General features: G+C 39.1%; 6 protein-coding genes, 2 long non-coding RNA genes and 1 pseudogene across 9 annotated transcripts; 4 read left to right on the top strand and 5 right to left on the bottom strand.

Annotated features, from left to right (window-relative positions):
• The first annotated feature begins 4843 nt into the window (after positions 1-4843).
• LOC112201405 (cilia- and flagella-associated protein 157) lies at positions 4844-9207 on the top strand. The gene is made up of 15 exons (XM_024342280.2): positions 4844-5004; positions 5117-5201; positions 5290-5336; positions 5446-5535; positions 5659-5712; positions 5784-5861; positions 5938-6006; positions 6083-6238; positions 6310-6436; positions 7204-7241; positions 7580-7669; positions 7834-7938; positions 8317-8466; positions 8705-8814; positions 8911-9207. The coding sequence occupies exons 1-15, from the start codon at positions 4969-4971 to the stop codon at positions 8984-8986; spliced, it is 1311 nt and encodes a 436-aa protein (XP_024198048.1). The 5' UTR covers positions 4844-4968; the 3' UTR covers positions 8987-9207.
• Positions 9208-10243: 1036 nt separating this feature from the next.
• LOC112201401 (shikimate O-hydroxycinnamoyltransferase) lies at positions 10244-12035 on the bottom strand. The gene has a single exon (XM_024342277.2). It carries the CDS (start codon positions 11798-11800, stop codon positions 10433-10435), a length of 1368 nt encoding a protein of 455 aa, XP_024198045.1. The 5' UTR covers positions 11801-12035; the 3' UTR covers positions 10244-10432.
• Positions 12036-36808: 24773 nt separating this feature from the next.
• Positions 36809-53586, bottom strand: LOC112164003 (annotated as a pseudogene).
• Positions 43982-47966, top strand: LOC112201407 (polyribonucleotide nucleotidyltransferase 1, chloroplastic). The gene is made up of 6 exons (XM_024342282.2): positions 43982-44360; positions 44471-44599; positions 44780-44848; positions 45166-45209; positions 45329-45371; positions 47477-47966. The coding sequence occupies exons 1-6, from the start codon at positions 44292-44294 to the stop codon at positions 47603-47605; spliced, it is 483 nt and encodes a 160-aa protein (XP_024198050.1). The 5' UTR covers positions 43982-44291; the 3' UTR covers positions 47606-47966.
• Positions 50326-51222, bottom strand: LOC112201410. The gene is made up of 3 exons (XR_002936743.2): positions 51199-51222; positions 51044-51115; positions 50326-50935 (listed from the first exon to the last, which is right to left on the bottom strand). It is a non-coding gene; the product is annotated as an uncharacterized LOC112201410 (long non-coding RNA).
• Positions 53587-54974: 1388 nt separating the features above from the next.
• On the top strand, positions 54975-57102 carry LOC121049456. Its single transcript, XR_005800282.1, has 4 exons — positions 54975-55637; positions 55751-55848; positions 56132-56174; positions 57069-57102. It is a non-coding gene; the product is annotated as an uncharacterized LOC121049456 (long non-coding RNA).
• A 171-nt stretch (positions 57103-57273) lies between these two features.
• On the top strand, positions 57274-59673 carry LOC121049455 (valine--tRNA ligase, mitochondrial 1-like). 2 transcript variants are annotated; one of them, XM_040506922.1, is made up of 6 exons: positions 57274-57428; positions 57527-57695; positions 58043-58242; positions 58672-58740; positions 58813-59073; positions 59470-59673. In XM_040506922.1, the coding sequence occupies exons 2-5, from the start codon at positions 57624-57626 to the stop codon at positions 58958-58960; spliced, it is 489 nt and encodes a 162-aa protein (XP_040362856.1). In that variant the 5' UTR covers positions 57274-57428; positions 57527-57623; the 3' UTR covers positions 58961-59073; positions 59470-59673. The 2 variants fall into 2 exon arrangements, with proteins under 2 accessions (XP_040362856.1, XP_040362857.1); XM_040506923.1 differs by having other exon boundaries at positions 58809-59073.
• Positions 59674-65220: 5547 nt separating this feature from the next.
• Positions 65221-67180, bottom strand: LOC112201403 (shikimate O-hydroxycinnamoyltransferase). The gene has a single exon (XM_024342279.2). The coding sequence runs from the start codon at positions 66696-66698 to the stop codon at positions 65343-65345; it is 1356 nt and encodes a 451-aa protein (XP_024198047.1). The 5' UTR covers positions 66699-67180; the 3' UTR covers positions 65221-65342.
• A 1361-nt stretch (positions 67181-68541) lies between these two features.
• LOC112201402 (shikimate O-hydroxycinnamoyltransferase) lies at positions 68542-70478 on the bottom strand. The gene is made up of 2 exons (XM_024342278.2): positions 70314-70478; positions 68542-70138 (listed from the first exon to the last, which is right to left on the bottom strand). Exon 2 carries the CDS (start codon positions 70122-70124, stop codon positions 68763-68765), a length of 1362 nt encoding a protein of 453 aa, XP_024198046.1. The 5' UTR covers positions 70125-70138; positions 70314-70478; the 3' UTR covers positions 68542-68762.
• Between the last annotated feature and the right edge of the window lie 235 nt (positions 70479-70713).

Raw genomic sequence — 70713 nt, 5'->3', positions numbered from 1 at the left:
AGGTATTTTTGAGATATTCCATTTTTATTCAAGTCTCATAACCACTTGGCTTGAGAGCCAATGCTTAAGAGACTAGGGGGGCAATGTTTGGACCTGAATTTAGCTACTCTCGTGTACGACCATGTTGAGAAGAAATGGGACTGAGTTGGCACCCATTCAAGATAAATAGTTCGTGAAGTCATACAACCAAGGGAAAAGTGTCGGTCGGTCACCCAGCTTGATTTGAGGTTTTAGGAACGGACGACCGAGGGAAAAGTGAAGTCATACAACCGAGGGAAAAGTGTCAGTCGGTCACCCAGCTTGATTTGAGGTTTTAGGAACGGACGACCCAAAAATCAGTGAGTTGGATCATGCAGCCATATGTTTGATTTAGTCCGAGTTCAAAAGGGTGGTTACGCATGTGGGCCGAAATGAGAATTAAAAGTGTTCGGCCAAGTTTAGGCAACAATATCGACTGAGGAATCCTCGCAAGGAAGGAGTTCGAATCAATTATAGATTTCGATTGTGAAGATTTCAGATATCAGCCAAGTCAGGATTTTATGAGACGAATCAATCCTAGAAGGAAGGAGAATCCTACTTCAATTCCACATCTTGGAGGACAAGTTAGCTAGGGTTTTTTGACTTGTATATATAGCACATTTTAACTCATTGTAAAAGGTCCTGCACCACACAAACAAATCAATATACAACTTTTATTCACAAACTTTTCTCTTGCTATTTCATAGGTACTTTACCTTCGATCCAACTTTCATAACTTGTTTTTATTCCTAGTTTCTTAGCTTCAATTCAGTACTTTACATTCAAGCATTTTACTTTCTTGTTCTTTATTTTATATGCACTTTACTTGTCGCACTTAGGAGTAGTTCGTAACATAGAATTATCATCCATTGATCTCTTTCGGCTAGTCCGGATTGGATTGATGCGATTCGCTGTTCACACACATATCATCTCACAACGTTTTGACAACCGAATCCAATTCACCTTCGTCTTTACCGTGATTTGCGAGTATCTTCACCTAATAGATCCCTCGCTTGTCACCTGAACTTTTGAGTTTACTCAAGAAGTGAGTGTGATAGAAGATCCCGGTCAGGATTGACGCCTAGCCGAAGTCCTTTCAACAGAGGCATCAGAACCTAAAGGCCGAGAGGGTTCCTTCCTCGGCCTACAATCATTTGAAAGAAGTCAGATCACGCACCATTCAAATCAGAAACCTCGCTTGGCCATTCGGCCGCGAGTTGGCACGCCCGCGCAATTTTAGAAGGACGATTCAACCACAAGTCCCTCGGCTCTCATTTCGGCCGAGACGATTTTGAGGCAAACAACTTCATTCTTGATCAACCAATGTCGGCAAGGCAGAGATGTATGCTTTTTTCTGCAATTAAATAATTGGATTAATTTTATTTTACTTCTCTCGCCTTTACACATTAAATCAGTTGTGCCCCTATACGTCTAATTTCATCACATGTACCCTTGTGCTCTCCAGTCAAATCAATCTTGTCCTTTTATTAGTTATTCTGTCAATTATTTCATAAATTAAAAACATGGCTCTATCAGACTCTCTTGTAGGATGATGATTTACAAACGTGGAATGCCAAATTATATTGTAAGTGACGAGAATTTCGAAATATATTGCACAATAGTGAACAAAAAGTTAAGAATTGGATAAGATTGATTGAATTGGTAAGTATAGGGGCACCCATGATGAAATTAAAAGTGCAGGGACACAAGTGATTTAGGGTATAAAAGTCAAGGAGGTAAAATATAATATAGTATATTTCGGTGAAGACCATAAATGTACAATTTTTTTATTTTATTCAAGACCACAAAGACACATTGACCCAAACAAATAACTTAAGAGTGTGTTTAGATGAGGGAAAAAATGATGAAAATTAATTGAAGTGAAGTTTTCATAGTTCCTAGAACCAATTCCCTCATTTGGCATTCTTAGATTGTAAATTTTAAATTTTTCTGTGGCAAAAAAATGAAGGAAGAATTCCTCTCTTTCGGAAGCCAAGGTATTGCTCTCACTCTCATCTATTCTAGCTCCAAACTTACAATGCTTCTAAGTTCTGAAAGTAACATTGATATACACAGGGAGTATAGAGAGATTATAAGGAATGTTATTGCTGGAGGTGCACAGAATGAAACAGAACTACCAATCTTTAGTTTAAGGAGTATATTAGCTACTACAAGCAATTTCTCTCAAGCTAATAAACTTGGAGAGGGAGGATTTGATCATGTTTATAAGGTGCCACTGACTCTTCATAAGTTTGATAACATCTTTTACTTTAGCAATTTCCCTCAGATTGGTTATCTTTGTCACATATCTGCTTTCTTTAATAGGGGATTTTGCCCAAAAATCAAGAAGTAGCCATACTATCAAAGAAGTTCGGGCAAGGATATAAGGAGTTCACGAATGAGTTAAAACTTATAGCCAAGCTTCAACTTACAAATCTTGTTAGGCTCTTGGGTTGCTATATTGAAGAGGAGGAATTGATATTGATCTATGAGTACATGCCCAATCGAAGTTTGGACAAATTTGTTTTTGGTACGTGCTTATACTGAAGATCAATTTTTGATGATATTGGTGATTTAGTTATGATTGTTTTTTTTTTTACTTTGTTAAGGGGAACCCAAAGACTTCTTAGACCCAAGATAAACCCCTTCAGCGCATGTGAAATGCTCCAACTGTGTATTGCAGCACAGTGTCTGGCCACTTTGACAGCTTCGGGGTTCGAACATAGGTTGGAGAGCACACCCAGCTAGGCAAGAACTACTAGGTCACTTGCAGTGGTTTAGTTATGATTGTTAGTCATTCTTTATTGTTTGTCCAATCAACTCCATCTGAAAACACAAGATTGGATTGGAGTAAACGTTTTCAAATCATAGAGGGTATTGCTTAAGGGGTACTTTATATCCACAAGCACTCCAGATTGAAAATCATTCATAGGGATCTAAAAGCTAGTAATGCTTTGTTAGATGCAGAAATGAATCCCAAAATTTCTGACCTTAGAATGGCAAAGATTTTCGACATGAATCAAACCGAAGCAAACACCAACAGGGTTGTTGGAATGTAGTATGTATTTGTCGCACATGATTTCAATCATTTATATATCATGAAATCACTAATATTTCTCATTTCTCTACCACTGATTCATGTAGCGATTACATGTTTCCTGAGTATGCATGTTATGACCATTTCTCTGAGAAATTGGATGTGTTCAGTTGTTGGAGATTGTAAGTGGAAAAAAGAATGGTGCTTTCCATCATGTTGAACATTCACCAACTCTTGCTGGTTGGGTAAGTGAAATTCTAGTTATTGTTTGACACTGGAATTAGAAGTTTTAATTTATTCACGTGTGCCTTAAAAACAAAAAGAAATGAAATTTTTAATTAGAATCTGTAAGCAGCAAAGAAGCTATTAATTAGTTTTAGCATTGCCTATAACTTATTAGCTTCCATTTTAAGTAAGAAAACTTGATGGGTTTATATACATATGTATTGATTCTTAAGCTTGGAAATTATGGAAAGAAGGTAAAGGGGTGGAGGTAATTAATGCATCAATGAGAGAAACATGTTTGTCTCATGAAGCTTTAAGGTGTATCCATGTTGCGTTTTTGTGTGTTCAAGAAGCTCCAGCTGATCCACCAGCAATGTCTTCCATAGTTCACTTGTTGGTCAATGAAGCAACACCAATTCCCCTCTTCAAAGAACTTGCATATTCAATGGAGACTACTTTTGGTGATGTTAGTTCTTCTCCATCAAATGGAGTCACCATTACTATCCCAGAAAGTCGATAGAGGTTCGATATCTATTGGTGAAACAAGCATTTGGAAAATACATCTTGGGCTTTTCGACTATCCTGCAAGACATTGATCACTGGGCTCAAAATACTACATATTTTTTCGTCAATCATATATTTAGAAAGCATATATTTAGCATATGGAGTAATGTGAAACCAAAATCAAATTACGTCATTTCAACCATGAATTTGATATCGTCAAGGTGAGGTGTGATATACAAAAGTTGTGGTCGAAAAATACTGGGATTATATGTGTTGGAGAAGCCTTTCGAAATTATAAGGGTGAATGGATGAATGAGTTTTCTGTCAAGTTGGGCATTTGTCAAGTTGTTGAAGTTGAACTTTGGGGACTTCTGAAAGGAATGGAAATGGCTTGGCGAAATGGTAGTTGATTGTTGGAAATAGAAATGGATTCACTTGCTGCTGTCAAGTTGGTTCTCTTTCAGATTGATCATTTTTCGTCATCTTTATAGTCTTGTGGCAAACTGTCAGGAGATTTTGAGTGGGGATTGGAATGTGTCCCTTACCCATGTTTACAGATAGTATAATTCAATGGCTGGCTTGTTAGCAAATATTGAATCATGGTTATGAGCCTAGCTGCAGATTCTTTAGTTCTCCTTTTGCTGATGTCGTTCCTATTCTAGAATATGATTTATTAGGCTTATAAGTGTTTATTTAAGCTAAGATTAATTGTGATTTACGTCTCTTGTCCTATGCCTTCAAAATTCTTTGTAATAATTTTTTTTTAAGGTGAAGCTATTTTCATCCCCCAGATAAGAGTCATTACACCAGAAAACTAATGTTATTTTCTTTAAATATATCATCTCTTCTCATTCTATACTTGATAACCTTGAATTTGATGATAAACAAATACAATAGAAGGTTTGTCAAATTTTCATTAAAGCTATTTGATATAATTTGATAGATGATTATTGATTTTCCAATCTGATAATTATCCTTTTTTTATTATTTTTTTTTTTTTGGGATAATAAAGATGAGAATTATTTGAAAAAGAGAAATGTGTTTGGGCTGGGAGTCCCTTCATCAAAAAAGCCGTTTATTCATTTGGGCCGCGTAGTCTGGAATTGAAACAAACCAAAACAGAAAGCCAGAAACGCCGCGTGCAGAGGCTGAAGCATCCTCCTTAACCTCGCCTTCGCTCTGCAATGGATTCCCGGCACGCATCTCTAGGCCGCCGAACGGTACCGACCTCTTCGCCGTCAACTTTTTCGATTCTCTATTCGTTATTAAACTTTTGATATATGGATTCCGAATATCCTCTCTTCCTTATTTGCATTCGGTTCAATTTTGCAGTTGGAAGAAATTCGTCAAAAGCGAGCTGCAGAAAGATTGAACAAAACTTCTTCGGGGCCCGATCTCAGCCAGATCCCACCTATCGGTCCGTCATTTATATTTTCTTCAACTTCTCTGTTAACTTTGTAATTGAATTTTGCCTTCTATTATTGCTCATATTTTTCTGTGCACAGATAATGGAGGAATGAGAAAATCGGAGAGCGCAAATCGACTCTCTGAGGTAGGAGAAAAGAACCTTTTTTTTTTTTTTTTGAAGTTTATATGATTTTCATTAACAATTTGTGATCTTTCAGTTCAAATTCTTATAAATTTATTAATGGATTGTGCAGAGCGATGTTAGTACTTTAGTTTCTCAGATAAGAGACTTGGATAGGAAGAATGCAGAACTGGAAGAACAAAACAAAAATTTGGCTTCCATGGTAGGACTCTTGTGTTTGTTGTGCTTGTTTGTTTCTTTTCCACAAGTTTTCACTTTAGGAGGGTTTGGTTGTGGGCAATGGTCAGTTTGGTTGCCTAATTATATTATCGTCTTGATGTTTTAGCTTGAAACAAAGGAAGCCGGGAGTAATGTGCTGCAGAAACGTTTGAATGATCTGGTAAATTTATCACCTTTTAACATCCTCACCTTTTAAGGGTGCCCCGGTTTACTTTGTTTGCTGTAATTTAGGAGCAAAATACTGTACCGTCTTTGAGGAAAGCTCTCAAGGATGTCGCAATGGAGAAAGATGCAGCAGTTGTTGCACGGGTAATGACCGTCCATATGTTGCTTTGTCTCACTTTTCATTATGTATAGTCACTCACAGTTTGGTTTCTTAGCGTAGGAGGATCTCTCTGCCCAGCTGCGTATGCTCAAGAAACGTCTAAAGGATGCAGAAGAAGAACAGTATCGAGTATGCAATTTGTTTCTCTCCCAGTTCCCTTGGAACAGCTAATAACTATCTTTTCTAACAACTTCTTTGGCAACAGGCCGAGGAAGATGCAGCATCCCTGAGAGCTGAACTCTATATGATACAGCAACAAACAATGAGTGGCTCACTTGGTGCACTAAACTCAATTGCTAATCCACCTGATCAGATAAAAACATTAGAAATTGAGTTGGCTAACATAAAGTCTGAGTTACAGGTAACAATTCTATTTGTTTGATGGCCTTTTGTAGTTTCTGTGGGTGTCTAACCTCAGTGAAAATTTTGTAGCGAGAGTCAATGTTTAGACAGCAAGAACGACAGCAATTAGCAGAGGAGCAGGCTCGAGCATCCATCCTTACATCTGAGAAGCAAGAATTGGAAGAAAAACTTGCAGCTTTGTCTAGAAAGTCTTCAGGTACCATAGCATATTACAATTCTCAACTAGGAGTGGCTTTTAGATGTTTTGAGCTATATCCATTGCCCTGGATGTGGGTTTTTTATTTTATCTTTTTGGTTCATGCCGCTTACCTTTTCTATTTCAAATTTACTAGAGAAGATTTATTTAGTAATTATGACGAGGCAGTAGAGGATATACATAAGGCTCATCCGTTTTAAGTCTTACCAAAATACATCATTACAACTCCATAAAAATTTCCAGATAATCTTTTACTGCAGATAACAAAGGTACAGTAAATAGGGCCTTCATGATGCCTCTTTCAAATCTGGGCTTCCAGCCTCTGATATGTGAAAGATGCTTAAAATAGTTAAACTTAAAAGACCTTTGATCAAGAAAAGTTGAACAAATTGGCGACTTCATTTATCTTGGGAGAGGGTAGAATTTTAGAGAGCTGGCATTGTTATTGTTTTTATTGCTGTAATTTGTTTGTACATCTGGTGATACATTCATACCTTCCTCTCTATCTAATATAAGTTTTATGAACTTAGATCCCTTGACCGTTGAGTACTTGGAGTTGCACCTCTTTTGGCTTTTTAGTTCTGTGAAGTATTATTATTCATCGCCTTTGGCTGTGTTACAATAGCCTAGATCCCTTTTATGGTTCTGTCGATTTTGTTGTGTGGCCTTTTAGTATGATTAACCTCTTCTAAAATAGTCTTTTACAAAAGTGGTAGAGCTTCTGATTGTTGTTTCTATGTTGTTACCCCCTGGTTCTTTTATTGCAGAAGTGTCAGACAAAGTGGCCAGCAAGGGATTTTCAGTAGTAAGTTATTTGCCTGATGTTCATCTTGACGGAAATTTTGTACTATCTTTATCTATGAATGGGGGAAGGAAAAAATAGGATGGAATACATAGAGGTTAGAACTCAGTGGCGTGTAATCTCAGTCACAATTGATCAAAATGTGAATTGGTTAATGCACAGAACTTTTGAGTGGGTTTCTCAGCATGGTCATAAAGGTAGTCCACTTGCTATGACCATAATAAAAAGCATGTTTACTATGAACATAGTATACTGATTGATTAACTGTACCTTCTCTCGGTTTTGTTGGTCCTATAAAATTATGTTTTGATTTATGATTTACTTAATGGATTCATGGCCAGGAAGACAAGGAGATACTCGAGAAGCAGATGCATGACATGGCTGTAGTGATTGAGAAATTGGAAAGCAGTAGACAAAAGCTTTTAATGGAGGTAGTCTTGGCAACTTATTTTTCTATTGGCTTTTTTTTTTTTTTTTTTGTGTATTTATTTTCTACTGGCAATTTATTTTTCTATAGACTCCAATGGCATTTTTCTTTCTTTCTTTTGTATATATGCTGTTTCACAGCAAACTCACTTTTTGTAAATGGTGGCAGATTGATTCCCAATCTTCGGAGATAGAAAGGCTTTTTGAGGAAAACTCTAATTTATCTAGTTCTCTTCAGGAGGCTATGAGTATAGCTCTGCACTGGGAGAATCAGGTACTTTTGGTGGCTTAATTGATGAGAATTGACAGAATATAGCTTATGTTCAAGGAACTCTACTATTGCCTATCAGTGCATCTATCAATTAATTATTTTACTTTTATTTTTTGTAGTATTATTCGGCGGTTTAGTTTCCCATTAACTAGGTTGAAAAAAATGGTCAGTTGTGCATGAAAATAGGTGATATTGTTTAAGCTGACACTTTTGCTGGAATAGTAGTGAGTCCATCTAATCTGAGCTTGCAGTATGAAACAGCGTGTTGATTTGGAATAATTAATGATAAATGCAGAGTCTTCTGTTCCGGGAGTAGAAATCAGTTTTATATACGTGCTCATCTATTTTGTTTTGCTTATTGCCCCTAATCTAAACTTGCAGGTGAAAGACTGTCTTAAGCAAAATGAAGAGCTCCGAGGAATCTTAGATAAGTTAAGAACTGACCAGGCCAAGGGGTTGCTTGACTCCCATCATAATGGCTCTAACAAGACTGGTTTAGCTGAATATACACCTGAAGTTCTCTCTATCAAGGTTAGTATGTTGGTTTAGTGTCACATTTGATCATCAATGGAGTTCTCTTGAACTTTCTATTCCATATGGATGTTGGGTTGTTAAGAGGTAGAGAAACAGCAAGTGCAGTATAATGACTTGTTGTAGAATAATCATGAGTTATCTAGGAAAATGATAATCCAATTAGTTTTTCACTTTGTTATTTCTTAGGCTGATATTGCTGATAAGGTGTATCATCGGGGTTGCATTTTCTTTGTAGGATCAACTTGCAAAAGAACAGAGCAAAGCAGAGGCATTATCAGCTGAGGTCTTACAGCTCTCAGCAAGACTCCAACAAACCACTCAAGCATACAATGGGCTTGCACGCCTGTAATTTTTCTCTTCTCCATCTCTCTGTTCACCTTGTTTTTATAAATTCCATGCAACGCTGTGGTAATAAGATAAATTTCATCTAATGTATGGCAGTTATAAACCGGTGTTGCGAAACATAGAAAGCAGTCTCATTAAGATGAAACAAGATGGCCCTGTTACAGTGCGGTAAATACAAAACTCTTGCACTACCCGTTTACAGAAAGTTGGTGGAATTAGCACATTTTTATTCTTTAATTTTCGTAATTGTGCTCGGCATCCTTCATGTACCAAAATGTTCACTAGCCAAAACAAGGTATCGAGATCTTCTCTGAATAGCTTTATGTAGACTGATTGTTACAGAAATATAGTGAGAAATGAAAGATCTCTTTTACATTTTTGTTGGAGGAGAAATGAAAAGTCTCGTATACATTATTGTAATCTCTTATACATAGTTCTAAGAGATTAATTGGTACCTTGTATCTGCATTCCGTGACTAGGATAACAATTAGATCTGATGGGACTATTTCAATTGAGGACTGAAATCTTATTTATAGGCTTGCTCTCGGTATCTTATACTGATTGGTTCTTCAGCCAATCAGTCACCCGTGTTCTTTTATTTATATATAGGTGAATTATTTACATGCATATGGCATGTAGGGTTTTTGTTTTTTTTTTTTCCCTTCCTTTCTTTGAGCCGAGAACTTGACTTTTAGCTCATGAGCTGTATGATTAAAGCTACAATTAATTTTAAGTTGCAACTAAGACATTAAAGATGGCAGTAGGAAAGCAAACATAGATAATAACTAAAGTATAATACTATAATTAGAGTCGGGCACGATGATCTACTGTCTGAGAGCCTTACACAGAAATGAACAACTAATAGGATTTATCACCTTTAATAGATATGAAAGTTTCAGTTAATTATATTCTAGCTGTTCAGCTTTAATTTAGTTTTTGTCTGTATTAAAGAATTAATCGAGAACAGCACCGCAACCGTTAGTTTGGTTTTGGTTAAATTTTATCCAATTGAGTTCAGCTCGATATGGTTTGTCCATTTTTGGCTTTAAAAAGGGCCGCTCCTAGACGCGACTACAACACCAAGTTTTTGGTGCCAATTAGGTATCGCTGCATGTCAAATTGTGTCCGGCGGGAGCCAAAAGAAATGTTCTTTCCAATTAGAACTAGACACGTGTTTCTTGCTCACTTAAGATATAGTTTTAAGGGACTAAGGGTCAAATACATTTTAATTACATGTATTCAATTTAAAAGGTGAAATTTATAATAACTTAAATTTATGCATTTCTTTTTAGCTGTCGGATTCACTTATTCCTCGGTCCATTTAAAAATGTCATTTAGGTGAGCAAGCCTCAGGCGTTTGATATCAACTGATCAAGCAATAAGAACACTTTTACTCGACTCTTACAGTAGCACTTTTAAAATTACAGCCAACTTGTTTACCTACTCCTATAACCATCCAACTATCTTCTTTCACAACTCATTATTCTCACAGTATAAAATATTTAGTGGTGTTCGCCCAATTAGTAACTAGCCATGAAAATCATGCTCAATCGCCATTGGATGTAAATCTAACAAAGAAAAATAAAACAACTCAATCTAAATATTTTCACCATTGAATTTACATCAGAGAGTGGTTAAGCAAGACATTCTTGGAAAATGATATCATATGCTGAGATTGCAGACTAACGGACAGTGACAAACTCCCATCATCAGTTGCACTAGGTTGCATGTAGCCCTTGCCTTCACTTGGAATTCCAGCAGGTCCCATGACACTTGGACGCCCCCACCCAAAATCAGCATCATAGATGGACATCGTAAACCAGCTAGTTATCCCAAGATTAGGGCACCTAACATGAGTCCCATGAGCAAGGCTTGACAGATCCTGATGACGCTGCTGAAGTTCAAGATAGTCGAGTTCCGATCGAACATAATCATCGTCCATACGCACCACAGCATTATGAATGCAGCTTGCGGCATACGATAATGGTTTTGATATGAGATCCCCCGCTAAGGCTGTTGCTACGGCTCTGAAAATCACATTACCAAAGTAACCAGGTGGGAGTGGGGGTTGCAATCTGTTCCTTCCGTTTACAGCAAAGTATAAGTTGGTTTCTTGATCATCAGCTAGTTCACGTGCCTTGCAGGCACATCTCCATACATGACCTGCAAACACCTCAAATGTGGTAAACTTGACTGGTAAAGTGTTCATATCATCGTCATCCGCTATGGTCATGGTTGACATAGCTTTCAAAACGTTGATATGCTCCCTTGTAAATCTGAAATTTGTAACCGTTGTTGCTGCAGTGCTCTCATGCTTATTCCGAGGAGGGTATGCAATGTGGTGAATGTGGTCGGGTAAAGGCCGAGGTGGGTCTCGGGCACGAAGTATCGTCCTGTCCATGCTTGGCCGAATTGCAACCTCAAGACCACGAGCCATATCAGACCATGTATTTATGAAGTGGAAAGTAGATATCCCATCTGATACATGATGGTCCACACCAAGACCAAGGGCCACTCCACCGCATTTCAAGTATGTGATCTGAACCAGCAACAAAGGAAAAGAAGATATTCCACCAGAATATTCAACGGTGGGGATGAGCCCTCTCCCGAATTCGGGTGTGGGCGCAAAATCGCCAAAGTCATCGATGCAAGAGCTGCTATCGGCCACAGCAAACAAGGCCCCCTCTGCATTGCAATCGATTTCGATACGACCATTCTCTCCCTCGTCCTTTTTCTGCCGTAGGCGGCCGGCCAAAGGATAAAAGGGCACGAGGGCCTTGCTGAGCGCATCCTTTAACACACGCATGTCAAAGAAATTGTTGTCCTTGCCTGCACCAGCGATGTCGCTTGGCTTGTAGAAATAAACAAGGGGAGTGTGAGTGGTGCGCTGCACCAAGTCCATGTTCGAGAGCCACAACGACTGCCGAGGAGTCTCCGCTGCTGGCCTCACCACCGTTGACTCTCTCATGCGAACGTTGACTGTCATCTTCGATTCTTTGAAATTTAGATGCCTTGGACTTCGGCTTCCTGCTTTAATTTATATAGCCAAGCTCCTGCTACCTTCTTGTTTTAGGGGTGAAATTATTTGAGGAAGAAGGCTGGAATGATTGCAACCCTTCCAAAACCATTAAAATATGACTGAAACGATGATGACTGCTCGGAAGAGGAATTTAGCAATGTCGAGCGTCATTGCTTCACAATTGATTGGTGTTGGATTGTTTAAGTGATGCCAAATCAGTGGATATAACAATCAGTGGATATAATGGTATCTACTGGTGTTGATATGATATGATTTATGGCGCTTAGCAATCAGTGGATATAATGGTATCTACTCAGTGGATATAATGGTATCTACTGGTGATGATATGATATGTTTTATGGCGCTTAGCGATAATGTCAAACAAAGATTGCAATAATTGTACGTATATAATTATAATTAGGGTTTTTTGCACCAACAGTGTCTGAAGACTTGGGTGACTGACAATATGATACCCGAACTTTAAAAGTTATCAAAGTGATACCCAGACTCAATTTTTCGTATCAACGTCGTACCTGCTGTCAACTTCCGTCACGGCGCCGTTAATTTTGACCACATGCGAGACACATGAGTCGCATAATGAGGGCAAAAAAGTCTTTTCCCCTCTATTAAATCCTAAATGAATAAATTAAAAATTAAAAATAAAAACTGAATTATTTTTTACTTTGTTTATTAATCAAAGATCCCAATCGGGGGGGGGGGGGGAGGTTTTTTGCATTTTCTTTGTCGACTCGCTGACTGCGAGTGTGGATCATTATGAAATTCAGAAATTGGGATCTCTAAATTTGGGGAGAGAGCTGCAGCGGTGGTCGGGTTGGTCTCGGACGCCCAAAACTAGGGCTGAGAAGACCGGAACTGGGCCAGGGACGAACCTGAGTTCCGGCCAGTCGAAGTTGAACTGCGGCGAGGTGGGGAAAGAGGTTATCTTTTTTGAACCCATGACGCCAGCTTCGGGTCTTTTAGGGAATGGTGAGGCGGCTACTGACCGGGTGGTCTTCGTTTGTCAAGTCGCGAAGTGAGGAAGGAGAATCGAAGGGGAGAAGCTTCATGGATTTTCGGCGAGCTTTCCAGATTCCGGCCATTTCGAGACCTTCAACCGGTGGCCGTAGCTTCCTCTTGACGTTGTGGACGTCCTTGTGGTGTCGGATTGTCCCAACAACGAAGCATGAGTGAGAATCGAAGGAGAGATGGTGTAGGGATTTCACGGTGGGTTTTCTTCCTTTTTTGGCGACCTTCGATTTCAACTCAGATATCAAAATTGGTCTACTTGTCGAGCTCTACATGCTTCTGCACTTGAATTTCAATTTGGTTGAGATTTGGAGAAATTGGGATTTTTTGCAGGTTCGGCCACCGTGTGTGGCCACCGGGTATCATATTGTCATGGCTGGAATGGGTTTCTTCCAAATTGAGGCTCAATCCCATCACCAATCTCTATTCTCTCGAAAGCTCAAATCGGTTTGCTGGGTTTAAGATGATGAACATGAATGAGTTCAAGAACATTGCTGGGATTTCTCAGTTTTTTTTTTCCCCTTCTCTTTTGCATTTTGATGGGTTTAAGAAGATGAACATGAAGAATTGCTGGGTGGGACTGATGGTGGATTTGAATGGGAAAGGAAATTGTAGGAGGTTGAATTTGATGGAAGATGAAATCAAAATGTGCTCAGCGAAGAACATTGATCGGTAATCGGTTTTGGATTTAATCTGTTTCAAGGAAGAGGATGATGAATAAGAGAGGGAAAATTGATGGTTAACGCATTGAGTATTCTCAAAAAAAGAAAAAGAAAAACGGAAAGAACAGAATTGAGGGCAAATAAGTCTTTTTCACCTCACTTACAGAGCCACGTGCGTCGCACGTGGTCAAATTGACGAAAACATGACGGAAAATGACCGCAGGTACGACGTTGATACGAAAAATTGAGTCTGGGTATCACTTTGATAACTTTTAAAGTTCGGGTATCATATTGACAGTCACCCAAGTCTTCAGACACTGTTGGTGCAAAAAACCCTTATAATTACATGATATGTACTGGTTCACATTTTGCCAAGGCTTCATGTAAAACGAGATCGCATAGAAATTAGGAGATGAAGAAAAAGTTGAGAATTTCCCAAAAAAAAAAAAAAGTTGTCCGTGAGAAAAGACCCAACAGGTTGAGCTCTGAAAAATTATGGAAGAGGACGAACTCGCATTGATTGAATCACAATCAATTGTTTGTGATATATATTGATTGTGATACGTAATTACCCTTAATATCAAATGAAAAGGCATTTTGAGGCGGTTTCTACAAGCTTGATTAACTAATAATCGAGTGTTATCGACAATGATATAGGGCCTCAATGAGGCTTAAGATTTATGGCCTCAAATCCTGTGTCATGCCGTTTAAGCAAATACAAATTTTATTTTCAATTCCATTATATCTTGCCACATCATACTATTGCAACACCAACTTTGCCATTTTATATTTCTTTTTAAATGTTAGGGGTGAATCAATTACATTGATGAATTAATTTATTGATGAAAAAAAAAAATCATCTATTAATTATGTATTAATTTAAGAGATGTGTCTACAAAATCTTTGACCAATATTTTTCTTCATTTAATTAAATTTTTTCCTATAATTTTTCTTTTCAAATAGCATTAATATATTGAATTAGGTATCAAGCAAACTCTAGGGTTTGAGCAAAGAGGTCGACAACAGCGGATTTGATCCTCTTTGTCAGATCTAGCAGAGGAGTGTTCTCTCGTTGTCAGGATAGGACGTAAGGAGAGGCAAGATTGCGGCTTGGTGTTCGCCTGGGCCACAATGGAGGAGTGGGCATGAGGCAGGTTTAGCAGCGACGATTTTGGGCTCGAGGTCGTAAGGCTTGGGCTACGGGTACAGCTTCTGCTGCTGCGGCGGTACGGTTCTATTGTTGCGGCGGTAGTTTTGGGGTCGAATTTAGCCGTTGGTGAGGTCGCTTGGAGGCCGGTTTCGTCTCTGCTAGGCGGTGATTGGAGCCTGATGCTCTGGTGGAAAGGACGGCCACTAGAGGGCCGGTCTGAGGCGGAAGAAGATTGGCATCAGAGCATTGAGGCTGTTGCTCTTTTTGCTTGGGTTTGGCTTGGGTCTTCGGACCTGGGCTCAAACTTGGGCTGATTGGCTCTTTATTGTGGGCCAATCGGGAGGACGCCTTGCCACCCTCATTTATCATTTAGTGATGAGGATGGGCCTAGCCTAAGAGGTGGACTTTCTTGGGCTTTCAGGTCGATTATGGTCCAGGACCAATCGTTTCGTATCACGACTTCTATCCGAGTTTGGTAATTATCTGGAATAAGATTGGCTATCAAGCGGGGTGAAGCGGCTTATGGGTAAGGAGTTGTTTCTATTTGTTTGCTGGGAAGTGACTCTTCTGTTGGTACCACAATTACGTGCTTGGCTAATAGGAAGCTAGCTTATGATTTTTCCCTAGGAGACACAGAGTAACTGTCACGCCCCTGATTTTACACACATGAAAACCGATATATATATAATCCCATAATTATATATGCGTGAACGTTCAGTCATCAATACAGAATACCTGGAATCTTTTTCCCTTTAAACCAAGTACATACTGATGCCCTGAACCCTCAAAGTTAATATACACTCGCTCCATAGAGTTATATTTTACAATGCTTACGAATTAAATTGTCAACAACAAAATAAAACGTAATTGCTCCTCAGAGCTTACTACAACGGAAGTCCAAATAACGGTAAAGTCACAAAATTTGCTTCCTACCGTTTAGCTGCAAGTATGCAACCCCAACTTCAGCCACGATTATCCTGACCTGCAGGATTAACCCCTACACCGTTTGAATGGTGCACCGGGTTATCACACAACAAACCCGGTAAGCTTTTGCAAGCCCGTATGAGTAACTCAAAACAACTCACACCAAAATCACGGGATGAACCCCGCACGTTTCAATTGGGGAACCAATCACATTTTATTCTCTTAAAGCTCGAAATAAAAGAGAACAACTCACACTTTAATTTCCTTCAAAATCGAAATAAAAGAAAGCAACTTAAACCTTAGTTTCTTTCAAATCGAAACATAGAAAACAACTCACTTTTTTATTTCTATCAATCGTACCATAGAAAGCAACTCACACTTGAACTCTATCAATATAACATAGAAAGCAAAATTCTATCAATATAACATAGAAAACAACTCACACCTTGATTTCTATCAATCGTACCAAATCGTACTAAATCGTACCATATCGTACCAAATCGTACCATATCGTACCAAATCGTTAATAAGGAAAACAACTTGCACCTTGTCCCCTTAAAAACCGTTAATAAGGAAGCAACTCACACCTTGTTCCCTAAAAACACGTAATGTCATGAGTTATCAATAACCAATTCCCGTTACCCCATGAATTACCTATATGGCAGACAGACTAGAGCTCTAACTGAAAACGTAACCACTCGTCCGGCCAAAGACGTGATTACCTGATATTCTGCCCAAGGTCATAGACCTTCGTTCCTCGGGCCGCACAGTCCCTTGGAGCAAATCATTAAGCAGTCACATTGGACTCAAAATCATTACACAAATCTCAACGCTTTTGAAAACAATCGAAATCAACATTTCCATAATCATTGTTTTCCGAAAAGCCGCAAAACAATAAAAAGCATCATTTCATGCATATTGTTTTCATACACAAATCTCAATGCTTTTCAAAACAAATAGAATCTACAATTCCAAATCATTTGTTTCCAAAAGTCACAATCCAAAACAATAAAACACATCATTCATGCCTATTGTTTTCCTCAATCCACAAACCACCAAAACATATATATTTCACGTAAATATATATATATACTTAGTCATCCGCTCAGGAATGTCTACTAATACCAACTATAGTTTGCATTTGCTAAATAACTCTCAAAATAAAGGTATTTCGTTCATTAATGAACCTTGTGAGATTACTCACCTCGAAACTCCCGCTGCGTCTTCAACCAAGAACAAGGCAGCCAATCCCCAAAACAACCGTCCAAAATACTTCATCAAGTACCTAATCACATACGGTTTCCACTCAGTAACAATTCACAACCGATTTAATTCCGAAACCCCTGTTTTGAACTAAAATCCCCCAAAGTGGCGCCAATCGAGGCAAAACCACATCCGAGACCTCCCAAAGTCTCCAGAATACGTCCACGATCGATATGACCAAACCACAAGTCGATCGGACGCTCGAATCCTCACGGATCGAATAAATCAACCGGTATGAAATCGTAAAAATCATAACAATTTCATACGAACTCCAAAATATGCGTATTATATATCAAAACGCTTGCATTGACGAGTAGAAAACATATAATACCAGAAACAGCCCCATACATGGCCGGAACACCGCTAGAACGCCGCCACAGGCAGTGGCGCACCGCCGCCGGCCAAAACTCAATATTTCATAAAACTCCCAACATCAAAAAGCTTCATCTAAGCATGCTTGTGAATTCTCATAACTAGCTCGAAGTCAGAAAACAAGCATAAAGGGTCGAAAACTATCTCACAAGCAGTGAATAGTAATCCAATCTGAGTTGAACCAAGTTTTACGTGAATCGATCCAAACAACCACCAAGGATCGATCAAGGAGGCTGCTCTGAGCTCCCCAAGCTCAACTTGAAGTCCCGCCGACGTCGGAGATCGGAAAACCGATCGGGTCCGAAAACACCTAACTGCGCCGCCTTCTACCGCCGCCACCACTGAGAATCGGTGCTAGAGGACACCACAGGGACGACCAGACGGAGGAGAAGATCCTATCTGGAAAGTTTTATCGCCGGAGACCGCCGTAGTTCGCCGGAAAAGCCGGGTCGGGTCAGTCGGATTACTTCGATAGTGAAGGTGTCGACCGAGAGAGAAGAGAGAGAGAAAAGTGAGCTTCCGGAAAAGGAAATAATGAAAATAGTAAGTTTCCAACTTGGGAAACTTCTATTTATACCAAAATGGAAATTCCTTCCAATGGCCATAACTTCCTCATACGAACTCCGATTCTCGCGTTCCACATGTCCACGAACTCGTATCGGCGCGCTGTACAACTTTTGTGAAGGAAGTTTTCAAAGAATCCCAACATATAAAAAATCAAACTTCACACGACCCCCTAAACTGTGAAATTCGAATATTTATACGTACGAGAACCATTCCACCTCACATACAACTTACGAATAAAGCACAATACCAAATAATCATACAATTGGTCCATTATTAATTACCAAAATTAATCCAGGTCATCACAAGTTCTTTGTACTATAAGCTCGCTTTTATAGCAAGCTCAAAACAGACTTGTAATGAGTTTGCATTTGCTTGATAGAGTTCGGGATTTGTCCATTTCCTATCAAGAATATGGTAGACTCTAGCCTTGCTAACGGCTATTGAATCTAATGCAATCAATATCCTTTCAAAAAAAAAAATATTGAATTAGGTGTCAAGAAATAGGCATTAAATTTTCTTTCCAAATATTAATTGATTAATTTTTGAATTTGGAAAATACATATGTCTAAATTAAGAGGTAAGAAAAAATTTCATGTTAGTACCAGCCATTAATTATCATCTGCAATCTAAATATAAGTGAAAAAATAATAATAATAATAAACTCAAATATAACGTTTAAACCCTAGCTACATAAAGAGAAAAACAAAATGAACAAAAGAATATATATATATATATATATATATATATAATCATATGAATATGTATTTTTCAACATTATATTTTTAAAATTTACAGGAACACAACAAAGGTTGAAGTCATATACATGTGTTTTGCAAATCTATTGATCGAATGTATGTGCGAATCTATTGACTGAATTACATGAAATTTTTTCTATTCTTGATTGAAGAAAAAAAAAAGTTGTTTACATCTAAGCATGAGTGTAATGAAAAGAAAAAATAAAAAAAAGAAAAGAAAAGGTTTTTGTCAATTTGCCACCCAGAAATCGGGTCAGACCTTGGGTGCAACTGAAGGACATGCAATTCAATTTCGCGGAATTGAGAGGTGCAGCCTTGCAACCATAGATTTCAGTGTAAAAGGAATTGGGGTGGGAAATCAAGTCGGACCTTGCTGGATTTCGCGACGGATTTGGTTATCAGGTTGGGGTTTCTTGAGGGATTTTTCCAGTACTAGACCAAACCTGTCCTTCTTCGCGCCGGCCGCCGTTGACCTTGGGAGGTAGTTGCCGTCGTCGAACTCAGAGAGAGAGAGTGACTATTTTTGTCACTGGTGGAGGCTTTTGGGATTGCCAATCAATCGGACGGCGACAAGGACATCAGAGTGGCAGGATCTCCGACTGGAGCTTCTTCGTCTTCTTCAGTCGTGGACTCCATCTCCGCCATCGCCCTGCAGGAGGTGGAGATCGAGGGGGGGGGGGGGGAGAGAGAGAGTTGTTGGCAGCGTGGAGAGAGAGGAAAGAGTGGCATATCGATACAATTTCTTAATTATATGAAGGCAAAATTGTCATTTTCTTTTAAACTGAGTGAGAATAAAAATCTGTTGTTGGGGTAAGCAGGATAATTTTGGCCAATTTTGGTGTTTTGGGTCAAGAACAAAAAAAAAAAGAGCCAATATATATATATATATATATTTAGCAAGGTTCTAATAAACGCTAGGCGCTAGTCGGGCGGTATCCCGAGGACTAGCGCCTAGGGGCCTAGGCGGGGACTGGGCGGTTTTAATTATTTTATGATATATAATTATATAAATAAAAATATTTAAAATCTCAAAATTAATTGAAAATAGTTTAATTGATCAAAATAGAGAAAAAAATTAAGAATTTAATAAACATACTTAATATTAGCCTAAGATAAAGTCTCAATATTAGTGGGTTTGTTATATGATTTGATTCAATGAACAAACCACACGTATGTCAAACTGCAAGTACACATTTGTTGGGTTTAGCAAACGTGTCAACTTGAAATAACCTTTGCTGGGTTCCAATAGCCAAACCAATCTATGTGTCTTTTCTCTTCCTTCGCCTCACTACACCAGAAGACCAAGCACCTTCTATCTCTTCCACCATGACCCAGAAATTCATGAAAGAGTGAGAAATAGATCGATTCAAAAGTCAAAACCCATAACAGATCGATTCAAAACCCAGAAATTCAACTTACCAATTCTGCAATTCAACGATTTCAACCCAAAAATTAAACCCAGAAATTCATGAGAGAAGGGGAGATGAGTCAGTCAAGGTCCTCAAGGAGAGAGGTCGTGAGCCCGTGTGGTCATGCAACCTTGACGGAGAGAGGGAGAGAGGCCGTGTCGCGGTGCCGCAGAAAGAGAGAGAGAGAGAGGAGAGACGGCGATAATGAGTGTCTGGGTTAGGTTTCGACTTTGACTTCAAGTGTTCGACAGTGAGTGTTTATTTGAGTTTATTTTAAAAAAAAAAAAGAAAAAGGGAAGCAGCGCCCAGGACGACCCGCCTAGGCCGACTAGGCGGCCGATTTTCAGCCCGGCGCCCAGCTCGATCGATTAGCCTAAAATCCGAATGGTAAGGAAGCGCCAAGCGCCTAGGTGCTGCCTAGACGGCCGCCTAGGCCGATTTTTAGAACATTGATATGTAGAAGAAAGCCAAAATAATTTAGAGTCATTAGATTTTGGAAGGGTAAAATCACTAAAATGTCTTTTTCTCAAGAATAACATGGCATGATTTGAAAAATAGGTAATGTGTGTAGGTGACATGACATGACACATAAGATTAAGGTCACAAATCTTAGGCCTCATTGAGGCCACAAATCATTTTCCTACATTTTTTATTTAGGGCTAAAATCATTTTAACTTTATAAATTGTAGACCTAAAATCATTTGTCCTTATAGTTCTAATTTGATCATATGTGCCATTGTACTAGTTGATTTGATCAATTATAACTAATAATTATTTAACCCATCAATTTGTCATGAATTGGGGACATAAATGAGCCTATTCAAACTAGTCTGACATTGGGTTAAGAAATACCATCTTTTACACAATCAAGGCTAAAAATTAACATGACTAAATTGACCAAGTCAAAAACTCATGGAGAAATTACATATATGTGAACAAATTAGAAATTCTAATGCACAAATGAATTAAGTGTAAAATTCAAGGAGATCAAATATATTTAACCTTCAAATTTATTTTGGGTGTGGCTATTGCCACCCTATTATTTTCTTTGTTCACCCTACTTGCTCATTACACCCTGCATTTTAATTTCAATTATTAAATTTTCTTATCTAACCCATTTCTCTTTCAAAAATATCCTTATATATATATATATATATATATATATATGACATATTCAATTAAAAAAGTTTTTTTTTTTAACGAAAATCTCTCATTTACTTTATATCAATTAAAAAAATAAAATATATTAAAGTTTCCTAATAAAATCCAAATTTGATTTACTTCCATTTTTTAATTTTTACATTCAGTTTTAATGTTCGTCTATTTTAATCTATATCAAAAAATTAGTAAGTTAACAACTATGAGCAACGAAAGAAAAGATTGCTTTTTTTCTTCGTGTCTTAAATTTTTACTTTCAGTGTTCATAAAGGATATTCAAAGATTTTGATGAAGTTAACACTAATAGTTTTGTGAATTGAATAATGAATTAACGATGAAGATGCACCAAAAAGACAGAAAAATAGTAATAAATTCAAATTTGGGTGGAGAAGATGAAGACTAATGTTATTCGATGAGAAATTAAGTAGTTTTGTATTTAATTAATTAATTATGTATTTAGTTTTCCTTACAAATTAATTTGGATTTAGAAAATTAGTGTACTTATTTGTAATTTTACATTTGGGTAATATAGTCTTTCAATAATTCACATATTTGTAGGGTGAACAGAGAAAATGGTAGGGTGGCAATAACCGAACCCTTTATTTTTTCATAAGAAGCAAGTTATCCCAATTTAGTTGAAAATAGTCATAAAATACAGCCAATGGAGTGTACAAGAAACGCCATATACAACAAAGCTTACAACTATAATCGATCGAATTAACAAGACATAAAGTGGAACCCCATTTATTGGCCAAAAAAAAGGGGGGAACCCCATTGTGAGCCCCGAAAAAGTTTAACGAGCTAAATTGAGATCGTTCGATAAACTACTTAACGATCTCGGTAGTCGTCAAGGTGCTCGAGAATATTTTCAGGAATTTTCGCGAAGTGAAACCTCGATTTAAGGATTGAATAATAAAGTTCACAACATGACGAGTTCATGGAAATTATCGGGGAATTTTTCAGATACCCGAGCTAATTGTTATGAATTTTGGAAGTTTTGGGGTTGTGAAAAATATTAAATGGGGGAAAAGAAGTTGGGTGGTGTGATCCTAGCCATCCAAAATCCCCACCGCTTCATCACAGCCATTGCTTTCAATTATATAAGGGTGGGATCAGATCAAACGTACTAGATCTACCTAGAAGCTTCCGAGCTCTCAACCCGCAAGAGAGACCTAGCGACCCGATCATGTGACCCGGCCACAACTCTGGCGTCCAGTCACCCCACGACGGGGAACTGGCACCGTGCTCTTCATCTTGACGTCGCCGTCACGGTACTGTCCCTATCTTGATCGTTCGTCTACTGTGGAGATCGAATCGACGCCGAGAAGACCAGACTGCTCCGGTGATTTCGTGGAGATTTCCGGCGACTCCGGTCACCGATTTTTCTGCATGTGGTATGAAACATAACCCTCTCATCGTTCTCTACGTCGTGCTATGATTAGTTTTTGGTTTCGATCAAGTTTTAATGATTGATGTTTTGGGTGTCTATGGGTTTTGTCGGAAACTCAGTGCACGGCTGCTTTTCCAGTGCTTCTTGGGCTGACGTTGATAATGTTCACGGTCCTAGAACTTAGGGTGAGGCTTGATCTTGTTGAAAAGCAGAAGTTGTATCTAATTGGAACGAAGGTAAGAAATTGTCGATTGTTTGGGTTCATTTTGGAAGATGGATTCATGATTGATTGATCACCGTACCTTATATGTTAACGCAGAAGAAGAATCTCGTCGTGGTAGTTTTCATCTTTGCTGTACTTTTCACTGCAAGACAGGATTTGCTTGAATGAATAATCTGCCTTCTATTTGGTTGGAGAGGTGAGCTGCATGTCATTCACGTAACCTTTGGAATATATCAATTGTGTTGGAGTTGATTTGTTGGGAGCACACGAGTAGTGTACGTGGAATCCTGCATTACTTGGTGTGTGTTTCGATTGGGTTGTTGTTTTCTGATTAGAATTAAAGGTGGTCTATCTTGATTGTTGTTAATGCTCAGAATACCGCCATATGATGTCGGCTTCCGATAACGTGGACAAGAGTCCAATTTTCCGATATATGTGTAGTTCACGAAGTCCCGCTAGTCTGTCAAGAGAAATACAACAGCGTCAAGAGGGGAGACCGCGGTCGGTGGTCTTCGCTCCTCCGATGCTAAAGTTAAATGATGTATTTGTATTGACAAATGTAGCGATAAATAGCTATTGAATGCGTAATCAATGAAGAGAGAGAAGTGGACCTTTTATAGGTGAAGTAGTGAGTTACCTCACTCTTGTTTTCGATGTGGGACTGATATCCTTCAGTTTGCTGAGTTTTGGTTTTTTCTGCATAGACAACTTTGGGTGGCGCGTCAAGGCATATTTCAGCCCGGAGCTGGCTTGCTGATGAAGGTTGTCTTGTTATGTTTCAAGAGATTACTCCATTGAAGTTACTCCGCCAAGGTGACATGGTTAAGTATGAGTGCAGATTATGGCCGGTAATTGCTATGTATATACAAGTCCCCCAAGTCCCCAGTCAAGGAGGGATTTCTTGGTTGGGGAGTTACCACAACTAAGGCGAAACCTTTAGCTATATGTCGGGCATAATCAGTGCGAGTGCGTCGTCAACCATGGATTTTGTCTAAGCGAGCGCTTTTTGCTCTTTCTGGTAGGCCCCTGCTAGGCCCTCCAGGGAGTCCCCCACTCCCCGACTAAGAAAGACCTCTGTTTGGTAGGATGATTGTTTGTTGAGGGGAGCTGTGTGACAACATGGGGCAGTGGGTAGCTATCCCACTCTTTCAGAGCCTTAGCATCGGGAAGTTAACTGCCGGATCAGTGGCTGCCGTAGGCTCTGTTTAACTGTTCCCTTACTCTTTCCCGGAGGAGAAGAACTTGATTGTACCGCCTCGTTAAGGTCAGTGTACTGATGATAAATGGGATATCCCTGGTTGGGAATGTTCCGCTAATGAAAATTGCGTCGGGTGAGTGACTGTTGACTATTATCGGAAGTCACGATGTCCGAGACATGTTGTCCAGTAGTTGTCAGTTGATGAGTGATGGTATGATTGCCTTACAAGTTTGTTGGAGCAAGGTAAATGTTAGCGGTGAAATGACATTGTTGGCAGTAACACTTGTCTTGTGGCGGATTGTTGACTCGTTGCTTGATGATTCGTAGCGGGGGATGAGGATATTTAGCGAAGAATAAGGCTAAGTAGCGGAGGAGAAGGCCAAATAGCGGGAGAACGAGGCTATTTAGCGGAAGAGAGGTGTCTATGGCAGTGATTTTTGAATTTTGGGGTTATTTGGCCAAATTCTGCGTGATCCTCTAACACTGTAGGTGACACGTGGGGGCCGTTGATAGGAATGGCGTGCGCGACAACGTCGCTGCGCAGCAGTTGTCGCTTCACCATAAATATTGCATTTATGATTATGTCTTTTTTACCGAGGAGTCGTCTCGGTTAGTGGGGGTACGTGGCGTGATCATGGCAGGCGGTTACTTTACGGTGACGGCTGAGATTTGTCGCCAGAGTTTGTATTTAAGGGGGAAACGAAACTGAGTTCACTCACTTTGCCCTATTATGTTTCGTTGCATTCTTTTCCGAGCGAGAGAACCAGAGAGAAAGGATCTACAAGTCTTGTTCAACGAGTGGAGGAAAGAAAGAGGAGAAGAATTTGAAGGAGAGAAAAGGTGATCGTGCTCATCCTGTGGTTGATCTGCTTCGTCGCTCGTCGGTGTTTGTCTTCGCGAATTTGAGGTATGCTCGGTTCCTGGGTTATTTTTTTTTTTTGTGTTCTTGTTTTGGTCTGATTTGTGTGAATGTATTTGCTCTATTTGTTCGGGTTTTGTGTTATTCTGTGTCTGAGGGTTTGTGGCTTTTTTTTTTGGGACCTTTCGGGTACTTTTTGGGGTTTTGGAGTGACTGTTCTTGAATGAGTTCTTGTAGTTGATAGCATGGGGTAGGTTTAGATCTGACTTGACTGCTAACTTCTAGGTTTAGAGTGTTTGTGTGGCATTTCGGCGTTTGTCAATATCTCGAGTAGTGAAGAATCGGATGTGTCGTCGCTTAATTCGTCGGAGAGGGGTTTTATTGATTCGTTGCGTCGTCCTACTTCTACAGGAGGTAGCCCTGAAGAACCGCTAGATCTTATCCCTCTCCAGACTATTTATCCGTCATCTAAGGCAGCACGTCAGAGTGAGGAACACGAAGTTCGTTGCACCAGGGAGAAGGAAGTGTCTGATAGTAGCGAAGAAAGTGTTGGCGCCTTTGGACAAAGTGACTAAGGGATTGAGGTTGGGGATGAGGGTCAGAGTTCCGGACCTAACAATTTTTCGTGGGTTATGAGCGATGGTGTCGGAGTAGATGAACCTTCCTCTATTATGTTGTGGCGAAAAATACAGCAGATAAGAGATAGGTTTCGCCTACCCCAAATCGTGAAGTTGAGGCCGTTAGAGAAGGGCGAGAAGGCTACTGACTTGTCGGAGGGTTATGTCGTTATTCATGAGGCCGTTCTGAATCATGGAGTGAAGCTGGCGCTACTTCCGAGCCTGCAATATTTGCTGCACGAGTTGAATGTTGCGGTGGGTCAAGTGTCCATAAACATGTGGAAGATGTTATTGGCTTTGACCGCCTTGTGGGATTTGTCGGGGTGTGAATTTCCGACAGTGGCAGAAGTATTATTCTTCTACGAGTTGACATATAACAAGAGGAAAAAATGTGACAGGACTGTTAAACTAACTCGTCGACCTGGAGCTCCGAACTTCTGGAACATACGCCCGGTTCTTCTACAACATGGCGAGCAGCTTTGTGTGTTGCTACCGATGGTTGGGAGCATGACACGAGGCCTGATGGGGTGAAGGCTCCGCAGTATCGGGTTCCCTCGAAGTTCCAAGCCATAAAAGGTTGTTGTTCATGTGCTTGAGGCTTTGTTTTTGTATTGAGTGTGATATTTGCTGCCCTGCTTGTTGTTTATGTCGTCGTGTTTTGTTATGTGATATCTTGTCTTTGCCTGCAGAGGGTTGGAGACCGAAGTTGACGGACATTGAACGACAGCAGGTGTGTCGGGTGCATTATTGTTGGGAGCACAAAAGCTGCCTAGATCTTCGCGTCCTTTCACATTGGTCCCTACTTCTTCGCTTGCGCTTGACTTGGGAGCTTGGTAAGTGAAATCATTAGAATTGTGATACGCTATTATTTTTCCCAAAAGTGACGGTATACGTGCTTTCTTTTGTAGTTACGATTCATACAAACAAAAGAACCACTAAAGTTCTTTAAAAAGCGATGGCTGACATTGGCGGGATTAAGGACTACGTCAATTTTATGATTGACGAGGCGGCCAAGGTGCAAAACAGATTGTTGATCCGCAGACAAGGGAGATAACGATGGGGGGAGGTGAAGATCTTGGCGGCTCCGCTACACTCGAATCGTGCTAATCTGAAGAAGAAGAAGACAAGGGGCAAAGGGAAGAATGTGGTGGAAGAGAGTGAACAAGAGAACAAGGGAGATACGGGGTTTGCCCTGGAGGTACCCGCAGACAAGTCACAGGAGAAAGTGATAACTGTTGTCGGGGAGGCAGATATGACGATGGGCGACGGTGAGAGGAAGAGAAGAACAAAAGCTGGGGCTGACATTGGAGGCTCAAAACATGTCAGTTCAAAGGTTGTTGTTGGTACTGGTGGGGATGTTGGGGTATCGTAGATGTTAATGCTCAAGTCCGGCGGTAGCCGACTCTTCGTTTAACGCGGGTCCGGTGGGCGGACCACTACTCCGAGGATTAGATGACTTCCGCTTGCTGCAACACGAGAGACAGGGCGTCAGAGGGAGACCGCGTTGGGCGGTCTTCACTTCTCCGATGCCTAAGTCAGTCACTGTATATGGGCAACATAGCAATAAATGAGTAGTAAATGCGTAATTAATGAGGAGAGAGGAGAGAACCTTTTATAGGTGAGGAGAAGGTTGATCTTCTTCTTGTTTCCGATGTGGGACTGATGTGCTTCAATTCCCAGGGTCTGGAGCTTCTGATGTTATCTTGATGAGGCGCGTGGCGGCGCGTCAGAGGTGATCTGGGGGCGATCTAGGGCTTGAGCGGTAGCCCGCCTGGCCGTTCCTTCGCAGGTTACCCCTTTGGTGGGAGTCGGTACCTCTGGCGGTACAATGAGCGTGGCTCACTATAGCTAATTATGCTCATTCTGGCACATGTAGGTACAGTAGAAGAGGAAGATTGTCACCTCTACTATTCGTTCAGAGCCCTCGAAGAAGATGAAGGTTGGAGAGAAGCATGTGGCGGAAAAGCATGTTGCGGCTGGCCATAGAGATGTTGGAGGAAAAGTTGTCTCTGACAACCCTGTCGTAGGATTAGTGCAAAGTGCACCTGCCAATCAACAGGCCTTTCTACACAAGGTCTGTGAGCGCCTTGGTTTTGGTCGTGAGGCGAGAGTTCCTCAGCCAGCGGCGTCGTCAAAGCCGGAGAAATCCTTGGATCTGATTTTGAAGGGTGCCCATGAGCTTTACCTTCACCAGGGTTCAGCGGAGGAACGCAAACTGAAAGAAGAACTTCTGCAGGCACATCGTGACTTGGCGGCCAAGAGGGAGAAGAGTAAGTCCACTGCTGGGGACATTGCCAAGCTTGACTGTGCTATTGTAGACGTCAAAGAGAAGTTCAAGCGTGCTGTGGATAAGACCATCGCCGATACCGCCACTATTACCAACCTTAATGTCGAGCTGGCGGTACTGAAGAAGGAGAAAATTGAGAGAGAAGATACTATCACTCAGTTGCAAGAGGCGCTTACCGCCAAAGAGAAAGAGTTGGCGGACTTCCAGTAGGCTAGGCAGGAAGAGATGGCCAAATTGGCGGAGGACGAGAGGGAGATCGTGCGCTTGGAGGCGGTTGATGCCTTTAAGAAATCAACAGAGTTCAAGGCACTTCTGACGGATGCTGGTAAACAAGGTGCGGCCGCCAACTTTAAAGAGCTCAAAGATAACGGCTACTTGAACTTTGACAAGATACTGGTTGATCGAGCCCCTCCAAAGTCGACGCCTGGCGAGGATGTTGCGGGATCTGAAGATGGCGGTTCCTAAAAAAGTGGCTCTTCTGATGGTAGCGAAGAGAGTGGTTCTTCTGGAGAAGATCGCACACGGTCTGATGGTAATCCTGAGACTCCGACGCCGATAAGTAAAGCTGAGAAGAGAAAAATAGGCTCTCGTCTGCCTGAGGAGAAACGCCGCCCTGGTGATCGTGTTTCAGGGTCCCCCGGTCAAAATTAGGATATGTGGATGTGAAATTTTTTAATGTGATTGCTTTTCTTAGTATTGTGGTGTTTTTGCCATATTTTTGTAAGCAGACTGGTATTTTTGTTGTGATGGATGTCTGTCCGCTAAATCCCTTGGGGTTGTGGCGGAAATATTTTTCAACGTCAATGAAACATGAAAGGGATTAAGATTGGCCCGTTAAATGTATGTATATCGCCCTTGTCCTGAGGAGCAAAGGTGTTGGCCTGGCCAGACTAAATATTTTTGCTTTTTTTTTTTTTTTTTGCATGTGTGGGACAATGATTTGAATAATTCCTCGTTTTATTGACGACTGGACGGACCCAACTTCTTACAAAAATATGTACCCGTAGGGTAGCTTTTCTTAGCTAGATTTTGCAAAAATTAGCTAAGTGAAGATGCTAGTGGGCATGTTGCGGTGCTACTTATAGTAGTAGTAGAGGTATTGAGTGTTCCATGGGTGAGTGGACGTGATGTCTTCCTTGCTTTTTAAGTAAAATGTGTCAGGGCTCACTACTTCTATGATTTGATAAGGTCTCTCCCAAGTTGGGCGAAGTGCTTTTGGCGGTGGTATGACTTCTTTCATGACCCAGTCGCCAAGTTGTAGGTTTCTGGTCTTCACACAATTGTTGTAAAAACGCGACACCCGCCGTTTGTTTTGCAAGTTGTGCAGGTGGGCTTTGTCTCGTTTTTCCTCTAATAGATCTTTGTCAAGGTTGACGCCGGCAATGTTTGTTGTGGTGTCATGCCCGTCAATCCTAGCTGTTGGTTGGGTTACCTCAATGGGGAGGACTGCTTCTGTGCCAAACATCATGCAGAATGGAGTTTCGTCATTGGCGGATGTTGGAGTTGTCCGAATGGCCCAAAGAACTTCCGGGAGCTTCTCAGCCCATAATCCTTTTTTGTCTTCCAATTTCTTTTTTAGCAGCTTCTTGATGATTTTGTTGGCGGATTCCACCTGGCAATTGGTCTGGGGGTGTGCCACTGAAGCGAAACGCATCTTGGTGCCTAGTTTGGCGGTGAAGCTGATGAGTTCTTCATTGTTGAATTGCGTTCCGTTATCGGTAATAATTGTATCGGGCACTCCATAACGACAGTAGATATTTTTCCATAAGAAATGCTGGACTTTAGCGGTTGTGATGGCCGTTAAAGGTTCAGCCTCGATCCACTTGCTGTCGTAATCGATGGCTACAATTATGTATTTGATCTGACCTTTGGCGGTTGGGAGTTTTCCGACAATGTCTAGCCCCCACATGGAGTGAATCCAAGGTGCAATGATGATGGATAACGGTTTTGCTGGTGCATGCGGCAGGTTTGCGTATTGTTGACATTTGTGACATGATCTTGATGTTTCTTTGGCGTCATCTCCCAATGTTGGCCAAAAATATCCTTGGCGCATGGTGCGGTTGGCTAATAATCTAGCTCCTGAGTGGTTGCCGCACTCTCCTGCGTGTATTTTTGCTAGGACTTGTTTTCCCTTTTCTGGCGTTAGACACTTTAAGTTGGGATCTGTGAACCCTTGGCGGTAGAGTTTGCCGCTTTGAATGTTGTATCGTGTTGCCCTTCGTCCAGTCTTCTTGCTTCGACTTTGTCGGATGGCAATGTGCCATTACGTTTGTAATTCAGTATCTCATCCATCCAATTTGGACTTACCTCAATGGTGTAAATTTCCGCCAGAGTTTTTGTGATGCTAGGCTTTTCAAGGGTCTCCACCCTAGTGTCGGCGGGACTTTGATGTGGTTGAGCTGTTGCCAGGCGTGCCAGAGAGTCGACTTTAGCATTCTTTTCACGGGGTATTTGCGTGATGTTGAAGAAACTGAACTTGCCGAGTAATGTCTTGGCGTACCCTAGGTATGCCGCCAGTTGTTTGTCCTTGACTTGAAAAATGTCGTTGACTTGATTGACCACCAGCTGTGAATCACTGAAGATGTTGACATTTTCTGCTCCATAATCGATGGCTAATAATAACCCTACGATAAGTGCTTCGTATTCCGCCATATTGTTTGAGGCCTTGAAGTTGAACTTTAGGGCGTACTCTGCGTTAAGTCCTCCTGGCCCTGTGAGGATTATACCGACACCACAAGCCTTGGAGCACGCGGAACCGTCTACATAGAGATCTCATTGTGATTGTGTCTTCGCCTGTGCGGCTTGGGGTTGCTGAATGCCGTCCTCCGACATTACATCAGTGGTATGTTCAGGCTATGGTTTTGTTAATTCTGCTATGAAGTCAGCAACAGCCTGCCCCCTGATGGCGATTCTTGGCCTGTAATCGATGTCGAACTCGCTGAGTTGTCGAACTCGCTGAGTTCTATTGCCCATTTGCTAAGGCATCCTGAGTGTTCCGGACTTTGGAGAACTTGCTTTAGCGGTTGATTTGTGAGAACATGGATTGTATGTGCTTGGAAATATTGACACAACCTCCTGGCGGCCATTATGAGTGTTAACGCCAGTTGCTCAAGTGGCGGGTATCTTGTTTCCGCTCCATTCATGCCTCTACCGGCATAGAATATCGGCAATTCTTCTGTTGCCTCCCTGCGGACAATTGCACAGCTAATGGTGGTCTTGGACACTGCTAGGTAGATGTATAGCGTTTCGCCTAGTACCGGAGTTGAGAGTAGCGGCACAGAGGCCAAATACTCCTTGAGATTTTGAAACGCCGCCTCACAATCAGGCGTCCAATCTACCACTTTGCAATGAGACCGTCTCATTACCTTGAAGAAGGGTAGGCATTTGTCGGTTAGCCTGGAAATGAACCGAGAAAGAGCCGTTAACTTCCCCTGAAGACTTTGTACCTCAACTTTTTTCTCTGGAGATTTCATGTTTATGACTGCCTGTACTTTGTCGGGGTTAGCCTCTATTCCCCGCTCACTGACTATATACCCTAGGAACTTGCTGGCGGTTACGCCAAAGAAACATTTTTCTGGATTCAGGCGCATCCCATATGCTAACAAAATGGCAAAGATGATGTGGAGGTTGGCCACATGACCACTGGCCTTTATGCTTTTGACAAGCATGTCGTCGACATATACCTCAATGATCTTACCCAAGTGTTCCGCAAACATTGCGTTCATCAGCCGTTGGTATGTGGCTCTAGCATTTTTGAGGCCAAAGGGCATGACATTATAGCAATATAAACCTTTGTCGGTGGTGAATGTTGTGTGCTCCTGGTCACCAGGGTGCATCTTTATCTGGTTGTAGCCAGAAAAGGCATCCATCATACTAAGTAACTCATGTCCTGCTGTTGCGTCGACCAATTGGTCAATGCGCGGTAGCGGGAAACTATCCTTGGGGCATGCCTTATTCAAACCTTTGAAGTCGACACACATCCGCCACTTTTCGTTAGGTTTCTTTACCATCACCACGTTGGAGATCCATTGTGGGTAATGAACCTGGCGAATGAAGTCTATGTCGCGCAACTTGGTTACCACTTCCCTGATGGCCCGATATCTCTCTTCATCAAATGCCCGTCGCTTCTGCTTGACTGGATAAAAGGATGGTTTGATGCTGAGTTTGTGTTGAATTATGTCGGGAGAGATTCCTGGCATGTCTGCGTACGAACATGCAAAAACTGCGGCGTTCTCTTTGAGAAACTAAGTGAGTTCAGCCGCTATCTCGGGGGAGAGTTGGGCTCCGATACGAATAGTTCTCTCTGGGTGCTCATCGGAGATACATACGACACGGAGCAACGTCTCTGGGTTTACGGGCTCTTTTTTGTAGTATTTTTCTTCGTCATCTCTGGGATCATCGATTTTGTCGGTCAACTATGGTGTATTAGCCACCGTTAAAATTTCATGGCTGCCTCTTGACCTTGACACCATCATTGAGTAACACTCTCGTGCAATTGATTGACTTCCCCTAACAGACCCGGTGCCGTTGGGTGTTGGGAACTTCATGAGTAACATGTACCCGGCGATGATGCATTTCAGCTTGTTGAGAGCTGGGCGACTGATAATGGCGTTGTATGAGCTGAAGCAGTCTACCACTATGAATTCAGTATGTATTTCTGCCGTGCAAGGGATTGTCCCTACCGATAAGTGCATATTATCCGACCCCAGAGGTTGGGTCAAGTCGCTGGAGAAACTGAGTTGCGGCTCGTGGTCTTACAAAATTTTGTTGTTGCGTTGTAGTTGCTTGTAACAGCCATTGAATATGATGTTGACAGCTGACCCGCTATCCACCAGTACCCTTCCTACAGACGATTTGTTGAGGACAACATCTATCAAGAATGGGTCATCATGAGGTGAGTGAATACCTCGCTTCCCCTCCTCGGAGAAAGTGATAGGCTCCCAACCTGCTTTGGCCATTTTGGCTGACCGGTCATAGTGGATATTGAATACCTCTTTTGGGTGGTTAGCGCGCTCATAGCGCTTTCTTGCTCTGTGTGATAGGCTGCCTATGAAAGCACCGCCATCAATGGTTTTGATCCGCCGCATTGGTTCAATGTTGGCGACGACCGGAGGCGGTTGTCCGATCTTGTACTGCTCCAACTTTCCATCACGGTATAATGACTCAATTGCAGTCTTGAGGGCATTGCAGTCGTTGCTGTTGTGACCGCTGTCTTCATGGTGTTTGCACCATCTGCCGGTGTTTCTAGGTTTTCCTATTCTGGGGTATTTTCTTGGGGGTGGTGGCGGTATTTGATCCTTGCACTGATCATATATTTCTTCATACGACGCCGTCAAGACTGTAAAGACCTCAAATTTTTTAGCACTTGTGGAGGGCTTATTGTGGCGGTTGTCGCGATTGTCGCGGCGATCATTGTGACAAGATGTATTGCCCTTGTTATGATAATGTGGATCCTTTTGTCGCTTGTCTTGATAATTACCCTGCTGCCATTCCCTTTTTTTGTCATTGGGTGGTGTGGTTATGTTTGGAGTGGTGGTGGTGTGTCCTTATTGGAATGTGGTGGGTTGGGGGTTTTTAAGTGGAGTTTGAGGTGGTGGTGGTGGTGGTGTGGCGCCATAAGTGCTGTACTTGGCTTGGGCATGCAGGACTGCCTCATTCATGACGTAGTCATATGTGGCATTTGGACAATTACAATTGAGGTGGTATAGAAAACTTGCCTTGTGGAGTCCTTGCTTGAAGGCCGCCAGCGCCATTGTTTTGTCAAGATCTCGACATCTTGATGTGGCGGTCCTCCACCTTGTTACAAATGATTTTAATGACTCGTCAATACCCTGGCTGATGCTGAATAGTTGGCTAGAGTTGTGGTAGCCGTCCGTCATGAGGATGAATCTTGACAGAAATGCATTTGACAGAGCTGAGAATGAGTCCATGGAACCTAGAGGGCATTCGAAAAACCAACTCATTGCCTCGCCATCCAACGTTTCGTTGAATAGGTGACAAAGCGTTACGTCCTCAAATCCCTTGTTTCTTGTCACCTTCTTGAAAGTGTCCATGTGCACGAATGGATCTGTTGATCCGCCAAATTGGGCTATCTTGGGTGCTTTGGCATATGTGGGTCTGACGGTTTGCAAAATGCTGGCAGTAAATGGACCCGGTCGTGCCGCAAAGAGTGGATTCTGCGCTAGTGGTGGGGTGCTAGTTTCAGCTCTGAGTAACCTTTCCTCTAGCTCCCGCATTTTTTCCAGTATTAAGGTGGTGGCGTCAACAGTTGGTCTAGGCATGTGTTGGGTTGATGCCACAATCTGTTGTCGCGGTGCAAGCATGTTTCCAGTTCCTCTTTGTTGACCGGCGCTGAATGAATGATCATATTGCTGCTGTGAGTCCGCCACCTGCTCTTGTGATACCTGTAGTGGCGGTGTCGGTCCTAATCTTGCTAGTTCAGTTGGGATTAGGGCGACACCCAGTGGGATTACAGGTATCGGTGCTGCTCTTATCCCTGTGCTTGGACTGAGCCTTACGCTTTGGGAGTGTTCACTTTGGCTTGGTCGTGCATTTGTTCCCAGCGCTTTCTTCAGCTCGTCAAATTTTGACAATAACGTCGCTACTTGATTTTGAGCTTCCGCCTTCTCCTTTCGTTCCTTTTCTCGATCTCTGTTTGCATTGTGCAAGTCTGCCAAGGCTATTTCTAACATAGCAGCAAGATTCTGGCCTTGCGCTTGACGGCTTGTGCTGGTCTGATTTTCCACGACAGATTGTGTTGGGAGTATCCCGGGGGAGTTGAGATTTTGGCCATCCACGTTAATTGGTGTGGTGAACAATTCACGGTTGACGGTTGATGGATTGGTAAGATTGGGCTGAGGGTTGGTGGCTTGATCTGCTTGGTCTCCAAAGCCTTCGCTGCTTCCGCTAGCCATGGTAGGTTGAATGGGAAATGACTCTTAGTTCAGATATTCCCACAGACGGTGCCAATGTTAATGCTCAGAATACCACCATATGATGTCGGCTTCTGATAACGTAGACAAGAGTCCAATCTTCCGATATATGTGTAGTTCACGAAGTCCCGCTAGTCTGTCAAGAGAAATACAACGGCGTCAAGAGGGGAGACCACGGTTGGTGGTCTTCGGTCCTCCGATGCTAAAGTTAAACGATGTACTTGTATTGACAAATGAAGAGGTAAATAGCTATTGGATGCGTAATCAATGAAGAGAGAGAAATGGACCTTTTATAGGTGAAGTAGTGAGTTACCTCACTCTTGTTTTCGATGTGGGACTGATATCCTTCAGTTTGCTGAGTTTTGGTTCTTTCTGCAAAGACAACTTTGGGTGGCGCGTGTAGGCGCGTCAAGGCATATTTCAGCCCGGAGCTAGCTTGCCGATGAGGGTTGTCTTGCTGTGTTTCCGGAGATTACTCCATTGAAGTTACTCCACCAAGGTGACATGGTTAAGTATGAGTGCAGATTATGGCCGGTAATTGCTATGTATATACAATTGTTAATTGGACATGTGAGGTTGAATTGTACGTGGTGGTTTCCTTTTGCTTGACTATTGGTCATGGAAAATTAACCAGGGCATGCTATGATATTTTGGATTGAGACTAAATCAATATGGCATAATCATGGTTTTGTTTATCATGGTATCTGGATGCTGAATGCTACACCATGAGACCTTGGTATTTAAATAGAAAGCTAGTCATGGTTTATGTTTAATGTTGGGTGCCCTTAGTAATTTTCGGGGTACACCTAATTGAAAAGGAAATTGTGTTGATTTGAGAAACATATTGATATGGTTATGATTGGCGAAAAGTCTAAGAACGATAAATGGTAAAAAAATTTATAATTGAGATACTTATCGAATTTGTGGCGATTGGTCAAACGTGGTCAAATCGGTCAACACTGGTCAAACCAATAAATGTTGGTCAAACAATAGTCATAGTGGTTAATCCTGGTCAAACAAGGAAAAATTGGTTATACGATTTGTTAATCGTCGAGATTTCAATTATTAGTTCAATGAGTTATTAACTGTCGAAACTTCGGAATCTAGGACTCCAGTTACTCGAGGAACAGAAGGTTCGCTACTCTCGGAATACATTGGACAAAGCTTCAGAATCCAGGTAGGGATTCAGGACTCCCCTCGGTTAGTGATTTTATTATATATTGTTATTAAATGATGCATGTTAGTTGGTATGGTTTGGTTAAGTTAAAATGCAATGCATACTAACCAAACCGTGTGAGAAATGTGATGGCTTGAGAGCGAAGGGGGCACTGACTTCCCTTGATTTCGATCCCTTAAACCTCCGGAGGGTTAGTTACACCGGTCGGACAGTGAGCGATCGCAATGACGACCTGATTCCGTGAGTGTAGCTAGGTAGCGGACGCTCTCGCTACGCTTACTTGGTTGACAAATAAATTGAGGTAAGGTCTTGTAGTGGGTCTATGGGACCGGCCATCGGGTAAGATTCAGCGCGCATGTTTATTTAAGTATCTTGCATCGATTTTTGAGTTAGAAAGCATTATTAAAAAGTTTTGTCATTCACTGAAATATTTGGTTAAAACATGTTTTCATATTGGGGCCCCAAAGATTTATTAATTAATTTTAAATCTAGTTGAGGTAGAGTTCCTGTTGAGCAGCGAGGATGAAAGCTCACCCCTACAACAGTGTGGATGCAGGTACTGTGCACTGATGAAGGGACAAAGCGGACGAAGCTAGGTGTGCGGAATAAGTCTGGTAAACCATCGTATGGACTTTGTTCTACATTCTTTTTCTCGAACTTCGTGTTTCGAAACTTGTTGATAGTTAGCTTGTGTCAATTTTAGTTCTCATTCCTTAAAGTTCGTATCCTTCGTGTGAACATTCATTCAAGTTCTGGACAAATGAAATGATTTTTCGAAACTCAAAGATTTTCACCTCAAAAGTACTTGTAGCTTCCGCTGTGTTTTTACAAAAAAGGTTTTCAAACAAAATGCCTAGCGGTTCTCTAGAATGTAAGTCAAGCATTCGATTTATGTTTTAGAGATTCGCAGCACTGTAACGAGCTTAAGCTGGTGAGGTGCTGCTTGGGGCGTTACACCCATTACCACAAACAACTCTCTGAATGGTACGGTTTTCCTCATAGTTAGTTATATGTCATAAACCAACTTGGAAAATGTGTTCATATGCCGAGAATTAATGCAGGTTGATGCACAGCGATAAACCACGATTAGTTGCGCTTGGTATCATGTAAGCCTTCCCTTCACTTGGAATTCCAGCACGTCCCATGAAACTTGGTCGCCTCCCCCCAAAATCAGCATCATAGAGGGGCAGCATAAACCAGCTAGTTATCCCAAGATTAAGGCACCTAACATGAGTCCCGTGAGCAAGGCTTGATAGATCCTGATGACACTGCTGAAGTTCAAGATAGTCGAGTGCCGATCGAACATAATCATCGTCAAAACGCACCACAACATTGTGAATGCAGCTTGCGGCATACGATAATGGTTTCGATATGAGATCTCCTGCTGTGGCTGTTGCTGCGGCTCTGAAAATCACATTACAAAAGTAACGAGGTGGGAGTGGGGTTTGCAGTCTGGTCCTTCCGTTTACAGGAAAGTATAAATTGGTTTCTTGATCATTAGCAAGTTCACGTGCCTTGCAGGCTCATCTCCATACATGACCTGAAAACACCTCAAAAGAGGTGTAATTGATTAGTAAAGTACTCATATCATCGTCTTCCTCCTTAGTCGTGGTCGACATAGCTTTCAAGATGTTGAGCTGCTCCCTAGTAAATGTAAGAACCGAGACTACTGTTTCTGCCCCAATGATTTCTTGTTGATCGTGGTCATTAGGAGGTTGGTATACAATGTGGTGATTGTGGTCGTCTTGAGCACAAAGTAATGTCGTGTCGATCCACTACAACAAAATCGGGTATTAGTGACCACATGTTAGTGACCACTTCAATATTGGTCACAAATACTATTGAATTTAATGACCAATCACTATGCCAAAAAGGCCTTCAGACGACAGAATAGTTCTGTCGTCTGAACGAACAAAAATATGTCTTCTAGTACGGTGTCGTCTCTTGGAGGCATCAGACGACAGAACACTTCTGTCGTCTGATTTTTCAGACGACATAAAAAAATAAAAGTCTTGTGTTGTCTGATGAATTTTGCATTTTGGGAACATTGTGATCTGTATCTTTAAAAGCATTCAAACAACAGTTTTGTATTGTCTGATAAACAAACCAACCACAGTCTTTTTTAAATACTATTGTGTGAATCGTATTTGCAAGACTTATTTGTGTGGTTTGAATGCCCTTAAATAAGAAATATGAAGACTCGTATGTAGTGTCTTCTCTCATACAACAACTAAATGTTATGCTAATTTACTTTAAACGACAATTATCTGCGATCATAAAGTATTTCAGACTACAATTAAATGTCGGTCTAGGGTACATTCATACGACACTTAAGTGTTGTGTGAAAGGTCTTTTATTAGGTCTTTTATATTGTCCGTGATTAATTCCAACTACACTTATTTGTTGTTATTATACGCTTTAGCCAACAATTTCGTCTAACTTATGTTGTTGTTTTGCCATTTAGACTACAATTTTCTGTCGTCCCAATGCCAAAAAGACAATAGACTTCTAATTGTTTTTTGTGTTGATTTTATTCAGCTGCAACCACACATTTTGGTGTGCTTTGTTGTAGCTTGCAATTTGAGATAACACATATTAGTAGTCCCCTGTTACAATTGGTATGCATGCATCTGAAAATTAACATTGCCCATTCATAAAACCATAAAATACACATTCAAAATCATTCATTGAAATTTTCACTAATCCACCATTGTCTCATGTACACAAACCTAATCATGAGCATCAGTTCAAAGTGGCCCATATTTGAATCTGCAGACAAGTCCAAATACTTAATGAAGGAAGAATTTCTACTAGACACAAGTTAAATATACGAACTAGCTAGCTGTACTACTGCATTACACCTGGTGGCTTCCCCTGGGGATCACGTAATCTCCATAATTGTCCCTTGACAGCTTCCTACACAAAAGCATGCATGATTATCACCAAAATAGGGGAGAAACAAACATAACATGTTAATAGATCTGGGAAACCATATGATGATACGGCCAATAGATCATTGGATTGACAGTGTGAGTCTGAGTCAGAACTGAAATAATGAGAGATTTGATTCAGGATCTAAGCCAATACCACGCGGATTTGGATGCAGCCTCAATTGAGAAACAAAAGCACAAAACAATGACAGGCATGTGTGATAATGACTTGTAACTCATATACATAATCAAATGTTCAATATACTGAAAGTGAGCTAAGATGCACATAGACCCAAAGAAATTCTCAAAGTTAATGTCACCGTATAAAGTATATAAATGCAAGGACATCCTACCAAAACAAAATCGTTATGATTGCTGGAAAAACTGACATTGATAAACTAGGTCAAGCTAATATATAAAAAAGTAAAGCAGTTATTAAGCTAGGAAAAAAAAAGAATCATGTTGCAAACAGAAAAATAAATATGTACTGCAATATCAGGACATACAGCTGTAAACTTGTTCCGTTGACCCAAGAAGGAATGCTCCCAACTAGATTATTGTATGATAAATCTCTGCATACATGTCATGACAAATACATCAATTACATAGTTCATAGTTTCATACAATTAAATATAATAATACCATGACCATTATCAAAATTCAGGCATTGGTCAAGCCTATTGATACTCTGATATATGATTTTGCATCATATTAATTTGAATCTAAAACCCCTATTTCTCCATGTTTTCCCATGAACCCACAAGATTATGGTTCAGGATTTCCAGCAATGAGAAGCCATATCTTGAGAAAAAAAATTGACTGACTGACTGAACAAGTTGTAGGACAAAGAATGGGCTCCTAAGCAACTTGATGGGACAGAAATAGTAGATTAGTAAATTACTGAATAAATAAATGCAAGCCTCCTATAGAAAAAGTAGCTACGTTGTGGGTTGAACTTTAGGCAATTAGCTGCAACTCATTGCTATTTAGACAATTAGCTGCAACTCATTGCTATTTACAATTAGCTGTCAAATAGTCCTGTTACGATAAATTCTAGTGGTGAGAAACATCTGTTCACTAGTTATTATAGCTCACTGCATATAAATCTGTACTTCTATGGAATTATTGCTTAGTTGTAGGCATTTAGTAAAAATTATCAACTAAAGAACAGTAGCATCTAGTAGTGAGGTCACTCAAAAAGATTATGAGTTAATTAGAAAAAGAAGTGGGGGCATTCAGAATCCTTCAAGTTCATGTAGAAGCTGATATTGTACAGTTCAGATAAAGCCGAAGTAAATACATTATATTTATCAACAAAGAGATGACTCAGATGAGTTCATCAAATACAGAATATACTTATCAGAAAAATCAGAAAACTCCAAGTGTAATGAATTATGATGATGTTTAAGGAAAACATGCTGAAGTACTTACACATTGAGAAGAGATGAGCTTTTCGATTTAGAGAGAGCGCCATTCAACTTATTGTTTCCAAGAAACCTAATCATGAAGACAGAAATACATGCCTCAATTAGTACTTGAAGAGTACATTTAGGAGGAAAATAAAACAAGTAAGAGCGCTTGAGATATTACAGGATGGAAAGAGAACTCAAATTAAACAGTGAGTCTAGTATTTGTCCAGTTAGATTGTTGAAGATCAAGTCCCTGGTAATTAAATAATAATAGAGTTACAAGTCTGAAGGACAAACACAGTCAGTGGTAAAAATTCTGATACAGAAAATACCATTTATAGATGCATCCAGTACTAGTTAAATTCATTATAAACAATACAATTTTGGTTAACCATATAATACATTGCAAGTGATTTTAGAGAAGGGGATAGCATTGACTTTAGCATATGGTACTCCCCTTTATAGGTTGGACAATTTGGGTTTACTCAATATAATGGTCTTTAATCACCAAGAAAAACTTACAGCTGAGATAAACTTTGGTATCCTCCAATGTTGGAAAGAATTGAATCAGAAACATTTAGCTTACTGTTAGTGGAAAATATATTTTTCCTCCATACACATTAAGCTTATAAAGCCTAGCTATAAGATGAACCTATTATCATTTAACTGAACTGGAACAAATATAGATATCGAGTATTTATTTAGAGCAGCTTACAAGGAAGTAAGCTTTGACCAATTTCCTATGAAGTCAGGTATACTGCCAGAGAGTTCAATGTCTGATGCCCAACTGCAACAAACAAATGTAATCATCTAAGAGATATTACATAAAAAAAAAAAAAAATCTACTGCATATATCTTAATGCTTTTTCATTTGGCGAAAAGAAACATGTTACCAGAACCAAGGTTAAAAAAGCACATGAGAGATAAAATCATTGAAAGACTCAGCCCACCTTATCAAGATAACCTTCTCTGCGTAAAGCTAGATCACCCCCCACTGAACCAAGGTTCACAAATATCTGAGCAGTTACCAGAAGACGATTATAATCTAAAGCATTGTTCACTCTTCCAAAAAAAAAAAAAATACAGAATACTAAATAAGTTCACCACACCTTTCCAATCAATGTTATGAAAAATAGGACACCATGAATTACGACCCCTGAACATTTGAATAACAGTTAGCAAGAAACTTCACCGATAAACTCTAAAATAAATGCACTGCAAGTCCATCTCACCATATAAACACACCTTGATTTCTGGAATACCAGACCCAGCTACTGTCGGGGTGTAACAATATAGAGAGAGAGAGAGAGAGAAAAAAAAAAAACCAAAACTATGTTGATTTATATGTACACCATGAAACCAGCCAGATATGATTTTTGTATTATATTAAACACTACATGATCCGCATAGAAACACTATATGAAACTAGCCAGATATGATTTATATGTACACCATCAATCAAACACTACATGATCTGCATAGAAACAAAACTTACATGTTAAATCCGACATAAATATGACCAAAGTCCCCCTTCCAAGAAGCCTTCCCTTCTTCCACTTTGATAGGGCACAAGCTATGCTTTCAGTGACTCCACTAGTTCTATTGTTGGGCAAGGAAGAAGGGCTGGTATTTTTGAGAATAATAACACAACAAGCAGAGCTTCTAATTAACCTACCTGCTGCTACAAACATTATAAAACATACATCAAGAGTGCCAAATGCAATACCTTTTGACTTCCTTAGCTGAAGAACCCAAGAGTTTCCTATTGGTGCCAAATGCAATACCCTTTCAGCTTCATTTTGCTCAATCCCATATCCATCTATACTCCTAATTCCATTGATTCCCTTAGCATAATCCAAGCCCATATCAAAACTACATAATCTAAACTCATCTGCAATTCAAATGCAACCAATAAATTAATAAGTATTAACATTATGAACAAACGATAAAATTCAGAATGCAACATAAATCTAGCCTAATAAATGGAATTAAATGGGGGAATCTCGAAATATTGTTACAATACCTCAAATATGTATTCACGAGTAATTTCAATCGGCATCACTAGAACAATTCAACCTACAACCAAGTAAAAAAGAAAAGAAAAGAAAAAATTCAAAACAGATGTTATAGCAGTGTAACATACAACTCAAAATATTGAAGCTTTATAAAGCTTGAGAGGTCGAGACAGAGGGCAATGCCTAAATAAAAAGCCCAATCTTGAAACCCAAATGCAATCATATAAACCCTAGGCAAACTGAATTGAAAACAAATCAAATTTATATCCATAAATCAAAGGAAAACATACCAGATCTATCAACTAATGAACCAGAAAACTAATTAAGCCAGAGAGAGATACATATGTGTCCGAGCGGGTTACCTAGCCTAAAGCAGAGGCTGAGTCAACATGGGCGACGAACAAGGACAAAGCCAGAGCTAGAGAAGTGCATAGAATGAACAAGGAGTTGAAAGCAAACGAGAATGGATTCTTGGTGGTGAAGAGAAGCTTGTTGAGACATGGAGGGCAGTAAGCTCTGTGGAGAACAACAAATTTGACGTGTTGTAGTCAAATATATATGAGTGATTGTCCATACTTAACAATAAAGCTTTCCTTTCCACCAGTTTTCCCTTTGCCACACCATCACTACTGTCGATACCGATACCTCCTCCTTTGGGTTTTTCTTGGATTGAAGAAGAAACCCAAGATTCGGTGAAAGCTTCCATCTTTAGGAGACGAAGCTCACCGTCATTGGAGCTGGAGAGAGCGAACCAGCCGTCAGGAGTGATATACTAGAGCAGGTTTTCACTGTGGTTTGGCTTATGAGAACTAACGTGGAACCGCATACGCCCGGAGAAGGAGATAGGGGTTTGCGTCTCCCCTGTTGGGACATAATGATTTAGGGTTTATCTATTTCACAGTCTGCAGGAGGAACCAATATCAATCTGCAAGAAGAAAAATCATGAACAAAATGTGAGAAATCAGACAAACCCCAAAGGTAAAAGAACACTAAACGCCCAAATTGAAACCATTGTCTTTGGAAGAGAAGCATTCCGGTTCCGGGGATTGGATCTGAACATGATTTCCGAAGAGAATTTAGTTGAGAGAGATTCTAGGGATTTTGGTTTTCGGGGAAGCAAACGAGAGGTGGAGAGAGAAAATGGGGATTTTGTGTGGCTGAAAGAGTGAGCCGAGATGGGAAGGAGTAAATGTGTAGTAATGCCAAAAAAGAATTGGGAAAAAAAAAGAAGTGAAACTCACCTTCTTCACACAACACAATTGTGTTGTCTGAGTATCACCCCGATTGACTAGTCAGCTAGGGTCTCGGCATTTTGAGAGGGAAAGGACTATAACTTTTTGGAGGGAATTCCAAATATTCTCTTAGGGTTAGATTTGAAATATCCCCATATTTTACAACAACATATAAGTGTTGTCTGTATCTAACCATATTTTCAAAATGAGACAATCTTTGAGATAGGAAATCATCATCTTTTACAACTACACAAATGTGTCGTCTGAATGCTCACCATTTTTTCAAATTGAACGAGTATGGTTTTAGTCTATATTCAGACAACAAAAAAAAAAATTATGTCGTCTGAAAAACTCAGACGACATAAAACAAAACTTATGTCGTTTGAAGTGTGTCGTCTGAAGCACATTTTGGCATAGTGAATACTACCAGTTGGTCACTAATACTTTTTGGACCAACTAAATCCATTCATCCGCCTATTTTTCAAACTTTAATGACAAAAAATTTTAATATTAGTGACCATTCATGTTGGGTCACTGATATTTCTGAACTTCATAATGCATGGTTTCCGTTTAGTGACCAAAACTTTTCAGTTGGATGGATTTTTTCTCAGGCGGGTTCTTAAACACGCTTCTCAAAATTGAAAAATCAAAGTCTTTTCCAAGCGCGGCATGCTAAAGTGCTATTTTTAAGTAAAGACCCAAAAAAATTAAAATCCCTAGTTCACACTTCTCAGACCCTCTTATCTTCATCGTCCTTTTCCAGTTCTCCCTCACTCCTCTGTTCTGTTAGCGAGTCATGGTGGGTCGAGCCCTGAATTCCGACCACCTTGGATAGCCCATACGAGCCGGTGACCGTGTCACTCGACCTCAATTTGCTGGACAGAGATCCCAGAGTTAGCCGCCATGTTATGGGCTTCGAGCCGAGCAAATTACGATTCTGTTTTGATATCCTGGATTATAGGTTTGTTTTTGGTAAGCAAGCTTGGAGATTTGATTTTGTGGGTACACTTTGTTGTAAGTTGAGGAAATTTTCTGAAAAGGATTTCTAGGGATTTATCTTTTTGTTTAATATTCTATCCAAGTTTTGCAGTTTGTCCCTCCTCGTTCCCAGAAAGAATCTCAAGGTCAGAGCTTTGACCGACGCCGGAGCTGCTGCCGCGGTTGATGTTACTCAGCCTTATTCCGTCAAAATCCCCGTTGGTGATAGGCACGTGAGATCTTTTGTCCCAATTCTGCTTCTGTTCATTTCTAGATTTCTTGTTTCCACAAATGTATCTTGAATTATAGATAGGCACTATTGTTTCATGAATTAGTATAGTTAGTTTACCAGTGCAGTTGTATCCAGTTGTGTATTTATGGAATCATGGTTGATTTATTTGGCATCTTTACAGATTTTGATTGAGACAGGTCATATTGGGAGACAAGCCAGTGGTTCTCTTACCGTCATGGATGGAGAAACTGTAAGTTATATATACTCACTACCTCATCCTCCTCCTACCCTTGTACTCTTTTATCTTCACTTACACTAGTTTTCGTTTCTATCATTGCTTCAGTTTGTTTTTTTTTTTTTTGGGATACCTACTTTATTGCTGTACACTCAGATTGGGAGTGAATATGTTTCTTTTTTTTTTGCTCTCCAATCTACTATTAATTTTCCAATCACCACGACTACACAACAGAAAGGAGATGTATGATCACTGTTATAGACTTATATCTTATGGTTGAACTCTGGGTTTCTCCTAGTGAAGATTTATCACATTTATGTTTCTTTTTGTAGATTGTTTACACATCTGTTTGTTTGGCTGATGCTCCAAGTGAACCGTAAGACTTTTTCCCTCTTTCCGTTCATTATCAGGAATGTTTTTCGGCAGCAGGTTGGACTAGGTATGTCTTGGAACTTTTCCCCTTATTTTGATTGCTTTAATGTTTACTTGTTTTAGTGGAGGCTTTTTCAAACGAGAAGGAACGGCAAAAGATCATGAGGTACATGCACAATTTTTTGGTATTAAGAACCCATCTCTGTTTTTTTTTTAGTTTTAGATGAAGCTGTCATGATATATCAGACATTCAGTTTCAAATTTTTATTTCATGCGATATCTAGGACAGATACATTAGCACTAAAATAAAGTTAAAAAATAAAATAAAACTATAAAACAGGTATTTAGTGAGTGTAGTAGTGCGTACAAGTGCCTAAATGCTTATAATATGTACTTTAATTCAATTAACTGGTCTAGAGTCTTCAATTACATACTGCTTAGTACTCCACCTACATGGGTAGTGTATGATTCCATCTTAGAGTAATTGATTAACATCGATCGCTACAAGTACTTGCCGTTGCTGCTATGGCTGCAGAAAAAGCCAAGCCAAGGATCATCACTTTCTGTAGTTGTCTAGTTAATAGACATGATGATGCATCCACATCAAGAAAATCAATTAACTCATATGTAAAACATGGCATATATGCATGATATTTCACTGTTTCATTGCATCATATATATCCAGATTTATCCTGAACATGTATATTTCCAATTCCATGGTTGGTAATGAAAGTAAAAGCAGCAAAAGCAACCGAGCCAGATAGTGATCGATCATTGAGTAGTCAAGTTTGAGAGTACATGTTTATCCAATATTACGAACAGTAATTGCTCTGTAGTTGGTTAACTACATATATAACATCCACTTAAACTAAACCACTTCTACAACAAGTAAGGAAGAAGATAGGTTATACTACATAATTAAAACTGAAACTACAACAAATAAAGGAGAAATCAATAGTAAACGTACTACACTCAACAGTAAATCTGCATACTTACAAATATTGGGATTTTTTTGACCAAGTTTTCTAACCCTGGTCTGTTTACTAATTTTTTTTCTTTTTGACGTGGGAAATGAAAGTGTGCAACAGTTTGCCTTCTTAAATTGTATTGTATGTGTGTAAAAGCTAGGTAACAAGAATTAGGGATCTTAAAAGTATCAATGTTTGATTCTTACTGTCAGATATTATGAAAAAGAAATGTCTTTGGGTTTGAATCTTTTATTTAGAGTTTTAGTCTTCCACTCCTTTCTCAGCCGCTATAAATGTAGTGGCCAATTAGCAATTCTCTCCATAAATATGAGTGGAGGGTGAGGTTATGAGTTTATTTTCCATGCCAAAAAGATTGCATTATATATTTTAGTGAGTGATGAATTTATCAGTTATTATGTGATTGCATTACCACAAAAGAAATTGTTAGATATGGTCATTTGTTCTTTCTTACCTTTTTTGCTTCTGTTTCTCCTAATGGGTAGCTTGAGCAATCAAATAGATCAGAGACAATTTTGTTTTTACTGGTTGTATATCCTCCATACAGTGTTAATTTCATTCTTAATTTTTTTTTTTACTTCTCAGAATTCTATGTCAATATCGTTGCTCTGCAATTTTTTCACTTGATTAAGTTTCAGGTGCTACTCGCATTGTCTTTTCAGTGATTTCTGAGGTTGTTATATCTTTTCATGATTGAATGTTTGATCATATAACTACGCTATAATAAGATATAATAAAGCATGAACTACTATGGTGCTTCAATGAAGTTCCTATAACTAGGTAACCTAATTGTATTAAAACTTTTGAGCAGTATTGTACTGGTAAGTAGTTCATAGAGGTCTAGAGAGTAAAGTAAAGATTAAACTTTTGTGTAGCTTGGGCTGACAAAACTTTATTGTTTGGGACTGGTTCAAAGAGTTGAAATCTCACTAAATGTCTTTGGTCTGGAAAAGTATTCTCTTTTGATGTTCAAAATGATTGCTTTTGCTATAAGTTATTAAGTGATTGCATTACCACAAAAGAAGGCCCCAAATGTTCCACGTGGTGAGACTGTGAGAGCAAGGCTGAAACAATTTTCTGTAATGAACAAACTGAAAAAAAGAGCTCTTGGGTTAAGTTTTTTTATTTTTTTATTATCCTTTTAAATATTATTGATGTCCCCCATAATTATGGAAGGAATTTATGTTGTGTCACTTGTATATTGTGTGGAAGTTGGCCTTTCTTCTTATATGCTTCAAAATTTCTGTCATTTGATGTTTGAACTTTTTGAGTATCTTATATGCAGGTCATAGTCGAGCATTTGTCAGTTGAGGAAATAGCTGGCATAAAGGAGGCATTTCAATTGATGGATACTGACAACAAAGGCAAGGTATCCCTGGATCAGCTTCGAAATGGAATACAAGAACTCAGCTAGCAGATTCCTGACCGATCGGGAAATGAGTCCTCTATTACATTTAAGGACACCCAAAAAATGTGTCCTCTATCCGGGTGTCATTAGAAGTCACATACAAGGACACTGAAACAGTGTCCTCTTTTCCTTACAAGGACACTTGAACTGTGTCCTTAAAGAACAAAGTAAAGTGTCCTCGTATCTAATAGAGGACACATAAAATGTGTTCTCACATCAATAGAAATATGTCCTGTTTTCCCTACTATGACACATAAACTATGTCCTCAAAGGTGCAAAATAAGTGTCCTTGTATCCTTTAGAGGACAATAAAACGTGTTCTCATATCAATAGAAATGTGTCCTCTTTTCCCTACTAGGACACATTTCTTGTGTCCTCAAAACAAAATGAAAGTGTCATCCTTTGCTTGTAAGGACTCATAATCTGTGTCCTTAAGAGTTGAAAACTATCCCAAAAAAAATTATCCAAAGCATCTGAAAACCACCAAAATGACTATATTACTTACTAAAATACATTAATATACATACAAAATAAGTCTGAAGTGACCACAAAATGAACTAGAAAAATAACTTAATGAATACTCTACTAATCTTCTAATCTTCGGTCAATAGATGATTCTCTTCCTCTTCAAGTCTTTCCAACCATTTCTGTCCAAGATCACATCCTGCTTTTGCAGCGATCTGAAACCGCTCTCTTGCCATTCCTGCCTGGTCTCTTACAATGCTTTCTGCATTCTTTCTTGCTAAAGAACCCCTTTTCGAAGTCAAGTTCATCACAGATTCTGGGACTTCAACACCTAAGACATGAAAACATGTTATTAAGACTGAAAGTTCATGACATGGGACGGAAATATAAGTTCTGGCTGCAACAGACCATTATTTCTATTTGAAGAATCACCCTACATATAGATCCATTTCTGGCAAGAACTTAACACATTGCAGTTATTCGTTGGGAATCTTGACGACTATTCTGCAATAACATAAAAGAAGCATGGTGGGGAAGAAGAGACCTTGAAGAAGAATAGACCCATATGCTATAGCCGCACCAGCATGTCCCCGCATATATTAAAATAAAAGAACAGTTAAAAACAGTGCAGTAGTTGATGCGTGTATGAAATCGTACACTTGGTGGCTTCTCTGGATAATCTTTGTCACATAACAGTTTTAGTTGATATATGCGTCCTTCATGAACGGTCTGAAACAAATTCAAGGAGCAAACCATGAGCATTTTCTGTTCGAGATATATCAACTTCCCCAAAACAATGCAGAATTAATTGCAAGCAATAACTCTTGCAGTGAGAAACTCCAAAAAGTAAATATTATGAAAAGTGCATTCACTTCAAGCAAGCTGTGATAAACTGCAATATCAAATGAAACTGGACTACATAACCACCTCAAAATATGCACCACAAAAAGAGAATCAACAGAAAATTTGGCACATGACTGCAATGTCAGTAAATTAAAGTTCCAGATGAATGAATGATCCATGGTTTGTTCACCCACCACAATAACAGGAATTGGACGAGCACAAAAAAAGTCCAACAAAATCCAAAGATACTTACATCAGAATAGCATTTTCTATATTTATTCATGCCAAGGAGAAGATCAGGGAGCCAAAATTGGTTTCTTTTCTAGTAATACCATAAAGAAGATTTTGGGCCTTGAAGTTAGACCAACATCAGTTATGTCAGTGTACTCAACTAGAGCCAAGGAAAAAAGAAACTAAACAATACCCAACTTGGATTAAATGTGGAGTAAAGTTCAAGCACAAACTTGAAGACAAAAAAGGTTCAAAACATACAATTCCCCTACAGTGGCAGAGTAAGATTAAGATCTGCTGTGGCGCACTTTGTACGGCTCAATATACTGGCTTAAAACTTTGTTTAAGTTTAAGGCAGGATCTCAACCTGCTCTGGTGGTTTTATGCCCGTATATCTAAGAATATCATACCATGGTGAAAAATTGCCTGCCAAAATCCTATCTCATTGTAAACTTAGAATATCTACTGAAACTATGACACCCGAAAGTGCAGGCCAAGGATTTGATTGAATATGTCATGGAAAGGAAACCGACCACCGGAAATTGTTTTCATGAACGAATCACGACATAGAGTGAAGGGGAAGTTGGCAAGGACCCTGGGTTTCAACTTTCAGGTTTAGGCTAAACAAAGCCATGATAACCAAAAGTTCATGCTGATAGAATAAAGTACTGGGCAATATAGTCACTGATCATGTCGTGCATTGAACTAGCAATTATAACAAAGCAATTTGACCAATCATTTATGCTGACAAGTAAATATGGTATATGGTTAAAAAAAATTAATCATCATTTAACCATCACATAACATATGAAAACTCAATAATACCATTTAACTTAGATAAAAAAATCCCTAAAAAATGTCATCATAAAGTGTTGATTCAAAAAGCAATGAGAACAAAACACACAAAAAGAAAAACCAAGAGATTTCACTATACTCATTCCTGTCTTTCCCATCCCAAAATGACTTCTTGTGATCATTATCTTCTCATGACCAATAAGAGCATCCACCTCAATATCACAATGAGAGAGGACTGCTGCCACAATTAGCCAGAAAGTTAGAGTGGGTTGATGCCCAAATCAACCAGCAAATGGAAATGGGGTAGCGGCCAAAATCAAGAATAACTGTGGTTTCCTTCAAATTTGATACACAAATTTTAACCTTCACCTGATATATATATATATATATATATATATATATATATAGCTGGTATATTCCTCTACCTTTATGTGGACAAATAGAGTCTTACTTTTGTTTATATCTCCAGTTTTAAGTTTACTAGCAGTACATTATGACACATCACAAAGTGGGAAATCTAACATGTGGACGCAGCATAAGAGTTGCATAAAAGGAACTTCAAAATGTCTAATAGATGAGATCAAGGCAGTGTAGTCAAAAGGTTTGGGCTAAAGTTCACAGAAAACATAAACAAAGAGGTAGAACACATGCTCATTCCAAAACATACATTTACATTGTCCGTATAACAAGTTACCATTTAAGATAGTGTCATAGTATACTATACATTCTCTTATCCAAATATGAGCAATGTTTCAATATTGCACATTCAAGCCTTCATACTAATATTCTCTCATGCAGTTCCTGGTTGACATGCCATTAAGTTTTGACACCAGAGCCAACTTACCAGTTGGTACTTACTTATTCAACTAGTTAATACTTAAAACAAAAACAAAAAAATGTAAAACAAACTGGGGTTGAAAAGGAGCTTACAGATTCTGCAAGTTAACCAACTTCCCAAGCTCAGGAGGAACAGTTCCAGAAAACATGTTAGTCTCAAGGTTCCTGAAAACATATTCTCCTTTTCATCAAAGCAGGCTAAATCAAACAAAAATTAAACTTTGATTTAACAAACACAATGAATAATTAGATGGACAGAGAGGCAGAGCATACAAGTATTTTAGAGTGCTGATGTATCCCAAGAAGGCAGAGATTGGTCCAGTTAAGTTGTTCACATAAAAGGACCTGCAGTTTACTCAAAGTTTTAGTTCAATCATTATAAGTCATTATTGGACAACAAAGAATATGGAGTTAAGAATTGAATTTACATATATTCCAACTTTGTAGAAGCCCATTCACTCAGTATATTACCAGTAAGAAAATTCCTCGTGAGATCACTGTAAACAAGACAAACATATTAGTAATAACACTAGCATTTGAGAAAAGTAAATATCTTCAGATAGCATATCCTTATCTAAATCCAAAATGCCAAATCAGAAATTCAAAAGATTTCTAGATTCGAATACTAAACAGGTATATCAACAGAGGCAAGATCTAACAAGTTACAAACCTTAAGCAAATTAACCGGTCGTACATAATACGGGGACAGAAACCGATGTTGGTTTCTGGTTAGGAAGTGCCTAGAGATCAGCCATCACCGAGTGACAGATCTAGCGATAACTAATATGGCTATGCAATTACAATTCCAATTGAATCAGTTCAAATTTTTCGTTCAGTTAATTCAACTGAAATCAGAAACAGTACGACATGAACTATTAGACCTAGCCAAAGCAAGAACAATTAGTTGTACAGATCTGGAATGAAATTGAAGAAACTAAGATCGAAAGTTACCGGAGGCGAAAACGGTCTTCAAGTCCTTGGCGGAGAGGCTGGCGTTGCCGCCCAAAATAGTGAGCAAATATGCGGCAACAACCTTCATCTCTACTCTAGCTAAGGCTCAGACGCGGCGGTAGATTGGAGGCTCTGATGGAGCTTGTGGGTTTTCGGCAGAATTTAGGTTTATATACAGAATGATTTTATGCGGGAAAAAGAAGTGGGAAGTTTAACTTTTGGCAAAAATATTTCGGCGGGCCAGCATAAGTTTGCTCCTGTTTTTTTTTTCCCGTCCTTATAAGGTTATTAGGACACTATGATAAATATGTGTCCTTGATGGGTGTCCTTATATCATGGTTTTGTAGTAGTGCGAGATCTACAAATACTAATGGAAGCTGTAAGCATCAATTTGTGCTTCATGGTATAACAGGTATTTGTTTGACTACGATTTGTGATATAAATTACTCTTTGGTTACTCCCCTTAACCATAGTTAAACTTCTTACCTGCATTTATTTACCTCCATGTCAGTAGATTTGATTGAGTTTATGTCTAGTTTGTATTAAATTTCAGTGTTAAGAACAGGTTCAAAATGAGGAGTTAAGGGACATTCAAAGCCGGTGCAAGTCAACAAAATGAAGAGTTGAGGCAGTGAAGGCTAGAGCCGCTCAACAAAATGAAGAGTTAGAGGCACTAAAGGCAAGACAAAATCATACTGACACACTTTTACTTATACTAATGGCGCAATTTTCCTCCCAAAACTAAAGCTACGCATACATGATTCACTTTTGTTGTTGCAATTATATTATCATAAAACATAATTATAGTGCATATAGTGAATACTAGACCTTTCTTAGATACAACTCTTACAATAGCATAAAGATGATAACTTGCTATATGTTTTGTTATATTGCAGATGGTCAAGCTTGAAAAAAGTACTTGTTGCAAACTATCATTGAAGGCTTATTGAACTTCTAGAAAGACATATGTATTTCTGTTTATTTTGAAATTGCTATGAAGGATGGATATTGACAATTGTATATTTTGAATTTGCGAAGTTAGTATTTCATGATGGACTTCATGTCTTATTGGATTGGATCGGTTTAATATAGATAATTGGTTTCAGAGTACGTTTCATTTTGTTGTGTTGGAATATAGAATGCTACTTTGAGTAGGTTATTGCATGAAAAATTGGACAATGTCTACGTATTGAAAATATTTTGATTTGTTAGTGAATGGTTTTTAATGACCTAGCAATATGGTCACTAAAACCAAGCAAGTGAATGGTTTTTAATGACTAGATTTTGCAATTTAGTGACCATTGATAACACCTTTAGTGATGAGCACGTAGGTCACTAATGCCATTATTATTTGTGACTATAAAACCGTGGTCACTAAAGACTTTTTGAATTAGTGACTGTTGGTCACTAAATAGAATTAGTGACCACCGTGACCACCCAAATTTGGACTAAATTTGCTAGTTTCAGTGACCAATGCAGTGGTCATTAATACCCAATTTTGTTGTAGTGATCGTTGGTGGGATTGCAAGGTCCAGACCACGAGCCATACCAGACCATTTATTTATAAAGTGAAGAGCAGATAATCCATCTGCTAAGTGATGGTCTATGCGAACACCAAGTGCCACTCCACCACATTTTAAATATGTGATTGTTACCAGCAACAGAGGATAAGAAGATATCCAGCCGGAACAATCAACGGTAGGGAGGAGCCCTCTCCTGAAGTCGGGAGTGGGTGCGAAATCCCCGAAGTCATTGATGCAAGAGCTGCTATGGGCCATAACAAACAAGGCCCCCTCCGCATTGCAATCTATTTCAAGACGACACTTCTCGGCCTCATCAATTTTTCGCTTCAGGCGGCGGGCCATAGGTTAAAAGGGCACAAGGGCCTTGCTGACCGCGTCCTTCAAGACATGCATGTGAAAGAAATTACTGTCGTTGTTTGCACTAGCATCGACTTTCGGCTTGTAGATATAAATACTGGGAGCAGGGGCGGATCCACATAGAGCCTAGATTGGGCACTTGCCTAGACTGGATTTTTGATTTTATATTGATTTGTTGTAGGCAAGGGATGTGAAAATGGCAAAAATAGGGCAAAACAAGTTGAATTAGGGAAGAAAATGGCAGAAATTAGCCAAAATCAAAGCAAAAACAAGGCAAAACCAAGGCAAAATCTTCACAATTGCCTCCAAAATCTGCAGCTTCTCTCTAATTTTCCTCCTTTCCCTTCCTGTCATTAACTTGCCTTACCTGAAAAAAATTTCTGGATCCACCCCTGACTGGGAGTGTGAGTGTTGGGCTGCACCAAGTCCATGTTCAAGAGCCACAACGACTGCCAAGGTGTCTCCGCCGCTGGCCTCAGCACTGTCGACTCAATCACACTGACGTTGACCGCCATCTTCATGCTAGAATCTTATATCCACAAAGCAAAATTTGAAGTTGCATGAGGCCATTTTTTCAGGTGAAGTTGTTATTATTAACATCCTAGCTAGAAAGCAAAGAAAATCTCCACACCTCTAACTGTTATATAGAAATAGGAATTAAATAAAAGTTAGAAAAGAAGAAGGCATAGTTGGTGATATACCTTTCGTCCGAGAGATGCTACCCAGACAAATGGTTTTTTTCTCTTCATTTTATAATGCCAAGCAATGTTTCATGGCTACCTTGACGAATCATGCATGAGAGCGACCATTCCTGTTTTGGGCAAATCAAGAGGTGTAAATGATCAATGTTGTACGTGTGGTTCAAATCAAACTCGATTAATATTTGCAACAACTCTTTGTCGTACTCAATAAATTTTCATCTTTCTCGGTGATGCATTTTTTCATTTTTAAGGGCCTTGGAGTGCCTATTTACGATTTCATTTTCATTCCATGCATTTAGGGGAAACAAAGACCAATACAGGAATGCATACAAACAAAGAAACCCAGTTCCAACGTTTTCGTAATCCACAGAAAGTCTCCGACAGAAAATTATCAAGATCAAAACTCAATAACTAAATTTGCAAACCACCAAAGAACAGGACCCCAGATACCCAATCCCATACCACCAAAGTCCAAATTCGCAAGCAACAAACACTTATTAGCAATCAATCTGAACTGGGCTAAATAGCGAGCAAAGATTTCAAATTGAAGAACATAGAGAGTGGTTACTTACACTATGCCAAAAATGCTATCAGACAACAGAGCTCAGACGACAAAATGGTCATTTTCTGTCGTCTGAGTTTTTCAGACGACACATAAATTAAATGTGTTTTCTGAATACAATGAGAAACCATACTTGTTCCATTTCAAATATATGGTCAGATTCAGACAACACATAAATGTTGTCTGAAAAGATGGAAATTTTCTAAAATGAACCCTAGCAAAAATTTTAGATTTCCCTCCAACAAATTAAAGTTTTTTCCCTCTCAATTGCCCAAACTCTATAGCTGACTAGTCAATGGGTGATATTCAGACAACACATCTAAGAAATTGTGTTGTCTGAATGAGGTGAGTTTGACTGTTTTGATTTTAAGTCTCTTTTGGCAAAACACAAAACCTTCTTGTTTTTCATTCCCACAAACATTAACTCTGTCTAAAACTCTCTCAGCAACCAAAAACTCGAAGCTCACGGTGTTTGGAGGAAAACTCAGCCATCGATATCTCTCAAAACTCGGCCATCTCTCAAATCTGAGAATCCTTACCCAAATCTAGTCTCTCCCTCAACCCCAACATACTTGCTGTTTCCATTTGCGTCTGGCTTAATGGAATTCTCCACCAGCGACTCAGGAGATTAGAGGAGGCTTGACTATTATTTTTTCGTTTGGGTTATTGGTAAGCCAAAACCGGGTAGAGCGACATCAACTATCCAAGCATCGAGTGTTCGGAAATCAGATCAGACCATCAATTCGCATCATCAATTATTCGACAGTGTCAAGGTGAGGGATTTTCGAAATTAGATTTTCATCTAGAAGTTTGGGTTTTCAGTTTTTTGCTTTTGTTTTTGTTCTGAGTTAATGTTTTTGCGATTCTTTCTTCTTCTCATGATTAGAGTGCGGATTTGGGCAAATCTGGGTGTCTTTATCAGTTTATGTTTGCGGATCTTGGAGCCCAACACTGCAATAGCGGCTGCAATATTTGAATTAAAAGGTAATCTCGGTATGTAGGTTCTTATGTTTTTTAGATTTTGGCTTCTACGTTTTATGGCTTGAATGGGTGCGATAACTTTGAGAAAGTTCAAAGCCTATTGAAAACCTTTGTGTGCAATGGATGTTGCAGACAGATAAACATAAGATTTAGAAAGTGTTATGGTATTATGGTCACTGCTTTCTGTATTATGGTATTTCTACTCACTTTCATTTGGTAAGGTGGGTCTTCCTGTCTACTTTGGCTTGGTTTGTAATTTATGTTTGTTCTTATGTTGCTTTTGCAGGAAATGTTTGAGTATCGTAGCGGAAAGCATTGTTAACTTTTAGGTATGGCTGTTGCGATTTTGTTGTTTTATATGAGTTTCTTTGTGAAATTAGCAATAGAATTTTTAAGTCTGCAATCTTTATCAAGGAGATTGTATGCGAGCATGGATTTTTGGTTGGGTTCAATCTTCTATTTTAGGGTTTTTTCCTGGAAATTGATTTGGGGTTTCCTAAAATTCCATTTAGTTGTTAGGTGTCTTTCTTTGATTTGGGTTGGGGGATATTGAAATAGATTAAGGTGTTCGGGTTTTGTCTTGGTAGTGAAATTTGTTGTTTTTGAATTTATGGATTTGGTGCTGTGGTTTATGAATTCAGGGATTCAGATTTGTGTTGTTGCTTGTTATAGCATTGTTGAATTGGATGGAAGAAAGAATGCATCCCTTTAATCAGGTAAATGCTCAGATCCTTGTATGCAAATCAATTTTTCTTGCTTCGTTTCATCTGTGTTTTGTAACACCTTAAAGTAAGGCTTCATTAGTTATTCATCATTGACTTATATATCAAATCACTGCAATAACTAGACCAATTACAATTCTTGCATGCCGATCAGATGTTGGATGTATGTCTGTCTTCATTATATTCTAAGGTGCTTCTGATGCTTGCCTTCAAGAAATTCTTTTGAGCTCCAGAAAGTTGGACGGTTTGCCTCGTGGCATAATACAAGCTAGGTCGGATTTAGAGCTGAGGCCTTTATGGCTGACTAGTTCAAAGTTAACGGTAATACTCTAATTGTCTTGTTTTATGTTTTTCTTGCATGTCTGCTTACTCTCTTTAATTGAACACCAGTAGATGATTGCTAGATTGGTAGGCTTTAATGGATAAACAGAAATTTCTTTATTGTAATTATTGTGCTGATGATGACACTTCTCTGATTTTGGGGTGGTTATAATGATTCAGGTTGATTATAGCAATCACAATTTACTGGCTATTGCAGCTAGTATTAAGCAGAAACATAATGTTGATGATATTGTGCAAAAGGTAATAGATTTTTCTACACAGTGTTTAAAATGCTATCAAGCGACATGCTTGACCTAAATTTATCAATTTTAGTTTCTTCCAGAAAGATATGCTTGACCTAAATTTATCAAAGTAATAGAGACGATGCTCGGTGATACTGCTATCGCAGTGCATCCTGATGACGAAAGATATAAGCATCTTCACGGTAAACATGCAATCCATCCATTTAATGGAAGAAAGATTCCTATAATAAGTGATGAAATTCTTGTTGATCCAGAGTTTGGGACTGGTGCTGTCAAGGTAAATTTATACATAATGATCTATTTTTCTGTTAAAATTTCTTTCCAGGTTTGTGTCTCAATTATGTAATGATTTTGTATCTTCTTTGGATCCTGCAGATTACCCCGGCCCATGATCCTAATGACTTTATGGTTGGGAAGCGCCATAATCTTGAGTTTATCAATATCTTTACTGATGATGGAAAAATAAACCAGTATGGGGGAGCATTTGACAGGGATGCCACGCTTCAGAGCCCGAGAGGCTATGACTGATGCATTAAAGAAGAAGGTATCTATTCTACAATACTACATATGCATACTAAATCATGGTATTTATGTGGCTGATAAACACTTGCCCAAGAGATTAATACATTTGATATTGGCGGTGATGTACATTGAACTAACTACCAGAGCTATCTAAGAAGCACCTCTGAAACTATCACTACTGATACACTCCTCCGACACCTCTTTCATATTCTTATTAACTTGAGACCCTGCATGCCCTTCATTCCAGAGCCAGACACGTAACAGAAGTTTAAGATCATCTACTTGTCATTGTTTCACTTATAAACGTCATCAGTTGCATATGCAATAACACCGTCTTTGTTTCATCAACATTGTTTTCTTTGCATTTAGGGCCTCTTCAAAGAAACTAAGACCAATGAGATGTGTCTTAGAATTTGCTCTAGAAGTAAAGATGTTGTGGAGCCTATGATAAAGCCCCAGCGGTACATTAAATGCAGCGATATGGGAAATGAAGCTCTTAATGCTGTCGCTGATGATGAAAATAGGAAGCTGGAGATTATCCCAAGACAGTATACTGCTGAATGGAAGAGGTGCTCATTTTTTCCTTATTATGCTGTATGAAATTTCTAGTTTATATGCATTGCCAAGAACGTAAAGGATTTGAACCAATTTACAGTGACTTTAGTTGTAATCCTAGTATCTAGAGGTCTCTACAATCTTTATCTGTTTTCCTTGTTAAACCACCTATTCAGCAACAGTCAATTAGCTTCTATCTTCGGCTTTTCTTGTGACTAGTGCATCAAGTTTTACCATGAGAAAGGAGGAATTGCAGAGGTATTTAGGGTTTTTTTTGTGCACCTTGTGTGTCCAATTTTTATATTGCATTAAGTTTGTTCTTGTTCTAACATCAGTTGTTATTCTTTATTTGAGTGCCTTTTTTGTTTTAGGGGATATTTACTCAAAAAATGGAAATGTGAACATGTTTACTTGTTTACTTGTTTTGCTATCTGTAATCACAGATGGCTTCATAACATTAGTGATTGGTGTGTCTCGAGGCAACTTTGGTGGAGTCACCGTGTTCTGGCACGGTATGTTGTTTTTTAGGTGATAACAACGAAGAATTTGGAAAAAAAAATTGAGCGATGGGTGGTTGCAGGAAGTGAGGAAGAGGCTCAAGCATTGGCTGATCAAAAATATGAGGGAAAGAAGTTTCGATTAGAACAGGACTCAGATGAGCTTGACAGGTGGTTTTCGTCTGGTCTTTTCCCATTGTCGGTATTGGGCTGGCCGGATGATCCAGAAGATTAAGAACTTTTTATCCAAATTCAGTTGTTGAAACTGGGCACGACATTCTCTTTTTCTGGGTTGCTCGTATGGTGATGCTTGGAAATATATTGGGCGGTAATGTTCCCTTTACTAAGGTGAGCAAGTTTTTTACATATTTTTTTAATTTCCTGTCTTTTGTTGTAGATGCCGCGGAGTCAAATGCTCCTTCAGGTGTTAGACATTTTGTTTGTAACTATGTGATAGTTTCTCAACTATAAAACTTCTTAACTGCTATTTATATTTCTTTTTCTCTATAAAAGCTAGCTATAAGAAGAAGAGAGGTTATGGAGATAGGCAAGTGGGTCTCTATATATTAAGTTGATAGATCGGCTTGTAAGCTTTGATTTATACACAATCCTAAGTATATGCGCATTTTCTGATATGTGTATCATTATTAAAAGTTTTGATTTTGATTATTGAAGTGGTTGTGGACTTTGGTTGTTCTTCTTCAGGTATGCTGATATAACTAAATGGTTCTTTCTATTTTGCAGATGATTGCCCCTCAACCACAGAAGTAGTCCCACACTAGCCCCCTTATTCAAAGACTTTTTCACCGTGAATTTTGTTTTTTGGCAAAGCATGTGAAGATGTTTGGGGATTCATTTGAATGTACTAACTGCAGTTAGAACAAAGTTTTCTTTTTAGCCCTAATTCAACTTTCTTTTGCTGAGTTCATTTTTTGGATGTATGTATAGCTGCAGTAACAAATTAATCAAATATTGGTATTTTTATGAATGGATTCCATATTTGATGAATGCATTGGGTAGTTTCCAGATTTACATAGTTGTGGCACAATGAGAATACAAATATGTCATCTGAATTAGAAAGCAACAACAAAATGAAATCCAAATATGTTGTTCGACATATCTAAGAACAACAGAAACAAGGAAAAATATGTTGTTAGTTGTGCATTCAAACAACAGAAAATTGTCATCTGAAATAAAAAGCAACAACAAAATAAAATCCAAATATGTTGTTGGACATATCTAAGAACAACAGAAACAAGAAAAAATATATTGTTACTTGTGCATTCAAACAACAGAAAATTGTCATCTAAAATAAAAAAAACAACAACAAAGTGAAATCCAAATATGTTGTTGGACATATCTAAGAACAACATAAACAAGAAAAAATATGTTGTTACATGTGCACTCAAACAACATGTAAATGTTATTGTAGGCTACTAACAACGATAGATAAATGTAATCTAAACTGAATACTAATGATAGTTAACTGTTATTAGAATGTGAATAAAACAACAGTAAAATATTATTATATGTCCATTCAGACAACAGATAAGATTTCATATCTTCTACTTTGGAGCATTCAAACCACATTTTTCTGTCTTTGGAATAAGCATTAGATCATAGAAATTACAAGGAACTGTTATTTGTTTTCAGATCACATCACATTTATCTGTCGTTTGAATTCACTAGCCTCATGTCTCGATTGCATCAGACAACAGAAGACCTAACAAATTTATGTCATCTGATAAATAAGACGATAGAGGAAATCTGTCGTCTGATGCCCCAAGAGACGGCACCGTACTAGACAACAGAAATTTTTTTAATCAGACGACAGATATCCTCTGTCGTCTGATTGCTTTTCTGGCATAGTGTTACAATATAGAGAAGCCAATGATAAGAAAACAATAGGCTGATAGTGAACATGATAGAACTTGATCAGAAAAGTTATAGACATAAGTTGCTTGCAGTGTTGTTGTGAAAATGGGATTCGATATACGTACAGTGATTGTCGATGTAAGAGTAAAGTGTTTAATGAGCACCACTTGCTCGATATTCTCCTTCCTCCTCTTCGGTAGCAGAAGTTGAACTGATCAATATATCTATCTTCTTCTTTCCCTTCTTCCCCTGTCCTCTTCTTTCTCACTTCCTCATGCAGTCGAATCCACTCCACCACTTCGCGTAAGAATTGATAAGAAAAGATGTTAGGACAGAAAGGTAAATATGACAAACATGGAAAGGCAAAATGGTCAGCACACTATTCATAAGAAGTTTACTATAGTCACTCCTAGCTTTAGAAAATTAGAAGAGAGAAATATTAATTCTCTCCTTTTTCTTTTTTTTTTGGTTGATAGCAGCATTAGCACTTCTTTAATTTTGTTCAAAACTATTGTGAAAGCAAAAGATTGACTTGTCACTTGTGCTAGGTTATCTACATTCTCCTTTGTTTTTATCGTAGCAACTTTGAGTATGTTGGCTTAGTTGTTTTAGTCGCATCTCAAACATAACCTTTAGATCCAGTCATATTTTTCGGTAAGAAAATAATAGTGGATGCATTGGCTAATCACAGGACGCCATTAACTTAAGTGGTTTGGTGGAATTGCTGATTCTTTTAAGCAAGGAGTTATGACTTTTGATTAATACGTTTAATTTGCAACAAAAGTTAATTATGCTTCATTATTGGTTATTACTTGTCATGGACAAAGGTGTTAGGCCTTGTTTGGTTCACGGAAAATAAAGTAATTATTTTGTCTTTCCTATGGAAAGAAAAATGAAACTTCCCAAGATTCCCTTTTTGGATAACATAAGAAAAGTTATCAGGAAAGTTGTTAAAAAGTTTGTAATTAATGCAATAAAATAATATGTTGTGAGTAATAAATGTAAGGAATAAGGAGGGAAAGTAATTCCTTTGGGTTTGGAATGAACCACTTCCCCCTTGTTTTCTTTTTCTTCATGAAAGTATTTCCTTTCCTTTTGCATCACAAACACAAGAAAAGATTAAGTTTCCTTTTCTGATGCTTATTTTCCGCGACCCAAACGATGCATTCTGACTGATTGTTGAGGGATATCCATAATTGTAGTTTTGAGCTTTTGTTAGGCTTGCATGAAGCTATGTTTCTTTTCCTTTTTGTATTTGGGATAAGGTTTATGTTCCCCTCCTTTTTTTAGCTTGTACTTTTTCTTTTTGTCTATTAATAAAATTAAAATAAATAGGGGGAAAGGCACTGGTTTAAAAGACAGTGGCAAACCCCTCTCCTTCGGGATCAAGGGTGGGCTTTGTGCCCTACAGTGTTTGCCTCTGAAGAGCTAATATCGCCTAATCCCTTATTTGATTTGTGAAAAAAAAAAGTGGTTCGGTGGAATATGCAACCTCCTTTTGTTTTGTCATATTGTATCGGTGATCTTTTAGGTCTTCCTCAATTTTCTTTTTGCTAATTTTTTTGTTATATTGTTCGTTGTTTCGAGAAAGGTTTCGGTTCGGTTCCCCTCACTTGTACATATTGAGCTGAATATGAACTGATGTGTCATCGTCTGCATTGATGTGGTAGGATGAGCCTCTTCACTTCATTCTTGATCAACCAATGTCGACAAGGCAGAGGCGTATGCTGTTCCTGCAATTAAATAATTGGATTAATTTCATTTTACCTCCCTGGCCTTTACATATTAAATCAGTTATGCCCATGTACTTCTAATTTCATCACATGTAACCTTGTGCTCTCCAATTTAATCAAACTTGTGATTTTATTAGTTTTTCCGTCAATTATTTCGTAAATTAAAAACGTGGTTCTACCGGGCTCTTTTGTAGGATGATGATTTACAAACGTGGAATGCAAAATTATATTGTAAGTGAGGAGAATTTCAAACTATATTACACAATAGTTAACAAAAAAATAAGAATTGGACAAGATTGATTGAATTGGTAAGTATAGGGACACCCATGATGAAATTAAAAATCCAGGGGCACAAGTGATTTGGGGTATAAAAATCAAGGAAGTAAAATGAAATTTGCTCTAAATAATTACATAAAAAAAATCAGTTTGAAGAAAAGAATAAAATATAATATAAATTTTTGTATATTTAAGTGAATACCATAAATGTACAATTTTTTTATATTTTTTATTCAAGACCAGAAAGACACATTGACCAAAACAAATAACTTAAGGGTGTGCTTAGATGAGGGAAAAAATGATGGAATTTAATTGAAAGTGAGGATTTCATAGTTCCTAGAAACCAATTCCCTCATTTGGCATTCTCAGATTGGAAATTTTAAATTTCTCTGTGGCAAAAAAACGAAGGAATTCATTCCTCTCTTTCGGAAAGTCAAGGTATTATTGCTCTCATTGTCATCTATGCTATCTCCAAACTTACAATGCTTCTAAATTCTGAAGGTAACATTGAAATGTACAGGGAGTATAGTGAGATTATAAGGAATGTTAGTGCTGGAGTTACACAGAATGAAGCAGAACTACCAATCTTTAGTTTAAGGAGTATATAGCTGCTACAAACAATTTATCTCAAGCTAATAAACTTGGAGAGGGAGGATTTGGCCCTGTTTATAAGGTGCCATTGACTCTTCATAAATTTGATAACGTCTTTTACTTTAGCAAATTCCCTTAGATTGGTTCTCTTTGTCACAGATTTACTTTCTTTAATAGGAGATTTATTTCTTTAATAGGGAATTTTGCCTCAAAATCAAGAAGTAGCCATAAAGAGACTATCAAATAAGTCCAGACAAAGATATTAGGAGTTCATGAATGAGTTAAAACTTATAGCCAAGCTTCAACATACAAATCTTCTTAGGCTCTTGAGTTGCTGTATTGAAGAGGAGGAATTGATATTGATCTATGAGTACCTGCCCAATTGAAGTTTGGACAAATTTTTGTTTGGTATGTGCTTATACTGAAGATTAATTTTTGATGATATTGGTGATTTAGTTACGATTGTTAGTCATTCTTCATTGTTTGTCCAATCAGATCCATCTGAAAACATAAGATTGGATTGGAGTAAACGTTTTCAAATCTTAGAGGGTATTGCTCAAGGGGTATTTTATATCCACAAGTACTCCAGATTGAAGATCTTTCATAGGGATCTAAAAGCTAGTAATGTTTTGTCAGATGGACAAATGAATCCCAAAATTTTCGACTTTGAAATGGCAATGATTTTCAACATGAATCAAACCAAAGAAAACACCAACAGGGTTGTTGGAACGTAGTATTTATTTGTCGCACATGATTTCAATCATTTATATATCATGAAGTCACTAATATTTCTCATTTCTCTATAACTGATTCCTGTAGCGGTTACATGTCTCCTGAGTAGCTTTAATCATAAACCTCATGAACTAAAAGTCAAGTTTTTGGCTAGAAGAAAGAAGGGGAATAATATATATATATATATATATATATATATATATATATATATATATACAGTCCTTCTTGGCTAAAGACATCCTTACCTAAGCTTAGGTACGGATTTCTAGTTTTTGGCCACTTTTCGATCACATATTCACATTTTACCATTCAGTTTTTAGGTCCTAATGTATAGATCATCTCTTCAAAATTTCATCCAAATTGATGATCGTTAAGGCATTCAAAACTGCAAATTACAACAATGTATACGAACGGTTCCGGTTTGACAGATTCGGTTCGTTCGTGTAAATTGCAGTTTTGGATGCCTTAACGATCATCAATTTGGCTGAAATTTTGCAGCGATGATCTATATATTAGGACCTAAAAACTTAACGGTTAAGATGTGAATATGTGATTGAAAAGTGGCCACAAACTAGAAATTCGTTTCCTAAGCTTAGGTAAGGGTATCCTTACCTGAGAAGGACTCTGTGTGTGTGTGTGTGTGTGTATATTTATGTATTTATCCCCCCCCCCCCCCCCCCCCCCCCCCCACACACACACACACACACACACCTCTCTTCTAGCCAAAAACTTGACTTTTAGTTCATGAGGTTTATGATTAAAGCTATAATTAAATTTAAATTGCAACTAGGACATTAAAGATGGCAGTAGGGGAGTAAACATATATCAGAATTAAATTATACTTAGAGTCGGACACGGTGATCTACTGTTTGGCCTAACGCAGAAATAAAAAACTAATAAGATTTATCACCTACAATAAAATTGAAAATTTTAGTTAATTATATTCTAGCGGTTCAGCTTCATTTTTGTTTTTGTCAATTTATCTCTGAATTAACCGAGAATCGCACCACAAGCGTTGGTTTGGTTTTGGTTAAATCTTTTTCCATTTGAGTTCAATTCGATATGATTTGTCCATTTTTAGTTTTAAAAAGGCCACTCCTAGACACATCTACAACACTTAAATTTTAGAACTTGTCAAGCAATATGAATACGTTTACAGTAATACTTTTAAAATTACAGCGGACTTTTTTACCTGCTCCTATTACCAAACAATTATCCTCTTTCACATCTCGTTATTCTCACTGTAAAAAATATTTCAATTGTTTTTTTTTCCTTCTTTTAACATCTCAACAAAACCATACTGGCCTGAAATCCACACAACAAAAAGCTTACAATACTAATACTAGATCAGATTAACAAGAGACATAGGGGTTTAATTATGTCACAAACATTGGTTTCCTCATTAATCAGTCATATGTCATAAACCAACTTGGAAAATGATATCATATGCTGAGATTGCAGACTAATGGACAGTGACAAACTCCCATCATCAGTTGCACTAGGTACCATGTAGCCCTTCCCTTCACTTCGAATTCCAGAACGCCCAACGGAAATTGGTCTACCCCAGCCAAAATCAGCATCATAGATGGGCAATATACACCAGCTATTTATCCCAAGATTAGGACACCTTACATGAGTTCCATGAGCAAGGCTCGATAGTTCCTGATGACACTGCTGAAGTTCAAAGTAGTCGATTGCTGATCGAAGATAATCATTGTCCATACGCACCAAAGCATTGTGAATACAGCTTGCAGCATACCATATTGGTTTCGATATGAGATCCCCTGCTAAGGCTATTGCTGTGGCTCTGAAAACCACATTACCGAAGTAACCAGGTGGCAGAGGGGGTTGTAATCTGGACCTTCCATTTACAGTAAGGTATAATATAGTTTCTTGATCATTAGCTAGTTCACGTGCCTCGCAGGCACATCTCCATACATGACCTGCAAACACCTCAAATGTGGTAAACTTGACAGGTAAAGTGTTCATATCATCGCCATCCGCTTTAGTCATGGTTGACATAGCTTTCAAGACATTGAGCTGCTCCCTTGTAAATCTAAATTTTGTAACCGTTGTTGCTGCAGTGCTCTCATGCTTATTCCGAGGAGGGAATGCAATGTGGTGATTGTGGTCGGGTAAAGGCTGGGGTGGGTCTCGGGCACGAAGTATCGTCCTGTCCATGCTTGGCCAAATTGCAACGTCGATACCACGAGCCATATCAGACCATGTATTTATGAAGTGGAGAGTAGATAATCCATCTGCTACACGATGGTCCACGCGAAGACCAAGTGCCACTCCACCACATTTCAAGTATGTGATCTGAACCAGCAACAAGGGAAAAGAAGATATCCCACCGGAATAATCAACGATGGGGATGAGGCCTCTCCCAAATTCGGGAGTGGGCGCAAAATCACCATAGTCACTAATGCAAGAGCTGCTATCGGCCACAGAAAACAAGGCCCCCTCTGCATTGCAATCGATTTCGATACGGCCATTCTCTCCCTCGTCCTTTTTCTGCCGTAGGCGGCCGGCCAAAGGGTAAAAGGGCACGAGGGCCTTGCTGAGCGCGTCCTTCAACACGCGCATGTCAAAGAAATTGTTGTCCTCGCCTGCACCAGCGATGTTGTTTGGCTTGTAGAAATAAACAAGGGGAGTGTGAGTGTTGGGCATCACCTTATCCAAGTTTGAGATCCAAAGCGACTGCCGAGGAGTCTCCGATGCTGACCTCACCACCGTTGTCTCTCTCATTCTAACGTTGACTGCCATCTTCGATTCCTTGAAATTTCGATGCCCTCGACTTCGACTTCCTGCTTTAATTTATATAGCCAAGCTCTTGCTACCTTATTGGGTTGGGTTAGGAATTTTTTTCATTCAATGAACAAGGGATGAAATTATTGTGAAATAATACCGAGGAAAAAGGCTGGAATTATTGTAACCCGTTTCACTTAAGGAGCAAAGCCATTAAAAGATGACTGAAACGATGATGACTGCTCGAAAGAGGACTTTAGCAATTTGGGCGTCGGTTTACAATTGATTGGTGTTGGATTGGTTAGTGTTAAGAGTGAAGCATCATCTGCTCATAGTGAATCATCATCAGTTCGAAGTCAACTAGAAGCAGCATGAAGTCAAGGTCAAAGGTCAGCAGAATCAATTGACAATACTGAAGAATGATATTGGCCGTGAAGATTATCACACACGCGGTGCACATGAAGGAAATGAGAAGAACCTGTCAAGCAGATCACACGTGTCAGTCACGTGTCAGTCATCCATTCATTCTGTTAAGGATTAGCCAACAGAATTAGTATAAAGACTATTCTTGTTACTGTTAGTTTTAGCTAAGCATTTTTCTCTGTAACAAACACTTGGTGAGATAATCAAGATTGTTTAGCTCTCTCTCTTTTTCCTTCGTCTTCCTCCTTTCTCTGGTTCTAGGTTTTTCAATCGCATCATCACTACTCATAATTTCCAACAGTTAGGTGATGCCAAACCAGTGGATACAATGGTATCTACTGGTGATGATATGATATGTCCTATGGCGCTTAGCGTTCATATCAAACAAGATTGCAATAATTTTTAGTATATATAATTGATTACATGATATGTAGTGTTCACGTTTTACCTGAGGCTTCATGTAAAACGAGATCGTATAGAAATTAGGAAATGAACAAAAAGTTGAGAATTGCCAACAGGTTATTGTCGTTGGGAGAATACGTACCTCTCAGTCCAGGAAATGTACCGTAGCCAGACGAAATAGCTCTCTGTATTGTACGCTCAATGAAGATTGAGTTGCATGCCTTATTATAATGCTCAGTGCTTCTACTTAAGTGGTCACGGTTTACACAAGCAGCGAGTATACAGATATTTTCGTTGTTTAGCTGGACTACATTTTCTCATTAATTCTACCACCCAGTCTCTCATCGGATTCATCCATACGAGGTACTAGATCTGAATCAACGATAAGAATTATTGGTGTACCCTTTTGGGAAATACAGAGAAAAACCATTTGAGCTTTGAAACATCATGGAAAAGGACGAACTCGCATTGATTGAATGAGGCCAGTTGTATCTAGGATCCACTCCAACTTGCATTGATTGAATCACAATCAGTTGTTTATATATATATATATATATATATATATATATATATATATTGATGAAACTTAATTACCCTTAATATCAAATTAAAAGGCATTTTGAGGCCTATAAATATTTTGCGGCGGTTTCTACAAGCTAGATTAAGTAACAAGCGGGTGTTACTCTTTTTATTTAGAGTCAAAAGTATTTTAACATAAAGTTAGACCTTAAATTATTTGTCCTTAAATTTTTAATTTTATCATTTGTGTCATTATACACATCCATTTGATCAATTATAACTAATCATTATTTAACCCATTAATTTGTCATGAATTGGTGACATAATGAGCTCAAGTGTGACACTGGGTTAAGAAATACCGCATTTTACATGATCAACGCTAAAAATTAAAATGACTAGACTGATCACGTCAACTACTCATAAAGAAACTAACATATATGTAAACAAATTAGAAATTCTAGTGCACAAACAAATTAACTGTAAAATTCAAGGAGATAAAACAAATTTAACCTTTAAATTTATTTGTTCATAAGAAACAAGATATCAGCTCTTTTTAATTGAAATTAGTCATAAAATACAGCCAAGGGAGTCTACAAGAAACTCCATACACAACAAAGCTTACATCAATACTCGATCGAATAACAAGACATAAAGTGGAATCCCATTTATTGGCCAAAAAAAGAAAGGGGAACCCCATTACCACAAACAACTCTCTGAATGGTTTTCCTCATTAGTCAGTTATATGTCATAAACCAACTTGGAAAACGTGTTCATATGCCGAGAATGCAGATTGATGCACAGCGATAAACCATAATTAGTTGCACTTGGTATCATGTATGCCTTTCCTTCACTTGGAATTCCAGCACGTCCCATGAAACTTGGTCGCCCCCACCCAAAATCAGCATCATAGAGGGGCAGCGTAAACCAGCTAGTTATCCCAAGATTAGGGCACCTAACATGAGTCCCATGAGCAAGGCTTGACAAATCCTGATGACGCTGCTGAAGTTCAAGATAGTCGAGTGCCGATCGAACATAATCATCGTCCATACGCACCACAGCATTGTGAATGCAGTTTGCGGCATACGATAATGGTTTTGATATAAGATCCCCTGCTAAGGCTGTTGCTGCGGCTCTGAAAATCACATTACCAAAGTAACCAGGTGGGAGTGGGGGTTGCAATCTGGTCCTTCCGTTTACAGCAAAGAATAAGTTGGTTTCTTGATCATTAGCTAGTTCACGTGCCTTGCAGGCACATCTCCATACATGACCTGAAAACACCTCAAATGAGGTATACTTGATTAGTAAAGTACTCATATCATCTTCTTCCTCTGTAGTGGTCGACATAGCTTTCAAGATGTTGAGCTGCTCCCTAGTAAATGTAAGAACCGAGACTACTGTTTCTACCCCAGTGCTTTCATGTTGATCGTGGTCATTAGGAGGTTGGTATACAATGTGGTGATTGTGGTTGAGTATAGTCCGAGGTGGGTCTCGAGCGCGAAGTAATGTCCTGTCGATTGTTGGTGGGATTGCAAGGTCCAGACCACGAGCCATATCAGACCATGTATTTATAAAGTGAAGAGCAGATAATCCATCTGCTAAGTGATGGTCTATGCGAACACCAAGTGCCACTCCACCGCATTTTAAATATGTGATCTGTACCAGCAACAGAGGATAAGAAGATATCCCGCCGGAATAATCAACGGTAGGGAGAAGCCCTCTCCCGAAGTCGGGAGTGGGTGCAAAATCGCCGAAGTCATCGATGCAAGAGCTGCTACGGGCCACAACAAACAAGGCCCCCTCCGCATTGCAATCTATTTCGAGACGACCCTTCTCGCCCTCATCCATTTTTCGCTTCAGGCGGCCGGCCAAAGGGTAAAAGGGCACAAGGGCCTTGCCGAGCGCGTCCTTCAAGACATGCATGTCAAAGAAATTACTATCCTTGTCTGCAGCAGCATCGACTTTTGGCTTGTAGATATAAATACTGGGAGTGTGAGTGCTGGGCTGCACCAAGTCCATGTTCGAGAGCCACAATGACTGCCGAGGTGTCTCTGCCGCTGGCCTCACCACTGTCGACTCAATCACACTGACGTTGACCGCCATCTTCCTGCTAGAATCTTAGATCCACAAAGAAAAATTTGAAGTTGCATGAGGCCATTTTTTCAGGTGAAGTTGTTATTAATTAACATCCTATAGCCAAAAGGCAAAGAAAATCTCCACACCTCTAACTGTTATATAGAAATAGGAAATAAATAAAAGTTAGAAAAGAAGAAGGCATAGTTGGTAATATACCTTTTGTCCGAGAGATGCTGCCCAGACAAATGGTTTTGGTCTCTTCGTTTTATAATGCCAAGCGATGTTTCATGGCTACCTTGATGAATCAATGAGAGCGACCATTCCTGTTTTGGCCAAATCAAGAGGTGTAAATGATCAATGCTGTACGTGTGGTTCAAATCAAACTCGATTAATTTTTGCAACAACTCTTTATCGTACTCAATAAGTTTTTATCTTTCTTGGTGATGGGAATTGAAATTAAGGATCGAAAGAAGCTCTTTTGGCTGTTCTTGCTGTTCGAGTTAACTAGTCACAGAGTCAGCGCTTTGCTACTGCTTCCTCAACTCACATTTTCTAAAGCATTTCCTCTTGCTGTTTCCTGAATTAAAATGTTTCGAGTTAATTTCGTTTTATGCAT

This window comes from Rosa chinensis, chromosome 5 (genome assembly GCF_002994745.2).
Source record: "Rosa chinensis cultivar Old Blush chromosome 5, RchiOBHm-V2, whole genome shotgun sequence".
NCBI lineage: Eukaryota > Viridiplantae > Streptophyta > Magnoliopsida > Rosales > Rosaceae > Rosa > Rosa chinensis.
The sequence above is the reverse complement of the archived record's forward strand: the minus strand, read 5'-3'. Positions and strand labels throughout refer to the sequence as shown.

Bases quoted from the DNA above. Each gene is read 5' to 3' on its own strand.
- LOC121049455 (XM_040506922.1), top strand. From the start codon at position 57,624: ATGGGGGAGCATTTGACAGGGATGCCACGCTTCAGAGCCCGAGAGGCT. The intron at 57,696-58,042 runs GTATCTATTCTA...CTTTGCATTTAG, and splicing joins CTGATGCATTAAAGAAGAAG to GGCCTCTTCAAAGAAACTAA. The intron at 58,741-58,812 runs GTATGTTGTTTT...GGTTGCAGGAAG, and splicing joins AGTCACCGTGTTCTGGCACG to TGAGGAAGAGGCTCAAGCAT.
- LOC112201403 (XM_024342279.2), bottom strand. From the start codon at position 66,698: ATGGCAGTCAACGTTAGAATGAGAGAGACAACGGTGGTGAGGTCAGCA.
- LOC112201402 (XM_024342278.2), bottom strand. From the start codon at position 70,124: ATGGCGGTCAACGTCAGTGTGATTGAGTCGACAGTGGTGAGGCCAGCG.
- LOC112201401 (XM_024342277.2), bottom strand. From the start codon at position 11,800: ATGACAGTCAACGTTCGCATGAGAGAGTCAACGGTGGTGAGGCCAGCA.
- LOC112201405 (XM_024342280.2), top strand. From the start codon at position 4,969: ATGGATTCCCGGCACGCATCTCTAGGCCGCCGAACG. The intron at 5,337-5,445 runs GTAGGAGAAAAG...TGGATTGTGCAG, and splicing joins GCGCAAATCGACTCTCTGAG to AGCGATGTTAGTACTTTAGT. The intron at 5,536-5,658 runs GTAGGACTCTTG...TTGATGTTTTAG, and splicing joins ACAAAAATTTGGCTTCCATG to CTTGAAACAAAGGAAGCCGG.
- LOC112201407 (XM_024342282.2), top strand. From the start codon at position 44,292: ATGTTATGGGCTTCGAGCCGAGCAAATTACGATTCTGTTTTGATATCC. The intron at 44,600-44,779 runs GTGAGATCTTTT...GCATCTTTACAG, and splicing joins TCCCCGTTGGTGATAGGCAC to ATTTTGATTGAGACAGGTCA. The intron at 44,849-45,165 runs GTAAGTTATATA...TTCTTTTTGTAG, and splicing joins CCGTCATGGATGGAGAAACT to ATTGTTTACACATCTGTTTG.